Source organism: Zea mays, chromosome 1 (genome assembly GCF_902167145.1).
Source record: "Zea mays cultivar B73 chromosome 1, Zm-B73-REFERENCE-NAM-5.0, whole genome shotgun sequence".
Taxonomy (NCBI): Eukaryota; Viridiplantae; Streptophyta; class Magnoliopsida; order Poales; family Poaceae; genus Zea; species Zea mays.
This window is the reverse complement of record NC_050096.1, coordinates 159,714,705-159,786,793: the sequence shown is the minus strand read 5'-3', so window position 1 is coordinate 159,786,793 and position 72,089 is coordinate 159,714,705. Positions and strand designations below refer to the sequence as shown.

The 72,089-nt window shown below is 43.1% G+C and overlaps 2 protein-coding genes and 2 pseudogenes across 2 annotated transcripts; 1 reads left to right on the top strand and 3 right to left on the bottom strand.

Annotated features, from left to right (window-relative positions):
- Positions 1-2,990: 2,990 nt before the first annotated feature.
- Positions 2,991-3,777, bottom strand: LOC100276621 (uncharacterized). Its single transcript, XM_008662721.4, has one exon. It carries the CDS (start codon positions 3,605-3,607, stop codon positions 3,344-3,346), a length of 264 nt encoding a protein of 87 aa, XP_008660943.1. The 5' UTR covers positions 3,608-3,777; the 3' UTR covers positions 2,991-3,343.
- Positions 3,778-7,813: 4,036 nt separating this feature from the next.
- LOC103644991 (uncharacterized) lies at positions 7,814-8,478 on the bottom strand (annotated as a pseudogene).
- A 45,025-nt stretch (positions 8,479-53,503) lies between these two features.
- LOC103640060 (uncharacterized) lies at positions 53,504-56,658 on the bottom strand. The gene is made up of 2 exons (XM_008662713.4): positions 55,882-56,658; positions 53,504-55,374 (listed from the first exon to the last, which is right to left on the bottom strand). The coding sequence occupies exons 1-2, from the start codon at positions 56,237-56,239 to the stop codon at positions 54,887-54,889; spliced, it is 846 nt and encodes a 281-aa protein (XP_008660935.1). The 5' UTR covers positions 56,240-56,658; the 3' UTR covers positions 53,504-54,886.
- On the top strand, positions 56,619-56,914 carry LOC111590551 (uncharacterized; annotated as a pseudogene).
- Positions 56,915-72,089: the final 15,175 nt, after the last annotated feature.

The window sequence follows — 72,089 nt, the reverse complement described above, 5'->3', positions numbered from 1 at the left end:
GTTTTACCGAGGTTCGGTTCTTGCAAACCTACTCCCCGTTGAGGTGGTCACAAAGACCGGGTCTCTTTCAACCCTTTCCCTCTCTCAAACGGTCAATTAGACCGAGTGAGCTTCTCTTCTCAATCAAACGGAACACAAAGTTCCCGCAAGGACCACCACACAATTGGTGTCTCTTGCCTTGGTTACAATTGAGTTTGATCACAAGAAAGAATGAGAAAGAAAAGAAGCAATCCAAGCGCAAGAGCTCAAATGAACACAAAAGTCGCTCTCTCTAGTCACTATTTGATTTGGAGTGATTCCGGACTTGGGAGAGGATTTGATCTCTTTGGTTGTGTCTAGAATTGAATGTTATAGCTCTTGTAATGTGTTGAAGGTGGAAAACTTGGATGCCATTGAATGTGGGGTGGTTGGGGTATTTATAGCCCCAACCACCAAACTAGCCGTTTGGTGGAGGCTGCTGTCGCATGGCGCACCGGACAGTCCGGTGCGCCACCGGACACTGTCTGGTGCGCCAGCCACGTCAGCCGGCCGTTAGGGTTCGACCGTTGGAGCTCTGACTGGTGGGACCTCTGGGCTGTCCGGTGGTGCACCGGACAGGTCCTGTAGACTGTCCGGTGCGCCAACTGCGCGTGCTCTGACTCTGGCGCGCACTGTAGCGCATTGAATGCGGTTGCAGTCGACCGTTAGCGCGAAGTAGCCGTTGCTCCGCTGGCACACCGCACAGTCCGGTATGTCACCGGACAGTCCGGTGAATTATAGCGGAGCGGCCTCCCATTTTCCCGAAGGTGGCAAGTTCAGCTTCGAGTTCCCTGATGCACCGGACACTGTCCGGTGCGCCAGACCAGGGTGCCTTTGGGATGTCTTTAGCTCTCTTTCTTTAAACCTATCTTTGGTCTTTTTATTGGTTTGTTGTGAACCTTTGGCACCTGTAAAACTTATAGACTAGAGCAAACTAGTTAGTCCAAATATTTGTGTTGGGCAATTCAACCACCAAAATCAATCTAGGAAAAGGTGTAAGCCTATTTCCCTTTCACATACCATTCATCCTCGTTGAAGAAGCCTTCTTGGTGAAGCTCCCTATGTCGGGGCCTTCGCTCTTGTTCGTCTTGAGCAAGATGGCGTACTTCTTCAGTGGCTTCGTCAATCTGCCTTTGAAGATCAGCTAGTCGGGTCATCTTCTCCTTCTTCCTTTGTACTTGTTGATGAAGCATCTCCATGTTTCTGATTTCTTGGTCCAACTCATCCTCCTGGGGTGTTGGACTAGTGGCCTTCCTCTTCTGGCTTCTGGCTTCTCGAAGAGAAAGGGTCTCCTGGTTCGGGTCCAGCGGTTGCAGAGCGGCAACCCCTGTCGCTGAAGCTTTCTTCGGTGGCATGACGAAGGTCAATGCTTGCCGAAGGTGGTCGAAAAGAGTTCACTGGAGGTGGGCGCCAATGTTGGGGACTTGTTCTCAAATGCTATGAGTTAAGAACAAGGCAACATAAAAAATGTTAAACGTTAAAGTCCTTCGTCCTTCGAAGCATTATTTCCCTTGGGATATAATGATTTTCGAACGAAGGTTATGAAGGACATATCTTCATCAGCACAACATGTAATAATGAAGAAGGAATCATATGAATATAAAAGATAACATAAACAATTATGTATTATTATCAACTCATTTCTTATTTTATTATTATGGAAAAATAGAAATGATATCAAATTACAAATGTACCTTCGGCTTGAAAGAAAGTAAGAGTACAAGCGTGACGCAAAAGCAAATGTCAAGTCAGCATGAATAGTACGGGGACACTGTTCATCTATTTATAGGCACGGGACGCAGCCCATGTAAAATTACACTTATACCCTTTACATTTGCTAATGACTCTATAGTAATCCATCGAGGTCTGAATAGCCTTTTCCCTTTTAAGTCGGTTCACTTTTTCTGATATTACGTCGAAGGTCCCCTGAGCATAGCTTCGGCTCTGCGCCAACCTTCGCATTCTTCGCACTTCTTCATATTGTGGTTCTGATCCGAGTCCGAAGGTACCTGTTCATGTATTATACTCCAGAAACGTTGTTAAATCATGTTTTTGAGGACCTTCAGAAGACGAAGGCCCCCAACACATGACGAGGTGAGAACGATGTTTTATGTGAGCAGAGAGTTTTGCATCATCTCTACGAGTGTGGCCACACATGCAGAAAGACCACGCCAAATAGTCTACGAGCTTAAATAAAAACTAGAGTGAAATACATTATCGGTCCTTAAATTTATAGTGTTATATCATTCTGGTCCCTAAATTTTTAAAGTGCACATTCAGATCTCTAAATTTTGTGAAGGTGTATCATCTTGGTCCCTAAACTCTCAACTTATATATTCTGGTACCTATACTTTTATGATTGTCTGAGTCCATAAACTTGTTTTCGGTGTTATCACATGTCTAAATAATTCAAACATTTGATGACACCAAAACAAATTTAGAGACCTAGACGACACAACCATACATATATAGGGACTGAAATGCACATGTTAAAAGTTTAGAAATCAGAATAATACAACTTAACAAGTTTAAAGAACTGGATGTATATTTTGAGAGTTTAGAGACCGAAATGATATAACACTAGAAATTTAAGAATTGTTAGTATACTTTAATCTAAAAACTAACTACATGCTAACATGCTTAGCGGTACCCACATGGGATACCAAGGTGAGGATGGAGAGAGAAAAAATGATTATGCTGACAAGATGACACCGCCGCCTGAGTAGTGAATTGTTAGTATACTTTACTCTATTCTGATCATCTCTGGACCTAGTGTTTTAAAGTCTATTTTACTGCAGAAGCTATTTATTCAGCAAAATACAACGCCAAGACTCAAATTAATGTTCTTAAACTCAGGAATTTCATAAAATATCAGATTATCCACATAAGCGAATGAACTCTGATAAGGGATGCATTCGACGTATTCTGCAACGTACAAAAGTTCAATGGAGCCAATCTCGTGCATCTGAAAATGGATCCAAGATGGGCAGGCACAACAATGCCGTCCGATATTAATAAAGGAAGAACCTTTCAAAAAAAAGGTATTAACAAAAGAAGAGGGAGAAGTAAAAACAGAATAATCCACACCATACAACGCAGGTGCCTAATTACAAATCCATCAGATCAGAAGTACGCCCAAATCAGACAGGAGGCCAGGACATGGCAAGAACACAAACGCGCCGGGGAATCGTGCGGATACAATACAATTTCACAATTTGCAAGACATGACCAACCTAACCTATGAGGAGACGGCCGGATCGGATCGTTTGGCGCACAGACGACGACGGCACCGCGCGCGATCCCGTCTCAGATCAGATCATGCATGTCACATCTTGGCGAAGGAGACGGAGGATGCGGAACGGCTGTAGTAGTACTCGGGGAGGGCGTCGGGGCGGGAGAAGATGAGGGGGCGGTCCTTGGCCTCGTCGGGGTCCTCGTCGCTGCCGTCGTCCTCGGCGGTGTGGAGGTGGATGCAGGAGAAGCGCTCCAGGGACGCGAAGAAGGCCGACGCCACGCCCGTGGCCACCCAACGGGCGTACCCCTCCATGTTCCCGTACGACAGGATGCCGCCGTTCGCGTTGATGTTCATGGTTGCCGCCGCCGCCGTACGCCACCCCTGCCTCCGCGCGCCGACGGCCAAAGGGGAATAGTTAAGAAGAGTTGCCTGGTTGTTTGATGGTATCGTTGGTTAATTTTGCCTTGCCCCGTTTCTAATCTGGGTCTGGGAGGGATTAGAACTCATAAGTAGGCCTCGATTGTTTATCTCGTAGAATATAAGTTAGATTATGATAGAAGTGTAATTGGATAAAATATCACTTTGATAGTACAAAAAAAATTAAAATAAGCTATCCAATAATTGTTTATTTTAGTTTATTTGTAACCACAGTGATGTTTTACCTTTATACCTCTAAAGCCCAAAAATTGTATTAGAGAAAAAATAATGATATAAATAAATAAATATAATTATATTAGTGTTTTGAGATTTTTTGGAGCCATTGGAGATTAAATAGTTCCTTTCCCTTTTCATATTCAATTAATAGTATCAAATTAGCCAAGAAACCAATAAATAAATAAAGAAATATGCATCTCATGCCGATGTTATTTTTTGTGTGATGCATTTTATTTAAATAAAGGAATCATAACTTAAATTTGATCTCAAATTATAAAAGAAAATATAAAACAGAAAATGAGAAAGGAAATTTTAATAAAGTCATTTGTTACTTCCATAATTAAATAATAGGGAGAATAATAAACAATAATATTGTAAACAGTAGAATTTATATTTACATTAGGATGGTATTAGCTATTTGGAAATCTGAAATTCCAAAACCTAGATTCAAATTGAATTGGAAAGTAGAAAACTAAAATAGAAAGGAAATATCAAAATAAAAAGGGAAAAGCACCTGCCACATGGGTCGAATTGTCATGGTCGACCCATTCTTGCTTCCTCTCCTCGACCCAGCATCCCTTCATCTGGCCCGCGCCCACTCACTGACCACTGGGGCCGCCTTGCCAGAACCGAAGTCCGCATACACGCTTGGGGACCCTGTCTGCCAGGTGGGTCCCGCCTGTCAGCTTGATCTCCAACCAACAAATCGAAGTCCGTTGAACCGAACGTGCGAATTGGGCGGGTCCCCCAGCTTGATCCGACCGGCGCATGCTCATCTTTTCATCGTTGCAGGGTATTTATGAGGACCCCATAGCCGCTCTGTCTCGACCATCAAATAGCTAGGAGCAGTACCCGAAAGCAGGGGGCGAGGGAGTTGGGGTCTGATGTGATGGTGTCCTTGCTTCGCTGGTGTATAGCTTGTGATGGGTAGTGAAGAGGTTCACCGGGGGCAGTTGAAGTCTCATGCAAGGATTAATTGGGCGCTTGAGCACCAGGGTGCCAACCAATTGCTCGTCGTTGATATGCTCACCGCGGATCCGCCCTTCGGCGCGGTTAGCTCCTATCGGCACGCCTGCTGCTGGTATGTCTCCTCGAACGTGTTCGCAGTAGCCTCCTATTCTTCTTGCATGTTTCGACGCTCGGAATGGGGCACCGGGGCGGGAGCGCCACTCACCGGCGATGGCGCCGCCGGGTGGGGATGCTTCCTGTGGCAATCCCTGTGGGTTTGGGCGGGGGCTCCCCCGGCCGTCCGATCCGATAGGCGGTCGTGATTGAACCGTGCACCAATTCTTATCGGCTGATGATCGTCTATTGGGCGGCCAGATTAGACCCTAAGTACAGCGTCCCTCACGTGTAATCAGAGCCCTCCGATCGAGATCTGGTGGTTAGGGTTGTTATAGCGCTCTTCAATGAAATCTGGACCATTAACCCTCAATCCGAGGGCGGTTGTCACCTACTAGTTCGTTTTTAGGGCTGGTCTAATCCGCGCCCTTGAATGGTGATCCTGCCGTCCACAGGGACCAGTACCTCTTCGGTCGAGCGTGTTTGTAAAAGAGACCCTGGTTGTTATTGAAATTAAACCGCCATCCCCACCAGTATAAAGATATCTATACTTAGGTCATGTTTTATCACGAGTTAGCCCCTAAACTCTCATGAAATAGTGTCCGCAGCCCTGAACCTTTGTATATTAATAAAACCAATTCGAAAATTGAGTTTTATTGCCAAAATAATACTAAAACCTTAGAAAATGCATAATTAATTCATTTTAACTTCTTTTTTATCCATTCCAGTGGCAATAAATTCATAATAATATTATTTATCATCTGATAGCCTTATTTTGTTATGAAACATAGGTACAAATTATGCACTTAAGTTGTTTTGTATCCAACACTTAAATCTTCAGAAAATCATAACTCGTTAACCGTAAATCCGAATTTAGTGATTCTCGAAGCTACGGTCTCGTTACGACATGTAGATCATTATTATGTAGCTTGTTCTTATGTTTGGTGTGATGTTAATTTTGCAGCGAGGTTACGAGAATCTAAAGATCATCCTGGTACCTGGAACTCTCGAGTCTCAGACAAGTTGTGCCCTTGATCACTTTTCTTTACCCAATAATGTTCCTATTGAGAGCACCTAGAGGGGGGGGTGAATAGGTGATCCTGTAAAACTTAAACTTATAGCCACAAAAACTTGTTAAGTGTTAGCACAGTTCTTGCCAAGTGGCTAGAGAGGAGTCAAAACACAATAACCACAAGAAAGCAATCACAGAGATGACACGGTGGTTATCCCGTGGTTCGGCCAAGTACAAAACTTGCCTACTCCACGTTGTGGCGTCCCAACGGACGAGAGTTGCACTCAACTCCTCTCAAGTGATCCCATGCCGGTGACCACCAGCTCATCACCAACCAAAATGCCTGGAGAAAACCCATCAAAATTCACATGCATTGTGAACTGATGGGCTTCGACAACTTTTCTGTTGGTAAGAGCAACTCCAAAAGAACATGTAAACTAACTCCAAAACAGATATTAGTCAAGAATAGTGGTTTTTCTTACTCCAACAGCTCCCTCATTCTTCCCCCAAAAAATTAGCGTCCCGCATCCACAGACTTCTCTCCCTCATATTTTGTTGTGTTCCATCCCTCCCCAATTCATTTTCCAATGTACCAGATCATCCAGAGCATCCCGACGACTATAAAGATTGCACCACATGTCACATTTAAAGGAACTATTGGAGTACTCACCATAATTCACTCTTATAACTTTTTAGCCTACTCTTAATAATTAGTTTTTGGGATAAATTTTTTAACATCCTTTTGGAGTTGCTCTAAATACCCCATCTGACCCATCCTCATCCTTGACTGAGATGGCAATAATTCCAGCAAACCAACATTAATAAATTCTTTCACTCTCATCTTAACATGCATACAATTTTCGTAACCATTATCTGCATCACCGCTCACAGGTATTGAAACTGCTTCAGAGATCAGACGCCCATGATTAATGATATCCTCGTATGAGATGAGGGCAACACATGGTAATCCAATCCGTGCAGCAAAAATTGAGAAACCCATGATCTCGACAACAAGCTTGCGCACAGGGCTATCCTCCTTGGTGTAGATGTCGGCGATGCTCGCGACACGGTTGGGGAGCGGCACTGCATCCCTGTTGCAATGGAATAAAGGCGAGAAACAATGTTGTATGATGATGAAGGATTTCAACAAACACTTGTAGGGCAAGGTGAACATGATCATCTCAACTTTAGGGCCAATAACATCGCCTGGCTTGCGTTTGTAGCCGTTGTAGGTGTGCACGATCTGGGTGGCAACGTAGCTGCTCTGGGGAAGACACAGTCGCACAGCGAGGCCATGCACTCAGATGAGGTCCTAGAAAGTGGTGTAGGTGCAGAGCCTCGCGATGATCGTGACCTCCATGAGGTCCTCGACGCTCTTCTTTGCCATGGTGGCCATGGCCCGCGTGTCGCGCGAGGACGCCTGTTGGCACTGCGACACGACGTGGACCGCGAGCCGCGCGTCGCCCACCGCGAACGCCAGCGACCGTGCCCGCTGCCACGCTGCATCAAGGTCTCCCCTCTCACTCGGCAGGTGCCAGTCATAGTGCGCTTACTTGAGCTTCTTGATGTACCGCATCTGTTCGCGGACCTTAAGACCCATGACCTTGGGTTCGTCCAGGTCAGGGTTGGAGAGGCCGCCGCTAACAACATGGATGTCCGGGAGCAGGGCACGGTTGGAGCTGTAGTCGTCGGAGTTGGGCTCACCCAGGATGTAGACCACGGGGAGGTTGGGGACAGAGTAGGTGCCACAGTTGAGGCCCATTATCGAAGACTTGGTGGCGTGGTGGTGAGAACCTCCTCCTCTGTGTCGGTGTTGGGGACGAGCGCAGGGTTCATCGCCTGGTCTGGTGACAGCAAGGAGAAACGAAGGAGGTGGACTTCGCCGGACAACTCCGTTCCGCCGATGAGCCCGTTGTGGACCTTATCATCTGGGTCCCGACGGAACAACGCCGCGCCCTCGGGGAGGCACGGGTAGCGCGGTGATCCGCTGCTGTCGATGTTCTAGTCGAGCATCGGGGTCGAGCGAGGCATGGACGGGGACAGCGCCTGAATCATCGTCAGCCGCGTTGGCACTCGCGGCGTCCTCGTCCAATAGGTCGAGCTCCTGGAGGAGGTCGTCGTTGGGGTTGGCGAGAGTATCGACAAACGATTGTGGCATGGTGTAGTGGTCATCGTCGTAGAGCGGTAGGATGTAGCGGTTGGATACCGAGCCGGCGAGGAGCGTGGTCGACGAAGACATCTCGTCGGACCCTAGGAACGTGAGCACCATGGCGGTTTGCCGCAGACCAAAGTCGTTTTCCTGAATCCGAGGACGCCACCTTCGCAGCGTCGTCGTGGACGAGAGGCGGAAGGCTTGCCTCGTCGCAGTACTGTGCATTGACGACATAAGGAGTCGCAGATCCGTCGAAGGAGGAATTGCGCGACCAGCCAGCGCATCAGTCAAGCGTGCCTCCGTGCGCGCGAGTGCGTCAAGAATACCCTGCATCGCCGCCTCCATGGAGTCCTAGTCTGGTACCAAATGTTAGCAATCTCTAGGATGGGGATCGAGAGAACTAGAAGAAGAGCTTGGTAGGTTGGGATATCGAGAGAGGAAAGTGCTCGGCTGGGAAGGAGACTTGGAGAAGAAGGGAGATGGAGACAGAGGAGCACGAAGGCTTCTCAATAGAGTTATGATATTTTTTCTTTGATACCTTTTTACAGATGTCTCAGCATGTATTTATATCTCCTTAATATCATATAACCTATATTCCATCTAGTATACACACTACTACAGCAAACCTCTGTACAGGCGGTTTGGTTCGCCTCTTCACAGGCGGTTCCAGGAACCGCTTGTGGTGCACCGACTGTGATGTAAAACAAAATCACAGGCGGTCAATCAAAAACCGCCTGTGAAGACAGACATCACAGGCGATCCAGTTCAAAGGAACCGCCTGTGATAGACAGACATCACAGGCGGTTTCTTATCCTAGCCGCTTGTGTTAGCTACACATCACAGGCGGTTTTTAATATAAGTCCGACTGCATACAATATAAATCAGAGACGGTTTTTTAATATACAGATTCATATACAGAATTTTCAAACAGATTATACACAGATTTCATGCACAGATTCACACAGATTGCATACACAGATTTATACATATCAAGTTCCATAATACACAGATTCATCCACATATCAAGTTCCATCGTCATACACAGATTTATACACATATCAAGTTCCATAGACAACTAAACATCTCAAAGTTCCATAGACAACTAAACATCTAAAGTTCCTAACTAAAGACCTAAACACTGTGTGATATTGTGTACAAACTTAGTTCTGGGAATTGTTGCAAATTTCCATTTGTATTGTAGAATAACCCTTGTTGATGAAGAACTTCACGGCGCATAAAGTAAAGCAAGTCTCTTACAACCTTAGCCACGCCGACGGAAACCATATCTCTTTCTAACCATTCAGCATTGATCTTGGATTTAGGAACCTGCAATGAAAGCAAAAAACAAGCAATGGTAAGAGTAATGTGATGAGCAACAATATAACATAAAAATTGCAACATAGACAATGATAGCGAACTTACATCCTCACGATTGACCATGTAATGGAAGGTGACACGACACCATTCGCATACATAATAACCGCACAGGACAGTACCCGGAGGTTGTTTGTCACCATATGGAAATAATGATATTGACAAATTAGGCTTGTCCTCTGGATGATCGCCGCCAAGATCTTTCCAATAAAAACGGTATGCACTGCATATAAGAATAGCATTGTGAGATTAAGAATACATTTGTTAAGTTGTAATAAGTACAAGTGTGCAATAATAATCATACTTCTCTAAAATCTTCAAGAAGTCATTATACGTAGCCTTTTCCATTCCAGTGAGTCGAAGACCACGACTTTACCATCCTTTGGAAAGATCATGATACAAATGTAGTGGTCACTATATAGACATAGACGAAAACACATGTTAAGATCACGATTGCCATAATTTATAGTTCAAAATTAAACCATGTCGATAACTTACTTAAAGTGGTGCTGAGCTATTATTAAGTCCTTGCCATGTTGTACATGATTATACATGGCTCGTCCAATGTATGCCGCCATTACCTTCATTTTCTTTCTCTGATTCTGTTTGACGGCTTTCTCAAATTTAGCATTGTCCAAGTCTTTGTATTCTTCTCCATGCCTCCGAGCAACTACTTTGTAGCGAGCTTGGGATATCATCAACGGGTCAAGAAACCCTGTCTTAAGTTGTTTCTTCTTATCATCCATGTATTGCATCCTACGTGTAATAGTGTTAATCGTTAGACTCTCGTTTATGTGTGCGTGTACAAAACTAACAAATATGAAAGTTTAGAGGTACTTACAAGCAAAAGAGGGTTAAGTAGTTGGTTTCCGTCCTTTGTCGGTGGTACAACGACCAGAGATCGTCAAAGAATAAATGCCGCACAGGATCTATATGATCATTGCTCCAAAATGCATCTTCTGGCACAACAAATGTGAAGTCCTCGAGTTTGTATTTGTTGCTAGCCACCATGTACCACTCATGCATTCTAATCTCCGGAGTCGACAACTTAGAAAGTTGCACCATCGTCAAGAACGGCCTCCCATTCACAAATTTTGGAGGAACATCTGAAAGTCGCCTAGAGGGGGGTGAATAGGCGAAACCTGAAAATTAAAACTTTATCCCCCAACTAGATCCCTTGATTAGTGGTTAGAACAAGATATACAAATATAGGAGTATACAAACTAAGTTCTTGCTTGAAAGGAGTATTGCTAAAATAATGCGGGAGAGATGAATCAAATAAGTTATAGAATAACAAAGCAAGAAACCTTAGATGAGAAGAGCACTAGGATGAGTTCTTTCTTGCAACGTGTTGCTTTACTAAATGGAAATTTAACTTGAAGCAACACCAAATGATATTGGCAAAGAATGGAGCAAGAAAAAACTTAGTACGAGAAAACAAACAAATCACAAGCAATAAACACAATGGACACGGGTGATTTGTTTTACCGAGGTTCGGCCTTCGAAGGCCTAGTCCCCGTTGAGGAGTCCACTCAAGGACGGGTCTTTTTCAACCCTTTCCCTCTCTCCCCCGATCACACAAGGATCGGCGAGCTCTTCTTCTTCTCGAGGATCACTCTCGATCCCGCAAGGACCACCACACACTTTGGTGTCTCTTGCTAGCTTTTACAAGCCTCAAAAACTTTGGAGGAAGTTCAATGGGAGTCAAAACTCCACGCGCAAATGAACACAAAGATGAAGCACACACTATCTCTCGATGAATCTCACAAGGCACTAGTGCTAAACTCAAATGAGTAGCTCTCTTTTGCTTGCTCTCTCTTTTGTGGCACTTGTGTTGGTTGTAGTGGTCTAAATCTTGTGTATAGGATGGATCAATGAATATATGTGGTTGGGAGGGCTTGAGTATGTCAACTAGATGACTTAGAATGTTGCTTGGGCTCCCACCCCTTCAAGTGGCCGGTTGGGGTGGTATTTATAGCCACCAACCAAAATCTAGCCGTTGGTGAAAGCTGTCTGTCGTATGGTGCACCGGACAGTCCGGTGCACACCGGACATGTCCGGTGCGACAGCCAGTCACCCGGCCGTCAGGGATTCGACCGTTGGAGCTCTGACGCTGGGCCCATCTGGATGTCCGGTGGCGCACCGGACATGTACTGTAGAGTGTCCGGTGCGCCACTACGCGCGTGCCTGACTCCTGCGTGCTCTGGCGCGCATTAATTGCTGTTGCAGGTGACCGTTGGCGCGTAGTAGCCGTTGCCCCGCAGTTACACCGGACAGTCCGGTGCACACCGGACATGTCCGGTGAATTATAGCGGAACAGCCGAGATGAAATCCCGAGGCTGGCGAGTTCCTGAGGCCGCTCTTCCTTGGAGCACCGGACATGTCCGGTGTACACCGGACAGTCCGGTGAATTATAGTGGAGCTGCCTCCGGATTTTCCCGAAGGTGACGAGTTTGAGTTTGGAGTCCTCTGGTGCACCGGACATGTCCGGTGGCACACCAGACAGTCCGGTGCGCCAGACCAGAGGTGCCTTCGGTTGTCCCTTTGCTCTTTTGTTGAACCCAATACTTGGTCTTTTTATTGGCTAAGTATGAACCTTTGGCACCTGTATAACTTATACACTAGAGCAAACTAGTTAGTCCAATTATTTGTGTTGGGCAATTCAACCACCAAAATTAATTAGAGACTAGGTGTAAGCCTAATTCCCTTTCAATCTCCCCCTTTTTGGTGATTGATGCCAACACAAACCAAAGCAAATATAAAAGTGCATAATTGAACTAGTTTGCATAATGTAAGTGCAAAGGTTGCTTAGAATTGTGCCAATAAATGTTACTTACTAGATATGCATGAATTGTTTCTTTATTATGAACATATTGGACCACATTTGCACCGCATGTTTTGTTTTTGCAAATCCTTTTGCAAGATAGTCAAAGGTAACTGAATAAGATTTTGAGAGGCATTTTCAAGATTTGAAATTTTCTCCCTTTGTTTCAAATGCTTTTCCTTTGACTAAACAAAACTCCCCCTCAATAAATTCTCCTCTTAGTGTTCAAGAGGGTTTTAAGATATCAAGTTTTGAAAATACTACTTGCTCCCCCTTTAGAACACAAAGAGATACCAATTTGAAATTTACCAATTGAAAATCATTAATTTTTTTTAAAATTAGGGTGGTGGTGCGGTCCTTTTGCTTTGGGCCAATTTCTCCCCCTTCGGCATGAATCGCCAAAAACGGATACTTGGAATGAAATATAGGCCCGTTTCTAACTATTTTCTCCCCCTTTGGCAAATAAAATATATGAGTGAAGATTATACCAAAGATGGAGAGAGAAGCAGAGCGACGGCGAAGGATGAGTAGTAGAGTGGAGTGGAAGCCTTTGTCTTCGCCGAAGACTCCAATTCCCTTTCAATATACCTATGACTTGGTTTGAAATACACTTGAGAACACATTAGTCATAGACATAAAAGAGATATGATCAAAAAGGATACATCAAATTAAGCATGATCATAGTTCTATACCATATAGATTGCTCCCCCTAAGTATGTGCATGGAGAGGAACACATATTTTGGTCTTAAATGCCAATTGCACATAATTAGGTTAATGAGAACATATCTATATCATACAGATTGTGAAGTGCATTGTGGCATAGTATAAGTGTGATGCTCATGACAATTTATGCACTTATGAAAGCATGTTGTAAACAATTTAAGCATTTTCCCTTAAGGATTTCAAAGAGACTTAAGGATCATCCACCTTTGAAACAAAGGCAGCTTATCCTCGTTACAAGGTTAAGCTTTAAGCTCTTTGACAATAAAAGTACTTCATCTAGTTTTACCAGAGATGCACTAAAGCAGGAATGAATTTTGGGAAATTAAACTAGGTATGAAGCAGGGATAATACATGGACATGCTTTCTCTTCCTTTTATACAAGATATGCAAAGAATGTACAGAAAAGAAAGATTTAGGTACAAGTTTTAAATGAAAGGAGATAGTTTTACCCTTTTGTACCTTCACATAGAGATGCTCTTCTTCATTGTGCTTTGTCCATAGTCTTTAGATGCTTAAGACCTATATTCAATGACAATATATGGAAATATTTTGCACAAGAGAGAGTTTTACAACTAGTGATCCTTTTCCAAGTTATTGTAAGCATATATCAAATGGATCACCAATTGTATAAATGAATCATGAATTCTCCTTTTTAACTTAGTGCATATCAAGAGAGATATTGGTTGAAAGAATATGAGGCACTAAGAGGCATGGTTGTTAATGAAAGTCATTCAATGATCAAACAAATAACACATGTGATCAAAAGAACAACATACGCATTAGATTTATCAATTAAGCTTAGGATAGGAGAATCCAGCAAATACTTCATGAGAAACTCATTCTCATGCAAGAGACTATATGAAATTTCTAAGATAAAGTAATAGTCTCAACATAATCAAGATATAAAAAGAGGCTCCCCCTAAAGATATGCATCAAGTATTTGAATGAATGGATGCATTTACTTTAAAGACAAATAGAGAGAAGCATTATACATCTTGATCAAGGCTCATTAAATTTGTAATAAACAACTTGAGCCTAGTATTCTCATTATGAAAGGGTTTAGAATACTCACAACCACACCATTGATTGTTTCGTAGAAGTAGGTGGTGTTGTTCTTGATGTTCTCCTCTTTCATTTGAGAGTCCTCCCTTTGCAGTGGCTTCTTTTTCCTTTCAAACTTATTGAAAATACTCAAGAAGGATGTTAGTAATACAAGGGAGTATATAATGATGGATGATTTCTTTTAGATAGGAAATAAGCATAATTCATCATCCATAAGTCACACAGACATGAAGTAAAATCCTTAACATTAGTGTACTTTTACTTGAAAAGAGGAACATGCACTATTTAACAATTTGATCACTCATAGGAATTTACTTCTTTATATTGAACTTTATTAATTATTACATAAAACAGGTCAATATGAGAATGGATATAGCAAAGGCATGAATTAGATTAAATACCCATTGAGATGGGAACCAAACTTAATTAAAAAGATGAGTTCCCATACCTTTGCTTTTACCTTTCTTCCTTTGGGTGAGGATCAACCCATGAGGCTTGTGCACTTTCTCTCTTGTAGATTTTCATACTTGAACTTAAGAGAAATGTCAGTAGCAACACAAGCACTAGTTTCCCTCTTTGTAATCATTTTTGATAAGGAATGAAAAGTGAATTACTAAAGCATGGAAACTTTATAATATGAACTAGATCATTCCTTGAAGTATGCTTAGTTTTAACTAATGGAACAAGCATAGTAAGTTCTTTAGGATTATGGAAATAAATCTAATTCACAACATGGAGAGCGATGAATGAGGAAGAATCATATCCAATATAGGCAAGGAGCAAATCAACATAAATCATTGGATTGATTTTTCTTTTTATGTTAGATTACACGCTTCCAAAGAGAAACTTATTCTCTACAAGTGAGACTACTTGGGTTACTTAGATAAAATCATTAGTCTCACTATTCTAGTTATAGAGAGAATTTTCCGTTTAAAAATGTCCTAAGGATTTCAATTCCTTACATGACACCTAATTCTTTTAAGAACATGAAGTATCTCTCTATATCTAGAATCATGGCAATAATAAGATAATTAGTGGAAGAACATGCCATGATATACTTGCAACAAATTAGAGCATGTAGATTGCCATAGTATGAAAAGATGAATGTGCAATCTACCATATGAGAGGAAATTCTTCAAAGAATGGTAATATTAATTTAAAGACATTGAGTGCTTCAATTTTTCTATGTGACTACTCAAGACACATAAGAAATGATATTCTAAAATACTTGCACTTAAAAGATAAGTGTTACCATCCTTTGGCTCTCCTCCATGTTGTAGGCCTTGATTTTTCCGCATAAGATAATTCTTTATTTCCTACAACATCAATACCTTCCTCGAGAAGATGATATGAGTTTAAGATGTAGTAATTTGAAGAATAACCTTGGGTCAATCACAGATAAAGATCATTGAAGATTTGATAGCTTGAGTTAAATTGAATCAACTTTCTCAAGCACCCCAAGGCTTCATATCATCTCCTTTTCCTGCAAAGCTTGTCAAGCATATTTTGGTACCCATCGCTTGATGGGTCCATCATGGTTAGTCAACAAAGATCTAGGAACCCAAAAGTCCTTTGTGTTAGCACTAGGTAAACTCATTACTTTTCTAGCACAAGTTGCAATTTTGGATTGTCTAGTTACATGAGAATTAATTGACAAGCTAGGAGTGGAATTGTTACCAATGGGACAATCCTTACATTGATGTCCCTTCCTTCAGCATGTTTAGCATAGGCGTTTTTCAAGTTTTGAAGCTTCCTTCTTTCCTTGTTTGTTTCTTGCTACATGGTTAGTAAAAACTTTCTTTTCTAACCTTATGCCTTTTTGTTTTAAATGGGGACAAGATCTAAGTAAGTGTCCCTTCTTGGAGCATCTAAAACAAAGTCTATCATCCTTGTTAATAATCAAGCCATTTTTAATGTAGGGACATGACCTAATCAAGTGCCCTTCTTCAAAGCATTCACTACACCTCTTAATGTGAAGTGTGGTTTGATCATTACCTTGGATGTTACCTTTTGTGGAGGCGTGGTTGAGGCTTTTGTAGGAGGTGTTGAAATTCATCTTTTGTTTCTTCCTCTTGGCAATCCTCAATTCCTTGACATTTTCTTCAAGGGATGTAGTGCATGCCACGGTTGTTCCCGTCTCAAGCTTCTTCACCATGTGATCACGGTTATCTTGAGAAGGTTGAGCAATGCACTTCCCTTTTAGTTGTGTCAAGCTCATTTTTAGCCTCTCATTCTCTTCTTTGAGCTTTTGATATGAATCATCATTTGTTCCTGCAAATTCTAGCTCAAAGGAAGATTTGCTTGTTGACGGACAACAAGCATTAGCACATGGTAATATAGTATCAATTTGAATACATGTGCATGAGTGAGGTTGTTGGGATTTTAAGTTTTCTATCACAACCTCGTGAGCAATGTTTAATATGATATGATCATCTCTAAGATTTTCATGAGAGCATAGGAGCATATCATATTTATCTTGAAAAGCTAGATTTTCAATTTTTAGCTTTTCTACTTGGTCCTTAAGCAAGGTATTCCTATTTACTAATTGAGCGATACAATGTAAAGCGTTATCTTTCTCAATTGAAATAGTTTCATACCTTTGGACCAAATCAACATGAGAGCACTTTAGCTCCTCATGTTCTTTAGTCAACTCGTCAAAGTGTTGCATCTTCATGGAGAGAATACTTTCTAGCCTTTGATGAGCTTCGCCTTGCTCTCTCGCTCTTTCTACAAGTTTGAGCATGACCGCCTTATCTTCTTGGCTTAAGCGAGCGTAGAGTCGCACAAAGCTTCTTTCTTCCTCCTCATCCTCATTTGTGCTTCCGCTATCATTTGTATTAGCCACACAACACATGTGGGAATTGAAATGGGAAGACAAACCTTTTGGAGAGGTGGATTCATCGTTTGGTCTCCATCGTTTATTTTCTTCTTCTTCCTTGCAAGGGTTAGTATCACAAATACCAAAGGAAGTAGAAGCATAAAATGAACTATCATGTTTGGACTCATCAAATTTGCTTTTAATTCTAGTCCAAATATCGTGCACATCACAAATGGGTTTGTCATATTTTATTATGAAGGCATGATAATCTTCTTTGCTAAGGGATTTACTTAAGATGTCATAAGCTAGATAATTTAACCGAATACATCTTAAATCTTCTTCGGAGGCATTTTCCCTAGCATAGTTAGGAGGAATAATACTCTTGACTAAAATTTGTTCTAATTGAGGATCTACCGCTCTAAAAGCATTTATTACTCTAGTAGACCATGAATCATAATTAGAACAATCGGAAAGTAATATCTCAAGAGTTACCTCCTTGGTCTCCTGGGTCTTCTTGTTCTTTTGGGATCTTTTACGAGCCATCACTTCGAGTTGTTAGACTCAAGATGAAGTGCCTAGCTCTGATACCAATTGAAAGTCGCCTAGAGGGGGGGTGAATAGGCGAAACCTGAAAATTAAAACTTTATCCCCCAACTAGATCCCTTGATTAGTGGTTAGAACAAGATATACAAATATAGGAGTATACAAACTAAGTTCTTGCTTGAAAGGAGTATTGCTAAAATAATGCGGGAGAGATGAATCAAATAAGTTATAGAATAACAAAGCAAGAAGCCTTAGATGAGAAGAGCACTAGGACGAGTTCTTTCTTGCAACGTGTTGCTTTACTAAATGGAAATTTAACTTGAAGCAACACCAAATGATATTGGCAAAGAATGGAGCAAGAAAAAACTTAGAGTACGAGAAAACAAACAAATCACAAGCAATAAACACAATGGACACGGGTGATTTGTTTTACCGAGGTTCGGCCCTCGAAGGCCTAGTCCCCGTTGAGGAGTCCACTCAAGGACGGGTCTTTTTCAACCCTTTCCCTCTCTCCCCCGATCACACAAGGATCGGCGAGCTCTTCTTCTTCTCGAGGATCACTCTCGATCCCGCAAGGACCACCACACACTTTGGTGTCTCTTGCTAGCTTTTACAAGCCTCAAAAACTTTGGAGGAAGTTCAATGGGAGTCAAAACTCCACGCGCAAATGAACACAAAGATGAAGCACACACTATCTCTCGATGAATCTCACAAGGCACTAGTGCTAAACTCAAATGAGTAGCTCTCTTTTGCTTGCTCTCTCTTTTGTGGCACTTGTGTTGGTTGTAGTGGTCTAAATCTTGTGTATAGGATGGATCAATGAATATATGTGGTTGGGAGGGCTTGAGTATGTCAACTAGATGACTTAGAATGTTGCTTGGGCTCCCACCCCTTCAAGTGGCCGGTTGGGGTGGTATTTATAGCCACCAACCAAAATCTAGCCGTTGGTGAAAGCTGTCTGTCATATGGAGCACCGGACAGTCCGGTGCACACCGGACATGTCCGGTGCGACAGCCACGTCACCCGGCCGTCAGGGATTCGACCGTTGGAGCTCTGACGCTGGGCCCGCCTGGATGTCCGGTGCGCCACTACGCACGTGCCTGACTCCTGCGCGCTCTGGCGCGCATTAATTGCTGTTGCAGGTGACCGTTGGCGCGTAGTAGCCGTTGCCCCGCAGTTACACCGGACAGTCCGGTACACACCGGACAGTCCGGTGCACACCGGACATGTCCGGTGAATTATAGCGGAACAGCCGAGATGAAATCCCGAGGCTGGCAAGTTCCTGAGGCTGCTCTTCCTTGGAGCACCGGACATGTCCGGTGTACACCGGACAGTCCGGTGAATTATAGTGGAGCTACCTCCGGATTTTCCCGAAGGTGACGAGTTTGAGTTTGGAGTCCTCTGGTGCACCGGACATGTCCGGTGGCACACCGGACAGTCCGGTGCGCCAGACCAGAGGTGCCTTCGGTTGTCCCTTTGCTCTTTTGTTGAACCCAATACTTGGTCTTTTTATTGGCTAAGTGTGAACCTTTGGCACCTGTATAACTTATACACTAGAGCAAACTAGTTAGTCCAATTATTTGTGTTGGGCAATTCAACCACCAAAATTAATTAGAGACTAGGCGTAAGCCTAATTCCCTTTGAACATCCTCCTTCTTGTATACCGAGATATTGGTTTTAAGACGTAATGATTCTCGAGTATGAATCATTCCATCTTCTTCCCATACTTCGAAATTGTCTATTTGGGACCGTGTGCCTACTCCATGAGATACTGATTCCGCTTTTGATTGATTTGTCATAACTCTCTGCAATTTATGTAGGTAGCGTGCCACTGATTCTGACGGTTTCTTGACATCGTCAGTGGCGATTCGCTTATAAATTTTCTTTGAAATAGTTGGCCCTTCAACATTGGTGCCAACCTTTGGTTCCTTTTTGATGTTGATGTCGACATTCTGAGGAACAATTTTGTCTACGTCCCCCTCGTCGAGTTCCTTCGCAAGAGGCGATATGATTGTTTCAACGATTTTTTTGGAGGTCGGTGTCATATTTTCCTGCACCATGGGGTGTGGAATGATCGAACTATTTTTTGTTGCATTGGTGTTGAATTCGGCTCATCACCCAACTTGATGTCGCATCGATGCCAAAGGACCAACTCGTTCATTGCCTCCTGCAAAGTTATGATCCCCTCAACTGGAAAATCTATCTCCCAATCTTCACAACCACTGTCTGTGATTTCTAGAACTTGGACCACAACATAGTGTGGCGGGACAGGATTATCCTTGTAGTTAACAAGTCCTGGTTTTACCAAACCAGTAGTAGCTTGCTTTGTTTTTGTCCTAGATCGATTGATTGGAATATGAAGAAAGCAAGGCTTGTCCTCAACAATATCGTCTACAGGGTACTTGGTCAAGTCTTGCACAGATCCTACGCTGCTAGGGACTATAGGTGGACTCATGTGGCTTGGCTTGAGTTCAAATGATATACATTCTGTTTTCTTCATTTTGTTCATCACGTCATTAATAGCCTTTTGTACCCTTTCATCAATAGTCTCTTCAAGGGTCCTTTTCGACTTCTCGTGTTTCCTATATGACGACGCATACTCTGGAAACGCCTCTCTCCAGGAAATCTTAGAAGAGATTCCCCGAGCCCGTCCAGTGTGTTCAGGATTGCCTAGTGCTGCAGTTAGGGGCTGTTTGGTTCGTGCCTAAATGTGCCACACTTTGCCTAAGGTTAGTCGTTTGAATTGAAGAACTAACCTTAGGCAGAAAAGTTAGGCAAAGTGTGGCAACTTAGGCATCAAACCAAACATGCTTTTAGTATGTCATTCTCCCTCCGAGGCTTAAATTCTCCTTTTTTTTCTCTTATCTGCATATTCTTGATTTTTTGTCGAAACTTCGCCTACCAATTCTGGATGCAAAAGTTTGCCGTCCTCACTCAAACCTGCCCGACCTAAGATCCAACGAATAGCTCGCTCATCGATATCTTTTAATATCGGGTCCAAAGTGCCGTTAGCTATAGCTTCCTCGATTATCCTGTTCCACTGCACAACTTTATGGTGATATCCGGTTGACCCCAGGCGATGGGGGTGTTTGTTCATCTTCGCTCTCTGAGAATTAGTTTCGCCCAGTTCTTTGGCCTTCAGTTCGGTCTTCTAACGAACAAATTCCTCCCACTGAGCTTGAGTGATTTTCCCCATTTTCTTGGGCGGAGGAACCTTATTCTTCTTAACAAATTCCCTATTCATCTCGGCCTTCCACCCACGAAACATCTTAGCCATAGCAGAGAGCATCGACTTCCTTACTGCATCCTCTGTGCCTTTTGGGAACTTGAATGACTCAGACAACTTAGCCCATAGCTTATTGCGGGTGTCTTCATCTAAATCCTTCCATTTTTGAAGTGTGATTGGCACTATATCTCTAACAGTAGACCCGCAGGAATTTCGAAACTTTGTAACCACGTCAAGTGGTTCTTCAGGAAACCCCTCTGCATTTAGTTTTGTTACGTACATAACTGCACCTTCTTTCATCTGATTCGGACCTCGTCGCCCTCGTTTCCGCTTATGTGAAACGGATGATTCAAGCATCGGAGCATCCTCCGTGTTTCGTGTAGAACATGCATCCTCTTTCTTCTCTTCATTTGAAATCTATATAGTGAAACAATTAATGGCCTTTCATATATGAACATTATTTTAGAATATAGTCGGCATATTTCTATTTACCTCTTCATCGTTGGGAATATAGTCGGCATCAAGCTCATCTGATGTTTTTTCTTCCTTGGAGGTATAGGAGTACAAGGATTGTCGTCACTAGAACTATCCTCCCTGCTCCCTTCACTGGAGTTGCTCGTTGTCTGCCATTCAAGTTTGGTCGCGTCTTCATCAACTTTGTTAGACGCACCGGTGCAGACCACATCCATACTAGGCTGCTCGTTGTCTGCCATTCAAGCTGGTTCCATCGATAAAGGGATATACTGTTAGTCTGATATACTGGTTCCATCAATAAGGGAACTTGGAGAAAAGGTGATTCAAAAGAAATCGAGCCCAAACCCGCCTCCGGGGTAGGATCGGCCCGGGAAGCACGGAGCAGATAGAAATGCACTTCCCAATGCAGTAGACAGAGAAGGCATGGCTGCGATGTTATAATGCTGAAGGACCCCAAGATGAGATTATGCCCTGTAGTCTACCACTTCCCGTTATTTGTGGGCTTCACCGAGGGCGGGAAACATTTGGTGACATCAAACGACCTTCGGGCTGGGGACGTCTGCGAGCTTGTTAAGGGGCCAGACGATGGTGAGCTGGTGTACTCTGTCCGGATGTGTGGTCACAAAATTTAAAGCCGCCCCGGCTTCATCTGTGCGCTTCTCTTCTCTTATGTCGGCTACTAAGATCACTTAGCACCCCACCTAAGAGAAGAGAAGCACACACATGCAGCCGGGGCGGCTTTAAATTTTGTGACCACACATCCGGACATAGTACACCGGCTCACCATCGTCTAGCCCCTTAACAAGCTCGCAGACGTCTTCAGCCCGAAGGTCGTTTGCTATCACCAAATGTTTCCAGCCATCGGTGAAGCCCACAAATAACGGGAAGTGGTAGACTACAGGGCTTAATCTCTTCTTGGGGTCCTTCAGCATTATAACATCACAGCCATGCCTTCTCTGTCTAACTGCATTGGAAAGTGCACTTCTATCTGCGAGCTTGCTTCCCAACCCGATTCAGGCATTTCGCCGATGCCATTCTCCATATAAGTCCCAAACAGAGAATAGGGATGAGGTAGTCAAGATTGTAGGCGCTAGTGCTCAACTACTAGCATCTATAGATATGGACACAAGTCCAAATTTGGTGCTACTCGGCACCATCGATATCACTAGAAAAAAAATACATCAAAGAGATCCACTTCCCAATAGTACTCGAAGATAGTTCATTGACTTGACACTCTCTAAGAGGTTCATACAAAATACATTATCTCTAAAAGTGAAACCTACGATACTCATATCGTGTTGTTTAGGACTAAACATCAACAACCCCTTGACTGGTCGCTATCATACACAATTCCAAAATATTTTTCCAATATGTCGGCTTGAGTAAGAAGATCTGGGCTTGGGAGTTCCTCCAAATCATCTGCAGCTTCATCATCTTCAGCATATTGCAGGGCTTCATCTTGAATAATTTTAGCCCTCTTGGAGTCAGCATACTTTTTGATGGACAGAGCACACTTCTCAAGCATGTCGCATACATCTCCAATTTGAAACAAAGTGGTCTTAAGTGTGTACACTGATTCCGGTTCACTAGTATCCACAACCCCATCAGTCACTAGACTGCGAATGATGTCAACATGTGTCTCGATGACTCGAACTGAGGTCTCAACCATGTCAAGTGGCTCTTTTTCCATCTCTGAAACTGAAAATGACCAAGTCTCACAATCAAAAGAACAAAGGCAACAAAGGCAGGGATCAGAGGGAAAACAAGGATGTGGCTTATAGGGCCAAAAGAAGGGTCCAAATAACATTGTCATGGCTATGAACAAGTCAAAGATGGGAGATAAGAACAAGTCTTATAACATAGGGTTGGGAAGCAAAGATAGGTATTCAAAAAACTTAGAAGGGAGATAAGAACAAGTCTTATAACATAGGGAGATAATAACATTGTCATGGCTATGTACTTCCATGATGTATGTGGCCATAAGCACATTTGGCCTAATGATTATCAAACAAAGATAGGTAGTCAAAAAACACTAAAAATAGACTTCATATAAGAAGTAATTGACAACCAAACAATAAGAAATAAGCATATTGACAATATATGTAAGTGAAAATATGCACTTATGAATATGCAAACAATAAGCAATAAGCAATAACCAAACAATAAGCAATAAGCATATTGACAAACATTTAATCTAAGCACTGATAATCAGGGATAGCCATCGATTGGGCAGAATGCATAAACACAATTTGTCAATATGCACTTATGAAATATACACAATGAAATACTCCAAGTACTTGAACTGAAATATACACAATGAAATACACAATTCTGCTTGGCATATACACAATTTGTAGAACATTGCTTGCTTGTAGAATATACACAATGAAATACACAATAAGAATGCATATACACAATTTGTAGAACATTGCTTGCTTGTAGCCAATGGAACCTGAACTGAATTAAGAGCTTGGGGAAGAAGAAATGGAACCTGAACTTCGACCTTATCGAGAGGAAGAAGACAGAGCTCGTGGACGGCGACGCTTCAGGCTCGGGGACCGTGACGGCGGTGCTTGGGCTCGGGGACTCGGCGCTCGGGCTCGGGGACGGCGGGCGCTCGGGCTCGGTGAAGGGGACGGCGGCGCTCGGGCTCGGTCTCGGGGACGGCGTTGCTCGGGCGCTCGGGGACGGCGGCGCTCGGGCTCGGGGACGAGGACGGCGGGGCTCGAGCTCGGTGAAGGGGACGGCGGTGCTCGGGCTCGGTGAAGGGGACGGCGTTGCTCGGGCGCTCGGGGACGGTGGCGCTCGGGCTCGGGGATGGGGACGGCGGCGCTCGGGCTCGGGGACGGGGACGGCGGCGCTCGGGCTCGGGGACGGGGACGGCGGCGCTCGAGCTCGGGGACGGGGACGGCGGCGCTCGGGTTCGTGCTCGGGGACGGGGACACGGCGGCAGCCTGGCGGCGCACTGTGTCAGCTCGGGCGGGAAGAGTTAGGGTTCCTGCTGACCAACGAGCCTTTTATATTGTAAAGAATCCCAGGCGGATATTTAGCAAAACCGCCTGTGATAGACAACATCACAGGCGGTTGTTAATTCCGATCGCCTGTGATAAATTAACTTCACAGGCGGTCGACGTAAAAAACCGCCTGTGATGTGTGTACACTATAAAAGGGCTAGCCCCCGACGGGTTCCAGAACCCAAACTCGCAGAACCCTAATTCACAGCACTGTAGCGGCGGCGGGTTTTTTTTGAGATCTACAGGGAGAAGGTTTTGTTTTTGAGTTTATTGATTGATTTCAATAGTTTATGCATATATATGATCTCCATTTGTTTTCTTTCTCATTTTGATGCGATTTTTTGCCTCAATTTTGTAATATAGAACGGATTTGAAGAAAAGCTTTGGAATTCAAGATTTGTACTTATAATAGTTGATCTAGTTTAAAGATTCTTTAAAAACACAATTGTCTCACCTAAAGGTATCTATTGTTGAAATGTTTGTTTTATTTTCATACATATCAATTCGTTTCATGTTTTATGGATGAATTCAATTAATTAATGATTTTATTGATGTTAATCAATATAAGGATAGGTAATGGACCGAGGTTGGATGTACAATGCGCCAAGACCACATCCGTTGTATATTCGAAATTTGAGAAGCTTTATTGAAGCGGCCAAAAAGCACGCGAATTTGCGAAAGAGCAAGGAGATATTATGTCCGTGCATCGACTGTGATAATAAGATAGCTTGGAGAGATACAGGAGTAATCCAATCACATCTGCTAAAAAGAGGGTTTAAAAACAATTACACGATATGGTCAGAACATGGTGAGTTGGATCCGTGTGAAGTGCCTGGTAATGACGAGAGAGTTGTCGGAATTTTAGATCTTAAAGTTGATGGTAAAGTGGATAATGTGGATGCTAATCAAGATTTTGAAGAATTTGATTGCGAAGAGATGTTGCGCCATATGGAACCAGAAATGTTGAGTTCTGTGGGATCGCAGAAAGGGCTATCTAAAATGGAGGGACTGGAAAGTGCTTCAAAAGAACCTTTATATGATGAATCAAAGGGTTGTGACAAAGAGTTTACTACACTGCGTACAGTTCTAGAACTTCTGAAGTTGAATGCTAGCGCCGGATGGTCTGATACTAGCTTCACAGATCTTTTGAATTTTCTGTCCCAATTACTACCAAAACCCAACAAACTACCAACAAGCACTTATAAAGCGAAGAAGCTTATATCTCCCATAGCTCTGGGTGTGCAAAAAATTCATGCATGCCCGAACCATTGTATTCTGTATCGTGGCGATTTTGAGAACGCATCAAGATGCCCAGTTTGCAATGTCAGTCGATACAAGAAGAGCTACAATCAAGACTGTGTAAAAAATTCCCGAAGAAAAATAAAAACAAGAAATCCACTATTGGACCTGAAAGTGACGATGACACTTTTGATGACATGGATGGGAAAAAGAAGTCAAAGAACCCAGCTTTGGTGATGTGGTATCTTCCAGTAATTGATCGCTTAAAACGTTTGTTCTCAAATCCTAGGGAGGCTGAGCTTATGCGTTGGCATGCTGAAAATCGCAAGCAGAATAACAAACAGATTCGACACCCTGCTGATGCATCACAATGGAAAATTTTCGATCTTATGTATCCTGAGTTTGCCAAAGAAACCAGAAATGTAAGATTTGCTTTGGGTACAGACGGAATGAATCCATTTGGTGAAAAAGAAGTGTACATAGCACCTGGCCCGTGACATTAACGATATACAACCTTCCATCATGGCTGTGTCACAAAAGAAAGTATATTATGTTGACTATTCTTATTCAAGGTCCGAAATCAGCTGGTGTTGATATTGATGTGTTCCTAGAACCTCTTATGGAAGATATGACAAAGCTCTGGAATGAAGGAGTTAGAATATGGGATGAGTATTGCCATGAGTATTTCAACTTAAGAGCAATTATATTTGTTACCATCCATGATTCTCCCGGTGGCGCCACACTATCAGGGCAAAAGACTAAAGGAAAGAATGGTTGTGTAGTGTGCATCGATGGAACTGCTTCCATGTACCTTAAATCATCCAAGAAGTTGGTGTTCATGGGACACAGACGGTTCTTGATGAAGCAGCATAAGTACCGAAAGATGAAAGCGGAATTTAACAATCAACTGGAAAGTGAAGGTGCACCAAAGCCTTATAGTGGGAAACTTGTTTTTGAAATTGTAAAGAACATTCATGTTGTATTCGGAAAGGGAAAAACAAAGGAGAAAAGAGAAAGAGAACTGACCCTTCAACTTACACAACTTTCAAGAAGCAATCAATTTTTTTCAAGTACCTCCCATACTGGAAGGATATGGAAATTTGCCACAGCATTGATTTGATGCATGTAACAAAAAATGTTTTTGACAGCATCATTGGAACCTTGCTGGGCATGCCGAGTAAGACAAAAGACGGACTCAAATCACGCAATGATCTAGTAGATCTTCAAATCAGACCGGAACTTCATCCAGTGGATAGTGGCAAAGGGAAGCCTTACCTCCCCCAGCTAGCTACAACTTGTCAGTTGAGGAGAGAACAAAGATTTGCAAATGTTTGCGTGGGGTCAAAGTGCCCACAGGTTTCTCATCCAATATCAGCAGACTAGTCAGGATGAAGGACTTGTCTCTATTTGGCTACAACTCTCATGACTGCCATGTGATGATGACGGTGTTCCTCCCAATTGCGGTAAGAGCCCTCGAAACAGAGCATGTCAAAGTTGTCATCACACGCTTGTGTTACTTTTTCAATACGGTTTCACAAAAAGTAATAGCTTTAGAAGACTTGGACTATCTAAAGGCATACATCATCGAGACTATGTGCAAGCTTGAAATGTGTTTTCCTCCATCATTTTTTGATATGCAAGTACACCTAATCATACATCTCGTGGATCAGATAAAAATATTAGGGCCACTATATTTACATCATATGTTTCAGTTGGAGCGATACCTGGGAGTATTAAAAGGTTATGTGCGAAATCGCGCTCACCCAGAGGGTTCAATCATGGAGGGATACACTACAGAAGAAGTGATTGAGAGCTGTATAGATTACATCAGTGATGGAACAATGATAGGTGTGCCTGTACCTAAACATGAGGGTAAACTATGTGGGAGAGGGAGAATGGGCAAGAAAACTTTTCGCGTTGAGGATTACAAGCTAGTACATTGTGCTCATGGTAGTGTACTACAACATCTCACGATAGCCGAGCCTTACATAGAGGAACACCTGGATGAGCTTCGTAAAGAAAATCAGAACCGCACAGAGGACTGGATCATGAGGGAGCACAAACATCGTTTCAGCGAATGGTTAATGGACAAAAACATCCCATTCGGAGACTCTTTGGAAGAGAAAACAATGAAGAATTTGGCTTCTGGGCCATCGTGTTTTGTGACATCATGGCAAGCATATGACATCAATGGGTACACATTCTACACTAAATCAAAAGACATGAAAAGTGTTGCACAAAATAGCGGTGTTCGTATCGATGCTTTTGACCTACATGGACAGAAGACCACATATTTTGGATTCATAGAGGAAATATGGGAACTTGATTATGGCCCAAGCATGAAAATACCCTTATTTAAGTGCCAATGGGTACAACATCCCGTGGGGGTGATAGTGGATAACTACGGATTCACACTGGTAGACTTAAAGAAAGTAGGATATAAAGATGACCCGTGGGTTCTCGCCGAATGTGTTGCACAAGTGTTCTATGTACTCGATCCAGCAGATGAGAAGATGCATGTAGTTATTTCTGGAAAGCAAAAAATTGTTGGAGTTGAGAATGTGGGAGAACAAGATTAGGAATACAATAAGTATGAAGAGATGTTCGTCTTTAACGGTCCAGAGAGAATCAAGCGTGTGGAAAAGAAAATTGATAAGAACTTAAAGCCATACATGCGGAAAAATGGTAGTTCATGAAAAATTGTATGAATCAAATTGTATTTGTTATCATGTATGATCGACTATGAATTGTGGTTGCCAATTAATTTAAAATCTCTCTAGTTATCTATGTGTGCTATTATAATTCATTTAAATTGTATTTGCATATTATTATTAAAAATTAAATATTAATTCATTTAAATTGTATTTGCATATTTCTGTTAAAAATTAAATATTAATTCATTTAAATTGTATTTGCATATTTCTGTTAAAAATTAAAATTATTTTCATATTTAAATTGTATTTTCATATTTTTACAATCACAGGCGGTTTTTTCTTAGGGTCCGTTTGTGAAAAGGATAGAGCACCACACGCGGTCCTAAACAAAAAAACACTTGTGATACTATTACATCACAGGCGTACTGAACCGCCTGAGACATCACATGCGGTTTTCTAACCGAACCACCTGTGATGTAAAAAGCCTACCGCTTGTATAGAGCTAAATTGTACTAGTGACATGACCATAGCCCATAGTATACCTAACAGGCGACTACATGCGACGTGGAGGAGGTCATCCAGAAGCTTCGGTCTGATCGGGCCAGAGTCCGCATTGTGATCGAGAACTTGTCTTATCACTCAGAAACGAGCAATCATTGCTGCCTCCTTCCTTTTCTGACCAATTCCTTCGTGTACCATAGGAGGGGGTGAAGCTACTAGAGACATGGCTGCAACGCATGGTATATCTAAAATTTTGTGTGCAGGCTAACAAGCTACACTGGTGGTCAATTTTTCGAGAACCTGAGCATGAACCTGTGGGTCATATACAGCTATATGTCCATTATACAACTGCTGCCAATGAGAACAATACGAAGGTAGAGATGCTTTAGCTCTACAAATGTGTTACACATTGATATAATATGTCACATCTTTGTCCTTGGTTCATGGTAAACTCTACCTGCAGCCCACATTCTGCTACTAAGTTCATTTAATCAGTGGTTAATTTACTACAAATGTAAATATCACAGTAGCTGAAAGCAGGCTGACTGTATCTGCTCATCTCTGGCTTCTGATAGTTTTCTCTTATCACCATGGCTATATCGAGTTTATCTTTGATTTATAGAAAATGCCTTGTTACTTGTTGTTCACGTCGCAGTCTAAATTTGTTACAAATAAACAAATTAATATTGCGAGGAGCTACTGTTGAGGGCCTTCTCCTTCCGAAGGTCCTCAAAAACTTAATTTAACATTTTCTTTAGCATAAGCTATTACAGGAAGCTTCGTCTGAAGGAGATAAGCATCTTTCTTATGACGAAGGACACACAGGATGAAGATAGATTCAAAGGAGACAAGAGTAAATGCCAAAGCTATCAGCAGACAGAAGGTCTTCGGCTCGCAACGAAACAGAGGAATGTTGATAATGGCCGAAGGAGGAAAAGACTACTTAGTCCTTTATAATTTGTATTACAATCATGTGTAAACATTAAGGACATAAATGTACTTTTGCTTGGGCTGCATCTCGTACCTATAAATAGATGAACAGTAACACCGTACTGTTCACGCTGGATTGTATTCACTCTCTCGCATCCTCGCCTTCGAGCAAGTCGAAGGTATCAATGTAACATTAACATTGTTGATATTCTTACATGTTTTATGGAATGAAGGAATAAATGAATTATTAAGATATGACTGTCACATTTATTCTTTCGTATTCCTATCCCTGTATTAATATGACGAAGGCGTGCCCTTCCTAGCCTTCGTCCGAGGAGCATTATATCCATAAGGAGATAATGCTTCGTGGGACAAAGGTCCTTAACGTTTAACAATTGTGTTGCCTTGTTCTTGACTTACAACATTTGAGAACAAGTGACCAACATTGGCGCCCACCTTCGGTGAACTCACTTCCACAACCTTCGGCAAGCATCAACCTTTGATATGCCGCCGAAGAAGGCAACGGTGCCGGGGGCTGCCCTTTAGCCACTGGACACAAATTAGGACGCACTCTCCCTACGAGAGGCCAGGAGCCAAAAGAGAATGGCCGCCAACCCAACTCTTCAGGAGGAGCAGCTTGACCAGGAAATCGGGGATTTAGAAGCAATCCATCAGCAAGTGCAAAGGAAAAAGGAGAAGGTGCTTCGCCTGGCTGATCTTCAGAAGAAGATTGATGAAGCCGCTGAGGAGATGCGTCATCTTACTCAAGATGACCAGGACCGAAGGCCTCAGCACAGGGAGCTTCGTCAGGAGAGCTCATTCAACGAAGATGAATGGTACGATGATTTTCATCATGGTAACTTTACTTTTGATGATGCTTCTCCTCTGGAAGCAGAATTGCAGGCTACCCCGTGGACACAATCCTATAAGCCACCACACTTGCCCATGTATGATGGGCACTTGGATCCAACACAATTTCTGATGAGTTACGAGGCAACAATATCCTCGTATGGGGGCAACACTGCTATCATGCAAAGTCCTTCGTCGTGGCAGTCAGAAGCGTGACCCAGACCTGGTATTCCTCCCTTCGGCCAGGAACAATCACATCATGGTAGAAGCTCAAGGATATGCTAGTCACTAGCTTCCAAGGCTTTCAGACGAAGCCAGTCACTGCTCAGGCTTTGTTTCAATGCACGTAAGACCATGAGGAGTAACTTCAGGCGTATGTCCGAAGGATTATGCATTTGAGAGCACAAGCATCTATAGTGCCCAATGAAATTGTCATTGATGCCATGATCAAGGGGCTTCGGCCAGGACCTACAGCCCAATATTTTTGCTAGGAAGCCCCCACAAACCCTGGAGAAGCTTCTTCAGAAGATGGATGAGTACATCCGGGCCGATAATGATTTCCGTCAAAGAAGGGAGGAAGCATACATGTTTTCTGAAATGACCAGGGTCGTAGGAAGACTTCATCCCAGGCATGTCAGGTCAATCCATAACTCCAATGGCAACGATGAAAGGGCCAATAATGCTCAAAGCAACCATCATAGCTCACAGTCTTCGAGCATGCAGCAGACTCCTTACAGACCACCAGCTCCAAGAGGCAGAGAAGGAAGAAGCTTCAGTGTAGAGATGTTCAGGAATCAACCCAGGAAATTGCACTACCTCTTCTGTGGCGAGGACAAGGGCCACACAACAAGGACGTGCCAGGTTACAATCCAGAAGCAAAAGGAAATTGCTGAAGCCGAGGCGCGGCATAGTCAGCCGAAGCAGGTCCTCCATACTGCTTCGTGCTACTCTCCATACATCCTAGAATATGTAGGCAACCAACAGCCTACGGCTTCTGTGGCTTCAGCGAGTCACTCCCAAGCCTCCTAGGCTCAATTACCACCACCCCCACCAATGGCGCCTGCCCCAAACATGATCAGCAGCCAGAAGGGCACCTTCGTCCTCAACAACAACGTGATCTTCGGGAGCAGTCTGAGGCTCGCACATTTAATAGCACTGTGTCCGAATCCAGGCACATCTACTGAAGATGACACAATGTTTTGGCCAAAAGAATGCCCTGATGTGCTCTATTTCTACTATTTTTTGCTTTTATATTTTTATGTTGCAAAAGACAATACAGGAAGGTTTAACCTTCAACCTGATGTAATAAACCTGTGGTTACACCATCGAGTGTGACAAAACCAAGTTTCGAAGCTCCAAAGTCGTTCCTAAGGGAGCGCAGAGTAAGTTCCGAAGCTCAAAAGTCGTTCCTAAGGGAATGCAGAGCCAAGATGCTACCTAAGTAAAAGGTGAAGAAGCTCCAAAGTCGTTCCTAAGGGGATGCAGAGCTTGAATGCCACCTAAGTAAAAGGTGAAGAAGCTCCAAAGTCGTTCCTAAGGGGATGTAGAGCTTAGCTCCAAAGTCGTTCCTAAGGGGACGCAGAGCTGAAATACCACCTAAGTAAAAGGTGAAGAGACTCCAAAGTCGTTCCTAATGGGATGCAGAGTCTAGGTATGTATTCGTGTGGGTTTTTAACTTCGTCATAAACATCATTATGCATCATAACATCATATCATATCATATCGCATAGCATCGCATCATACATCATTTTGTATCAGCAAAAAGCCGTGGAGAAGAAGGGAAATTGCTCCTTCAAAAAATATTTGTCGAATCACAGAAGAATGTGCTATAGCATGACATATACCTTCGACAGACATATTGAATTATACGAGGCCAACCTTCGTCAATAGTGGCGTAAGGAAGATTCTCTTTGCGAAGCATGAAAAGAAAGGAAGGTGTTTTTTCGCCAAAGGCTCAAAAACGGTACGTACGCAGATTTCATGCATCATAAAGAGATATATTACATTAATGTACATACAAGTACTTCATGTTTGTTTTGTACACATGGCGGCAACCATACACAAGACTTACATTTTTCAAGCGTACAAGAATTTAATCTTCCTTTAGTATTTTCTCAGCAGCTTCATGCAATAGTCTGTCGACGACTTGTATGGCTCTGGCGGGGGTGAAAGCCCAGCTGCAATAAAAGAATATGTTGATAAACCTTGAAGCTAGAAGCGAACGATGAAGCGAAACTTTAAATAGAAGTACCTATAATCATGGCTCGTTCAGTAGCTTCTTCAGCTTGCTTTGCCAATTCTCGGGCGTCGTGAGTTTCTTTTTCGATCTTTTTAATGGCTTTATCGGCCATCTCATGGCCGCCCTTCGTCCAAACATCAGAGTAGAACTTCCCACCCAACAAAGAGGCTTCAGCCGAATGGTCTTTGGTGTCGTTAGCTGAGAAGATAGCTTCTGCCTGGGCTATTGCTTTAACATGTTCACAGCCGGTTTTTTCCAAAATTGCCACGACCCCTCGTGCAATGGCGAACGCGTAGAAATCTCCTTGATCGCCGAGAATTTCATCAAAAGCTTCGGCTTCTTCACCAATCCACTGGATAACTCCTTTGGGATCACCACGAATAAACCTTTGTTCCGAAGTGTATGCTCCTACCTTTAAAGAGCTATCTTTCAGTTTTTTCGCGCATTCTATAGATGTTTCATTGCATCTCTCCTTGGCATCCTGAAGCTCTTCAACATTCTTTTGCACTCTAGATCTTTCCATTTCACTTATTTCTTGTTTAGCCTTTGCAACTTCGAAATCTTCATTCATTTCTGCAAGTTTTTTCTTCAAATCTTCGATTTCAGCTTTATGGGCTTCGTCTTGAGCGCTAAGCTTGGCTTCGTAGGTTTTCAGCTTCTCCACTAAGGAAAACAATATCTTATCTTTTTCAAAAGCTTCGTTCCTTAGTGTGATGACCTCTGATCGAAGATTTCCAAGAGCTATCTGGCAGCTCTCGTCATCTGTGTCTTTTTTAGCTCTCAAGGCTTTACTTAGAATCAGTCCCTAAAAACAAAAAATATATGTAAGAACATGACGATAGCAAGAAAACCTACAAACATAGTTTATTTTACGACAAAAATATATATACCTTCAAGCTATTGTAAGCAATGCTATCTGCAAGGTCATCCTTCGACATTGCAGATAGACCGAGCTCGAGCTTTGGGAACCCCATGTTCCTCATCATCTCTCGACAAACAAATATCTCCTTATTGTTCGGAAGGCAATATAGAAAATCATCTTCATCAGTGCCATTGTATACCAAGGATCCTTGTGGCATCCCTAGCATATTGCCTACCTTCGGCAATCTGTTCCTTCGGCAATTGCTTCTCCGAAGCATGTCGCACGATAAATTCCAGCCCTTCAATAGATGCTTCCGGAGCAGGAGATTTTGGTTTCTCCGATGCACTCTCTTTTTCCACGAGCACAGGAATAGCCCCTAGAGGGCATGCTTCGGTGGGAGTTGAGGGTTCAGCCTCAGAGGTAGCCCGTGCCACACCAGCTTCGTCAGATTTCTTTAAGGTTTCACTCTTTGTGTCAGGCGCTAAAGCGGGAGTTTGTACCTTCACAGACTCCATCACAGCATCTAATACGCTGGCCATTCTCCTCCTTCTTGGAGTTACTACAAGAATCTTTGATGCCCTTGGCGGCTCGGTTTCTCGCAACGGGCTCAAAGCCTTTGGTTGCTCTGATGCTGTCTTTAGTTCTGGCTCTCCGACCGATTTTGTCCCAGCTTCAGCAGGATCAGAGCGACTTAGCTCAGATACGCTTGGGGCAGTGGCACTTCAGCCATTTCAGCCATTTCAATACGCTTGGGGCGGTGTGTTAAAACCTTAGCTTTTTTTGGCTTCGGCGTGCTGGAAATCGCCGAAGCAGCAATTTTCCTTTTCTTTCCTTGCTTTCGCGAAGGATAACAGTAATCCGGGTATACAAACCCGATGACGTCAAAAACTCTATTCAGTCTCTTTTTGCCTTGACCCCCGAAGGCTGTCGACATAGCATCATCTTCAGCCCTCGAGTAAGCACCAAGCAACTCATCACTGGTTGCTTCGATGACATCCAGCCAGTCATCATTCGGCTCATCCAATTGGCTCCTGTACTTGAATGTGTATTTTAGATAGACCAAACCACCTTCGCTGGACCCAACAACAGTTTCCTTCGGCATCTCCCACCCACTTGCGAGCGGCCACACTCTATAAGCACTATGTTCTTGGACTAAGTCCCTGGTGCCTATGTAAGTGCACACTGTATTAAAGGCAGCCTGACATGCTTGTATGTCGTTCCCAAGGGCAGTGGATGGTCTTCTAATGCCGAAGCGAGACCAGATAGGGCGTTGGATAATCACGTTGATATCTTCCCTTGCAACCAAGTCGTTTTTCACATAGAACCACTCTTGCATCCAGGCCCCCGGCCATCTCTTCCGAAATGTTGGAACTGGGTAGCTCACCCCAGAGCGGGGCATGAAGCTGTAGCAACCAAAATTGTTGCGATATTGCTCCTTGCCCGTAGCCTTTGTCTCATAGGACAGCTCATGCATGTTGCAGAAGCATTGTGCATTTGGTTCTAGCCCCTGGCTCCTCATGGTCCAAATAAAACCCCCACCTTGATAATAGCTTCGGGGGTAAGTTGATGAAGGTAAATCTCGAAAGTCTTTAAAACTTCGACCAGCAACTTATCCAAAGGGATCCGAAGCCCTGCCTTCATAAAGCTCCTATAAACTACCACCTCGTCAGCTTCAGGCAGAGGGACATTACTTTCCCCTCCAGCCCTCACAATAGAAATATCACGAAAGTACCTTCCTCTCATGGCTTGGTCTCCAGGGCCGATTTTCGGCGTCCTCACTCTCACTTTCCACATTGAAACCTTCACTATCATTAGAATCCTCAGATATTCCCGCTAATGTTTCATGAGCAATCTTTTTTGTGTTGGTTCTTTTCATAGCTTCGTAAAACCCGGATAACGCCGGGTCGACGATCTTCTTCACGTCAGTCATTGAACCGAAGGACGTTGAAATGCCGAAGCATGAATTCCAATTAAACCTCGACAAAACAAGCAAGTTTAAAATGACGAGCACAGTGTAAGCAACTGGAATGGCACAAAAAATGTTTTCAATGTGGGCTCCTATTTATATGCCTAGCGACCGCGTGGTCATGGGTCCTGCATGTCAGTGTCATTCGCTATTCTAGCGAAGGGAAGGTGTTTTTCGGACCTTCGGCTAAATGCTTTCATTCACGTCACAGTCTAAATTTGTTACAAATAAACAAATTAATACTGCAAGGGGCTACTGTTGGGGGCCTTCTCCTTTCGAAGGTCCTCAAAAACATAATTTAACCATTTGTCTTTAGCATGAGCTATTACAGGAAGCTTCGTCTGAAGGAGATAAGCCTCTTTCTTATGACGAAGGACACACATGATGAAGATAGATCCAAAGGAGACAAGAGTAAATGCCAAAGCTATCAGTAGACGGAAGGTGCAACGAAACAGAGGAATGTTGATAATGGCCGAAGGAGGAAGAGACTACCTAGTCCTTTATAATTTGTATTACGATCATGTGTAAACATTAAGGACATAAATGTACTTTTGCTCGGGCTGCGTCCCATGCCTATAAATAGATGAACAGTAACACCGTATTGTTCACGCTGGATTGTATTCACTCTCTCGCATCCTCGCCTTCGAGCAAGCCGAAGATATCAATGTAACATTAACATTGTTGATATTCTTACATGTTTTATGGAATGAAGGAATAAATGAATTATTAAGTTTTGACTGTCACATTTATTCTTTCCTATCCCTGTATTAATATGACAAAGGCGTGCCCTTCCTGGCCTTCGTCCGAAGAGCATTATATCCGTAAGGTGATAATGCTTCGGGGGACGAAGGTCCTTAACGTTTAACAATTGTGTTGCTTTCTTCTTGACTCACAGTATTTGAGAACAAGTGTCCAACACTTGCCAAACATTTTTTTTGATATTAGTGAATTATCTAATGTCTGTAGTTGTGATTTGACATACTATATTATCTGTATTTAGGTTGTTATCTTATTTGGAACTGTGGCACACACACCCATATCCTTATCTAATTTGATTGCACGTTCATTTTCAGATGATTATGGAGCGCAAGTTTCAGCCATTCATAATTTTTAGCTTTAGTAGAAGAGAATGTGAGTACCATGACATGTCATGCCTGTATGTCAAAACTTGACTTCAACACTGCAGATGAAAAGGAATGCATTGAGCATGTTTTCCGTGACGCTATTGGTTGTTTAGTGGAGGAAGATAGAGTTGATGTTGCCGCTTCTTAAACGAGGCATTGCAGTACACCAGTTTGGACTACTAGTTGATTGCTCTTTCAAAGTCTTGTGAAAGCTCTCCTTGCTACTGGGACAGTACCATCTCTATCCTGATTATTTCTTAAACTTGTTTTTGTCTCTTCACCTGTACTATAAGGTAAAGTTTAGTTTCTTGAATGTTAGTTTTTAAATAGGTAAAGAAAGATATGTATTGTTGTGCGCTTTGCGGTAGTGCACACTAGTAGAAAAGATCTCAAAGCCTGCGGCACCCATAAATTATCACTGGCGGTTTCAGTTACCGCGCGCCAGTAAAAAAAACCAGGTGGGCCCGGCTTAGGAACCGCCAGTGGAAACCTAATTTCCACTGGCGGTTCTGTTACACCAACCGCCAGTGGAAAGGAAATATCCTATTTCCACTGGCGGTTGTGTTAAGAGAACCGCTAGTGGAAATAGGTTTCCACTGGCGATTTTTCAAGCCAACCTCTAGTGAACTATGTGTTATAAATACCACTCTTCCTCCCCGACAGGAGCTGTAGCTCGCAGCCAACTTCCATTGGAGGCGATTTTGGAGGTCCAGATTTCACAAAATACAAGGGGGAGGTTTTGGTCTTCATTTTTTTGGAAGAAGGTGAATAAGAAAGGTTGGTTTATGTTTCTTTGTCAATTTTTGTTCATTCTTGCTGAATTTTAGCCACATTTTGGATCTAGGGTTTTACATGTGAGAGAGAAGAGTATAGCTAGGTTATTTTCTCTATTTCCTCAAATGAGGTTGCTTAAGATGGTTAGATTTTGTCTATTCCCTCTCCTTTTTCATGTTTAGTTCTCAAATCAGTTTATCCATGACACATATTTAGTTGCTTAATGAATGGTGAATGTGTTGTATGGAGAGGGAGGATGATAGGTTTGGTAATTAAGATTGTTTTTATTAATTGTTATGAAAGGTTGGTTTAATTATGTTTCAATTGCGAATTATTATTCATTTTTGCTCAATTTTAACTACATTTTGAAACTAGGCTTTCACCATGTGTTAGAGATAGGTTTGGGTATTAAGATTTTTTGTTTATTAGTTGCTAGGAAAGTTTGGCTTATGTTTCTTTTGCCAAATTTTGTTCATTTTTCCTCCATTTTAGCCACATTTTGGATCTAGGGTTTCACCATGTGTTAGAGATAAAGTAGTTAGGTTGCCTAATCCAACCGCCTATGACCATTGTTGTATAAATACCCCTTCATCCTTCCCGACAAAAACTGTGTAGCTCGCGTGCAGCCCAACTTTCATTAGAAGGCCAAATTTCACAAAATACAAGGGGGAGGTTTTGTTCTTTATTTTTTGGAAGAAGGTCGCTAAGAAAGGTTGTTCATGTTTCTTTTGCCAATTTTCTTTATCCATGATATATTTAGTTGTTAGGAAATATGGGTATATGTTTCTCTTGCCAATTTGTGTTCTTGTGTGTTTTATGTTAATTTTTTTACAGGTGATGATGGAGAGGATATCTTGGATGTATAACTTATCAAGGCTAGATTATATAGTTGTCATGTAATTGATTATTGTTAGGACATGTCATGTAATTGATTATTGTTAGCGACAAACCGAAGCATGTAATTTTACACGACTTTCTAGTGACTTTCTAGAGAGGAGAGGGAGAGGGAGAGAGAGGAGAGAGAGATAGGAGAGAGAGAGAGAAGAGAGAAAGGAGAGAGAGGAGAGAGGAGAGAGAGAGAGAGAGAGAGGGAGAGATAGAGGAGGGAGAGAGAGGGAAGAGAGAGGAGGGAGAGAGGAGAGAGAGAGAGGAGGGAGAGGGGAGAGAGGAGGGAGAGGAGAGAGAGGAGAGAGAGGAGAGAGAGAGAGGAGAGAGAGGAGAGAGGGGGAGAAGGAAAGGAGGAGAGAGAGGGAAGAGAGATGAGAGAGAGAGGAGAGAGAGGAGAGAGGAGAAAGAGAGAGGAGAGAGAGGAGAGACAGGAGAGAGAGGGAGAGAGAGAGGAGGGAGAGAGAGGGAAGAGAGAGGAGGGAGAGAGGAGGGGAGAGGGGAGAGAGAGGAGGGAGAGGAGAGAGAGGAGAGAGAGAGGAGAGAGAGAGAGAGGAGAGAGAGAGAGAGGGAAGAGAGAGGAGGGAGAGAGGAGGGAGAGGGGAGAGAGAGGAGGGAGAGGAGAGAGAGGAGAGAGAGAGAGGAGAAGAGAGAGAGAGGAGAGAGAGGAGGGAGAGAGAGAAGTAATATATAAATATATATATTATGTATACTAAATATATATATTTATATATTTAATATGTATACAAATTTATATACTTAATATATGTATATATCATAAAAAATAGGAACAATTGGATCTATACCATTAAAAGATCCAAACTTTAGATATATACCATGGACCCCACATGTCATTGACTCATGTGGACCCACATGTAAGTGAGATAGTAATGGTATGGATCCAAAGTGGTGATCTTTTAATGGTATGGATCCAAATTTCCCTAAAAAATAATATACTAAAAATATTACTACTGGCGGTTCACAACGAAAACCGCCAGTAGAAATGGCCTCCACAGTCTGTGGAAGCCATTTCTACTGGCGGTTGTCATTGTCAACTGCCAGTAGAAATATCTCCTATATAAAGGAGCGCGCGCGGGGCCGAAAATTTCTCTAAGTCTTTAGCGCCCAGTCTTTTACACTCCCGCCGTCAGGCTGCCGAAATTTCGCCCCGGCGATCTTCTCCGCCGTGCGCCGCCATCATCCACGCCGTCGTCCCCGCCGTCGTCCCCGCGCCGTAGGTACGTTCCCCTCTCTCTCTGCCTTCTTCGACTTCGATCGCGCTCGGGCACGCCACCGCGCGTGTGTAGAAACCCTAGGGTGCGCGTCTCTGCAGAGAGTGAGAGAGAGGGAGAGGAGAGGAGAGTGGGAAAGGGAAGAGAGAGGAGGGAGAGGGAAGAGAGAGGAGGGAGAGGGAAGAGAGAGGAGAGGAGGGAGGGAAAGGGAAGAGAGAGGAAAGAGAGAGGAGGGAGGGAGAGAGAGAGAAGAGAGAGGAGGGAGAGGGAAGAGAGAGGAGGGAGAGGGAAGAGAGAGGAGGGAGGAGAAGAGAGAGGAGAGGAGGGAGGGAAAGGGAAGAGAGGAGTAGATCACTAACATCTCCGACGATGAAGATGAGGAGATCGATTGGACGACACTGATAGACGACGAGGAGTAGAAAAGTAGAAATTACTATATATGTTCTAATCTTAGTATGATATTATATATAAGAACTTAGTATGATGGACGGCGTATTATGTAAGAACTTAGTATGATATTATATATATGTTCTAATCTTTTGTTCCAATCTGATGAAAGGGGTACACAACTCGATAATATCCGTACGACTCTCCCTCTCTCCCTCTCTATACATTCTATACGACTCTCCATCTGTCTCTCTACGTCCTATACGACTCCTCCTCTCTCCCTCTCTATACGTTCTATACGACTCTCCATCTCTCTCTACGTTCTATACGACTCTCCCTCTCTCCCTCTCTATACGTTCTATACGACTCTCCATCTCTCTCTACGTCCTATACGACTCTCTCTCTCTATACGTAACTCGATAATATCTGTATCACAATATTAGGGGTTAGGGTTAGGGCTTAGGGTTAGTGGTTAAGGGTTAGGGTATTTGTTAATATGAATTTAATTATTGCTTATGTTAATATGTGTTAATATGTATTTGTATATATATAGCTCAATGAGTTCTCCAATCAAGGACCAAGGATTAGGGCCCGACCACATGGACAAGAGTGTTGCTCAAGAACAATCCAGCAGTGAAGGATATGAAACGCCTAGCGACCCTTTTCCTACCACTAGCATAGATAGGGCCGCTCGCCGTGAGTTGCAACGTGACCCTACTTATGATCCACAAGACCATGAGGTAAATTACACATCCTTAATTTCGTGTGTGTACCTAATTAATTAGCTGTATTCACAATGTCTATTACACATGCATGATTTCTTCTGCATTTTATTACATGAATAGGAGGTCTTGTCTCAATTTCGTGTGATGCTCGAAAAAGCTGCGGCACGATACCAAGACGCACCGGAACCGACCCAAGATGCACCGGAACCGACCCAAGGCGCACCAGAACCGACCCAAGGCGCACCGAAACCGACCCAAGGCACACCGGAATCGACCGAGACAACCACCGAGAGGTCAAGGAAAAGGAAGCAGAGCAATCGGAACAGAGGTGACAGGGGGCTAAACAAGTTTCCTGACAAGACATATAAAATCGCAGACGTGAGCCCGAATGGTCAGCCCCTAGCTCCAGAAGAGGCACTGCCTAAGTTCCGGAATGCACTTGGGTTCTTAGTTAGAGATAATCTTGACATCACAATCCGACAGTGGAGAGATGTATCAGATGATGTCAAGAATCAAATGTGGAATAAGCTAATAACGAGGTTCGTTTTGCCTCGGGGTTCAGAAGAACTCGTGAAAAAATACACGATGAAGCAGTTTGCAATCAATTTCCGAAACTGGAGGTCTGAGATGAATACAAAGTTTGCAAAGAAAGACCTAGACCCGACGAAAAAATATAAAATCTCAGCAGGTCAGTGGACAGTATTTCTAGAGCAGAGGAGCAGCCCTGATTTCATATCGCTAAGTGAGGCAAATTCGGAACTATCTAAGAAGAACAAATACCACCACCACCTTGGCACAAGTGGTTACAAGCGTCGGGTTCCTAAATGGAGACAAGAAGACACCGAGAAGAAGGCTGCAGGGTTGCCGACGCTGTCCGAGCAACTTGGTGAAAGGACAGCTAATTGGATCCGTGCTAGAAAACCAAGGGAAACTGAGTCTAGTGTATCTTTTGATGATCCCACTGTCGAAGAAGCGGCAAAAAACATATATGCAATTGCAGCTAAGCAGAGCCAAGGAACATTTAAGCCGCAAAGGGAGAGAGACATTCTAACGGCCGGTCTCGGTAACCCTGAGCATCCTGGTCGTATACGAGGAATCTCATCTAAGGAAGGATGGAAGGAAGGATTTGGACCACAATGGGAAGGTCTGTACAAGAAACGTGATCGATACAAGGAAGAGATGGCGAATTATTTTAAGGAGGAGGCCAAGAAAGAGTTCAAAGGCCTGATGTCTGAAATGCAATCGAATCCTCCTCTAGAATTGATGCAGCAATTGGCGAGTGCGATGTCTGTTCAACAGATGACCACTCCACAGATGCAAATAATTTCAGCAGCTCAACCGTCGGCTTCCACCGAGGGTACGACCATCCCAAGCTCTATCGTGTCAATGGGAAATAAGGTCCGCTATCCAGTTGATGACATCACAAGGCATGTGGCATGCACACTAGTTATAAGATATGGTTTTAACAATCAGCGTACAAAGAAAGTAGCCACAGGCCTTGCATGGAAACGACATTCCAGAAGAATATTGCAGGGTAGAAGTGACGACAGTCGTCCAAGGATCCGAGGACGACATGCTAGACATCCCTGGGCCCAAAGGTATCGAGACACTTGGACAAGCTATCAAGAATTTTATCCTTTGGCCTCGAAGGGATGTCGAATTGGTTGATCCACCATGACAGCCGTCGTCGCAGGCCCAACCATCTCCGCCTTCTCAAATTGTTGTTCCTATTGTACATCCATCATCACCTCCTCAAACTTCACATGCTGCTCCTCATCCTCTTTCTGACCCTCCTTCTCCTCATCCTCATGGTGGACCGCCGTCTCCGCCACATACATCGCCCTTCAGGGATCCACCTTCTCCACAGTCATCAAGGGATCTACGACCATCAAAGAAATCTAAAGTTTCTATACCAAAATTAGTGTCCCCGTTTGAGAAGAAAAAGAAGAGTAAATCCACTGCTGACACAGCTCGTCTTTTGAAAGGGATTGGACGGAGCCTCACGTCAGACACTGTTGATTTGGCCGATCTCGAGGAGTCCGCAAAAAAGGCTGAGGCAATGGCCGCAAAGATAAAGAAGCCAACTAAGGCAGATTATAAAAACGTGCCTAAAAATATGTGCCGGGCAGACCACTACTCACTTTTGAGAAACTAAGGAAGGTCCCGGCTAATATTAAAAGGTTGCATGATTGGTACATGCGGGCATCTTCAGTTGGCATCGACACCATCAGTGTCAATATACCAGCCCATGCTTTTATTGGTTCAAATCAAAATACCTTTGTTGCATTCGAGGACATGTGGTTAATGATGAACCTTCAGAGACTCGACGTGCAACTTGTAACCATATTTTCATTGTAAGTGTCACTCATACTCCACATATATGTGTTATTGTTAGTGAGTTGTATAAATTTTCAATATCTGACATGCACGTGTGCGTTGCAGAATGCAACATGATCAGCAGGAGATCCTTTATGGTACCAATCCCAATGCTAGTGCCAGTAAAAGGGTTGGGTATCTCAACCCAATAAAGATATGCGAGGATAACCACACTTTTAGAATCGGAAAAGACAACGAAGCATTACAGGGACTAACGGACGAAGAAATTGAGGTGCGTATCCAGGATCTGAAGAAGGATTTTGAAGCAAGATACGCCACCTACATAGGACATGCAATGCTTCAATTTCAAGACAGGGAATCCATAGTGGCCTCGTACAACTTTAAGTAAGTGTGATTTTGCATAAATAAAATTAATAATTTCAATACACATGTATCACAAGTTTGATTTGTACAGGGACCACTGGATATGCTTCATCATTTATCCTAAGGTTGGAAAGGTGCTGGTGCTCGACTCCTTGCACACCGAGCCTTCGGCCTATTCAAAATTCCTCAGCATCTTAGAGTTGTCAGCCTTTTCTATGCATGCATACTTATATCGATGAGAATTGTAGAATAACATGGTGATTCTATTTGAGATCACAGGGCATTTAGGTTTTATAAGCTACAAGGTGGAAAGTACGACACGTCCAAAAAAGGCGTGCCACTAGACATCCATTATAACTGGCCGGTAAGTATGTGAATTTATGAATACATATCATACATGTACGTACATAGGACAATGTTGCAACTAAATAACCAATCTCCTGTTATGTAGTGCCACAAGCAACCACCCGGATCGGTCCTATGTGGGTTCTACGTGTGCGAGTTCATGAGAATGAACGGACGATACATCACGAACCCTGGCAAGGTATTATTAGTAATAGTCACGTATGTATTTATGTCATTAAAGATGCAAATGTGTTATTATTGAGTATAAATAGATGATGTTTATAAACTTCCTTTACAGCAATTTCAACAAGGAAGCCCGGAGAACTTGACTGAAGGTGCATTGTATGGCATAGTTGAGGACCTGTGCACATTCATATTGAAAGAGGTCATTCCCGCAGAAGGGAAATATCACGATGCTTCCAGAACATTAGCTTTGCCAGAGTTTAGAATACTAACAGAAATTAGTAGACTATCTCTTAGCCGAGATAGTTATTAGAGCTTAAGTGAAAACTTTGATGTATATAATGTGTGATGCATACATGGTTGTAAACAAGACTTTGATGTATATAAATGTATGATAGAATTTAATTCCATGTTGCTTTTAATATCAATACTACATGTTTATCAATATCAATATATATATATATTTTTGTGTGTAAATATATATAAATTTCAGTACTGATTGAAAATTTAAAAAAGGCGGGAAAACTTCCACTGGCGGCTAAATAAAAAAAACCGCCAGTGGAAATTATATTTTCACTGGCGGTTCTAGAATAACCGCCAGTGGAAATGGCGATTTCCACTGGCCCCTAGCACTGGCGGCACTGAAAAACGCCAGTGCAAACAGCTCTAGAACCGCCACTATAGAGCCTCTGTGTACTAGTAGCATTTCTTACTTGGTCGCACCACTTATCAGTACTAAACTTGTTTTTTATTTGCAAAAACTAAAAACATCACTAGTACATAAAAGCTCTATAGTGGCGGTCCTAGAGCTATTTGCACTGGCGTTTTTCAGTGTCGTCAGTGTTAGGGGCCACTGGCGGTTATTTTGGAACCACTAGTAGAAATGCTATTTTCACTAGCGATTTTCCTTATTAGGCCGCCAATAGTAGTTTTCCGTTTTTTCAAACAAAACTACATTTTACATATATTTACACACAAACTATATATATACCCTAGACCCTATATATATAGGGTCTGTTTATTTGGAGTCCAGGGCTACCTTGAAACCCTGGTAGCTCTCTCACCCCACGACCCCGCGCCCGTACGGCCCACCGCCCTGCAACCCACGTCTAGATCCCATGGGCGCACTATTTTAGGCTTCTGTTTTTATGGCAGTTATAGACAGGATACCATGTTTTCAGCATAAACATTATCACGTTCGAGAGTAAAATAGTATAAGACATAGCATAAAAATCTTGTTTCCATCACCTCGTATGCATGGTCCTATTTTTATGGAAGGTACAGTCATCACCAACCAGATGTGCATGCGTTTTCGATTTTTATGGCTGGTGCAGTTTTAGATTTGAAAACTATGGTTGGTCGAAAAATTATGGCAGATCCGAAAATTATTGTGCATGTGAAAATTGTGCATGCAGGACATTGTGTGGCGCAACCCAGATTTGAGCGTAAAATTCTCACGTTTTAGCGTAAATAATGCTAGATATAGCATATATGTTGACTTCCTCCAAACAATAGCCCTCGTGTCCATGCAGCCACCATAGATCAAGGGATTTGATTGACGGAGTTGATTAGGGGATTTAATTAGTTGAGTTGATCAAGGAATTTGATTTTTTATGGTAGTCAAGGATACCATAAATCAACTGACTTCCTTTTTCACTGTGCGCTCGAAAAATATGCATGTGGTACACTGGTGGACGCACTCCGGTTCGAGCGTAAAATGCTTCAGTGTTTAGCATAAAACTCCTCGATTTAGGCTGTAAATATCGAACAACGTGAAAGATGTTGACAACTCTTATGTGTTGTATTTATGATCATAAAAATCCTAAAGTTTAAGCATAAAATATTGTTAGATACTGCGTAAACGTTGATTCAATCCTAGCCAACAAACACCACGTCCATGCAGCCACCATAAATGAGGGGATTTTATTAGGGAAGTTGATTATGAGATTTGATTAGAGGAGTTGATTATGAGATTTGATTTTTATGGTAGTTACATATACCATAAATTATGGGGTTTCCTTTTTCACTGTGCACGCGGAAAATATGCATACGAGATATTGGTGGCGCACCTCCAAATTTGTGTAAAATCCTTTAACTTTTAGCGCAAATATCCTTAGTTTGAACCTAAAAACGAGCCAAAGTGAGAGATGTTGATAACTCAAATGTGTTGTATTTATGATCATAAAAATCATCAAGGTTGTGCGTAAAATAATGGCAGATGTAGCAGAAATGTTATTCCCGTAGAAATACCAAAGCCACGTGAGAGACAACATATTCAAAAACATAAAACCCTCAAATGGAATGCATAAAAATTGTAGTGATCGACATAAAAACATCACATAATGCATAACACATTGATCGGATGAGGTCGTCGTTAGAGGATGCCCCAAAGCCACCGGATCGGAGGAGGTCGTCGTCGGACGATCCACGCTATCGCATTGACGTCCAACTTGTCGGAGCTCGAAGAATAGTTGGAGGTAGGAGGACCTTGCCTTCACGCGCACATCAGGGGGGTGTCGCTTCCCGTGCACGCCTCTAGCCACAGCCTCTACTCGCCCCTTAGGGAGCCGCGGCCGCGCGCGCCACTTGAGAATCGCCGCCGTCATGCGCCCCTCGGGAGCAGCTGCCACACGCACACCTCAGAAACCGCCACCACTACGCGCCTCTCGCGATCCATCTCCCGAGTGGGGCATAAAAACTGAACCCTAGCGACCTAGGGTTCCTTTTATAGATGTTATATATATAGGGTAGGTTGTCATTCCATGTTCTACCATTTCCGGTTCTGTCATTCCCATCATGGATTCCCTATTCTGTACACTCCAATCCACGCGCATGTACATGTGGCATTCCATGTTCTATCATTCATGTCCTCTCCTCGACCCTGTTGCCCACATTCCCATTGTGCAAACCATTCCCTGTTCTGCACACTAACACTCCACAATCCACACGCCCTGCACATGTGGGCCCATGTGACAACCTCTCCCGACACCGTGGCCCCATTTCCATCGTGTAAAGCATTCTTGTTATGAAGACTCCGCATGTTGGGATGACATGACAACCTCTATCTTATTTTTCATGTCGCAGCTCCACGTCATCTCGTGCAAAAAAATGCCAGGAGTAGAGACTAGCAAGAGCACTTGACCACGATTGCTTCTTCTGAAGCAGCATAATTTATAAGTTGGTACCGCAATTGTTAGCTGGCTAGTATGGTACTATATTTTGCAAGTTGTGACGACAATGGCAGCCTGCAGCTTATTTGGTGCGCCCCACGTCGCATGCCCAGGAGGCTGCATGCCTCTGGCCCTAGCCTAGCCTGTCGTTCGAGTCCCCCTCTGTCGCTCTCCCTCCCCAGCGAGCCTCGCTCCACCTCTCCTTGCAAGCCCTCCCTCGCATCTGTCTCCCAAGACATGGAGATGCCTTCCTCCTCGTAACCGTTGCGCCATATTCAGTCCGCACCCGCACGCTCCCTCTCCACGACCTCCACTCCGCCAGCTCTGCTCCTCCTTGCTCTCTAGCACGCGCGCTTGGAGGTCGTGGAGGTTGATGACGGAGGCGTGTGAGAGCACTGATGTGGATTAAGGTAGAGCACCGCTCCCGGCACTCAATTTCCTCTCACGAAGCACTAGATTCAATAGTGGTGAGTTTACACGGCAAGGACCGCCGCCACCCGGACTCAACTGGTTCTATCTTCTCCACCAACTCCCCCTCACACCCACTCACTCCCGAACACACACTCCCCTGAAAGCTTTACTGGGTCCACTCCGGCCCAGCAACAAGCACATTGGGCTTTCTCACCCATCGTGGCCTATTGTTAATCTGCATGTCCATCTACTCGTTGACATTCTCCCCTCCTTGAGACTCGGCTTGACCCCAAGCCAAGACTGAGGGAAACCTTTTCTTGATCAACTCCTCATCTTCCTAGGTGGCAAGTTCTTCTGACCAAGCTGACCATTTTACTTGGAGTTGAGTTCTAGCCCTATCCAGTGTATTGAGCACCCTGGTCTGCAAAACCTTGTCCGGCCACTATAACTCATCAAAAAAAGGAGGAATGGTGGGACTGACCTGTGTTTGAGGACCAATGACTTTCTTCAAACACTGGATGTATAGTTGTGGAGTCTGGCAAATAGAGTTTGTATGCCACCGTACCAACCTTGGAAACAATTGGATAGGGACCAAAAAATTTGAAAGCTAGCTTGTGGTTTGCACGTCTTACTAGGGAAGATTGGATGTAAGGTTGTAATTTTAAGGAGACCCAATCACCCACTTCAAAAGTGTGTTCAGATCTGTGCTTGTCAGCTTTTTGCTTCTATCTTTATTTAGCTCGAGTGAGTTGTTGCTGAACAAGTTGAACCATCAGTTTGCGCTCATGTAGACAATAATTCAGTGAAGTTACAGAACAAGACTCTCTGAAAACAAAACCTAACTGACATGGAGGATGACCATATAGTACTTCAAACGGAGTGAGATAGAGAGAAGAATGATAGCTAGTATTGTACCAAAACTCTGCCAATGACAACCAAAGTTTCCATTTAGTTGGACAAGATTGCACAAAACAACGAAGGTAAGTCTCCAGACATTGATTAACCCTCTCTGTTTGGCCGTCGGATTAGGGATGATAGGCTGTAGTCATGCGGAGTTCCACGCCGGGTATATGGAAGAGCTCTTTCCACAGTGCACTTGTGAATATTTTGTCCCTATCATTGACGTTTGCCGGAGGGAAACCATGCAGTTTGAACATGTTATCCATAAACTACCTTGCCACTGTCATAGCTGTAAAAGGGTGGTGAAGCGGAACAAAATGACTATATTTGGAAAAGATGTCTACCACTACCATAATACAGTTGTCCTGATGAGATTGTGGTAACCCTTCTATGAAGTCCATCAAGATGATTTTCCAAGCACCATCAGGCACTTCAAGAGGTTGTAATAATCCTAGATACTTTACCCTTTCACTCTTAGCTTGTTAGCAAATAGCACATTCACTACACCAAGTTGCAATCATTTTTTTCATGCCTGACTAGATAAACAACTTCTTGATTCTGTTGTAGGTGACTGCAAATCCAAAGTGTCCACCCACTGGTGTTGTATGCAGGTTGTGAAACACTTTCTAAGGAAATTCAGAAGCTGAAGGGAGCACACTTCTGCTCCTGTATAGGATCATACCATCCTCGATTATGTAATCACCCGAAGGGTTTTGAAGTGATAGGGCTTGCAGTAAAGAACTAGTGTCTTTATGTTTAGAATAAGCTACAGCTACCTCGTGGAACCAAGCTGGTTGAATAGCTGACAGAGCCAACACCTGATCCGTTGAAACTCGAGAGAGAGCATCTGCCACCCGGTTACTAGTACCCTGCTTATAACAGATTTTGAACCTTAAACCCAATAGTTTGGTTAAGGCTTTTTTTGCCATGGTGTAGTTAGGCGTTGATCATCCAAGTGCACCAGACTACGCTGACCCGTTCGGATGACAAATTCCCCAATGATAAGATAAGATCGCCAATGGTCGATAGTGTAACACCCCTAGTTTTACTGTCACTAAAACTTGAGCATAACATCATGAGCATTAGCATTTCATGTGTTTGTCACACCTAGAGTGCATTCACTAGGTAAAAAAATCAAATATGTTGTACTGATATGATTTGATGTGTGGTTAACTCTAGTGAAAAGTACTTAACCCTAAATCTAGGATTATGGATATAAGGGAAGCCCAAGCATGGGAAAACTTCAAAAGCTATGAGAAATGATCCTAAGATACCCTCTTGGAAGGACTTGAGTGGCATCAAAACCCTAGAGTACTAAAAACCCTGAAAAGACCCCTGGAAAACCCTAAACTGAAATCATAGGGGGTTAAGTGCAAATTTTGTACACTTTTGGACTAAAGTGAAAAAACAAAGGTAATATAACACCACAAACTATGTGCTTCCCACATTTAAGGATTTGCAAGTTAAAAAGTGGGATTTGGACCCAATTGCAAAAAGTACCTTTTGAACCCCATATGCTTAAGTCAGAATTCAGTGCAATTGGAGCAACTTTGGAGCTTTATATCTTTTAATCCATGAAGATTATGTTCTGGCTTAATACATCAAGATTATAGAGCTATTATAGGAGTACAACTTTGCTTAAGTGATTAATCCTTGGTGTTGTACAAAATTAGGAGCTAAATCGGTTTGAAGTCTGGCTGTCAGACCACCCTGTGGCTAAATTTTAACTGACAGTGAGTTCTGGCGAACTTTGGACTTGATTCTAGCTCAAGGGAATAAGCAAATGAACAAGATTTTTACAGCAGAATTGTAGCTGGTATATAGAGTTGCAACTTTGTTACAGGTAGATTAGCAAGTTTTCACACAAAAATCTGAGATCGGGGCACTGCATTCTCTCTGTCAGGCACTCTGTTAAGGATCTCAATGGTACAGTGCCTACAGAAATATCTCAGGTTCAGCCCCCCTCGCCGCCGGCAACCTTGCGCTCGGATTCGCGCCAGCGCCGTGATTCACGCTCTGTTAAGCGTAGATAACAATTCCTCGGGTAAAAAGATCTCGCCGTGGATGAACTTGAAGCACAGTGAATGCTCTGTCGCTTATCCGGTTACCAGCGACGTGGCCACGCGACCCTCACTGTCGTATCACCGTTCCTCGCGTTCATGACATGTCGTCGGCCATCTCACCACGTCGCAATTAATCACAATACATAGCCCATTGGTCGCCCAAGAACTTGCCACGGTAACATCCACGAATTGCTTACGCCAGTAACTTCTTCCCTCTCCGGCCACCACCGCGCCATCTCTAATTCATGGGCCACCGCCCTCGAACCCTATAAATTGGCGTGCCATTGGCTCCGCTATGTAGTCAAGCACCCAACACACCCACCCATGCCTCCGATTATCCACCAGAGAGCTCCAATTTGGGATTTCCCCCAAATTGGCCAAGAACACCGCGTGTGTGAGCTCATCGCGGTCAGTGCTCCACATGTTCGATCATGTTCTCCTCGCTCTTGTTCTAGCATTCCTGTGTGCTCTTGAAGCTCGTCGGCCCAACCAATTGCACTGAACCGGAGTAGATCGACGGGAACACTTTGAATTGTCCCCAGATTGCGCGGTCACCGTGGACAGAGTAATTAGGCGTTAGTCTTGCAATTGAGTGAGGGGAAACGGTCGTTAGGGGTTGAATTTGGTGTCCAGCAAAGGGAAGAGCTAGTCGCTGCCTATTCCAGCCAGTACGAGCTCGCCGGAGCTCGGCCTGTCGCCGTTCACCGACGGGGATCGCGGGTTGAAAAGAATAGAAAGGGAAGGGGTCTCACTGGAGATGTCAGTGAGACAAAGATACAGTAGGGAGGAGTCTTTATGAGTTGTTCGAACAGTCAGGGGTCTCTGTGCAAAAACGTCAGCGTGGGCGCGCGCGCGGGCGTGTTCTGCCTGTATTGGGCTGGCTCGGGCTGAATTGAGCCCAGTAGTGTTGATGCTTTCCTTTTTTTCTTTTTCTGCCAGACTTAGGAAATCCATAGAAAATTCTAGGAAAATTCTAAAAATATGAGACCAATTTTGTTGGACTACTAAATTTCTATAATATTTAATAAAAATAGTTCTAGGATTTTTAGTCCAAACCAGGAATTGTTCAGTATTTAAAAGGGCTAAAACCTATACTCTTGGAATTTTAGAAATTAATTAGTAACTCCAAAAAGTACCAAACTTTTTGGATAAGCTTAAAATGATATTTAGAAACCTTGGGTGAAGTTTGACTTGCTTTGGACATTGTTTGACCCCTAAACCTAAAACCCTAGTCTTCTAGGTAATGTCTGCCCTCTAAGATGAAGAACTGACTCCAAAAACCCTAGTATCCTAGAGTACCATGAAGGAAAGTTGTATTCAAGATACAACTTGATAAACCTTTCCTATTATTGCATTTTCATGAGCATTACATGAGCATTCATGGTTATATATGGTTATACATAGAGAACGAGGAAGAAGTAGAGGTTGAAGAAGGAAGAGCTACACCACCACCTGAAGACCCACCTGCCGGGAACTGCTTATATTTTGATATTTGTGGAGCAGAGCCCGACTCTCCTACAACTCAAGGCAAGCCCCGGTGCATTTGCCACCTCCTTGCTGTTTTTAACTCTTTATCACTTGACTGATGCATTAGGTGATAGGAGTTGGGTGTTAAACCAATTGTTGCATTTCCTTCCTTGAATCTTTTTACCATTCCTTGATTACCTGTTTTCTTAAAAAGGTTTTTCTGATGCTTAGTCCTGCTTTAGATAAACAAATGCTTTATTTTTAACAAAAGGTAATGCTTCACAATGGATGGGATGTTTTCAAAACAAAACTTGATGGTGAATCCATCATGACCATGATGGGTTCAACATCGAAAAAGATGTACCTCTGACAGGTACCAAACTTTGGGGTTTAAAATGATAAAGCTGAGACCGGGAGGGTGACTTGCACGAGAAGAAAGTCTCGGTGTAGTGTCTCCGTCTGAGTCGATTAATGACCGTCTCGATGTAGGCTTGCTGATCGAGGACCTTTTAACTTGTCACATGCCTCATCATGGGTAAGCTTTGCCTTGGGCAGACTAATACCAGAATAGGACAACACGCAATGGGAGTGGAGAGATGGCGAGAGTAGCACGTACCCTCCGTGGCAAGAGGCTGGACGGTGGTGTATCTGTGCTCTCGGTTGGCATGAACCCGATCTGGTCTTAAGAACCCCAGTGGCGAGTTGACATATGCAAGGGTTAAGTGCTACATATGTCTTGTGATTGGAGATCCCCAGCTGGGTATTAATCGATTCGGAACGCCATTACTTCTCGGACATGAAGACTTGGTCACTGCCCTACACGTAGCATTCCAGTGAATTAGAAGGGTTGATAAAAGGATGGCTAGTATAGGCCAAGTGCTTGAACTAGGGTAGGAAGAACTTTAGATTCACGTAATGACTTAACTTGCTAATAAAACTGGATTTTTAAGGATCCACTATTAGTAAGCATTTTTTGCAAACAGAGTCTTGATTCTTGATTTAGCCTTACGTTGATTCCCTCAAGCCAACATATCCTTGAGAGTCTTTTATTTTGATGGGTAAGACTTGCGAAAGTACACTTCGTACTCAAGGTTTTCGAACCCATGTTGTTGTAGGTGAGGAAGCAGCAAACTTTTGTTGCTTTTGCTCTAAGGTGGTGCCAAAGGAAGAATCTCAAGGGTGAAGCCTCGGGAGGATGTTGTCCTCCTTTTAAAAATATTATACTTTTAAGCGGGAGGAGTTTTTGCCTCCCGAGTTTGTAATAATAATAATACTTCTGCACTCATATACCGCTAGCCTGTAATATTAACACTCTTTTTATGTTTTAATGTAAATTAAGTTACTGTAGTTGATCCCGCTTATTCGATCCTACGATGTGTTGTAATATCTGTGTGACAGGTGAAACACTCTTGGGAAAGGTAAAGAATACAGATACCGAACTTGTCGAGTGGTCAGGTGCATCTACAGGGTTGTCCGAGGTCCGCTGGACAAGGACAACTGTAGGTGGGCCTAATGACTTGGGAGGTTCCGCCACAGATAGCCATTAAAATTGCTAAACTCTCCTTTTCATAGGTTGATAAACCTTGATGTCGTGGACCCAGGGCTTTTCTAATGAAAGCTAAAGGATGACCTGCCTGATGCAACACAACACCTATTCTTTTATCGCTGGCATCAATCTTGATTTCAAAGGTTTTAGTGAAGTCTGGAAGAGCCAACACATGAGTTATCATTAGGGCATTTTTCAACATATGAAACGCTTGTTCATGATCAAGTGTCCATACAAAGACTTGTCCCTTTTTTAGCAGCATAGTTAATGGTCGACTCAGAATTCGAAAACGTTAGACGAATTTACGATAGTAACCTGCTAGCCCCATGAAACTACGCACTTCTTTGACTGATTTGGGAGTAGGCCATGACTGAATAATAGCTACCTTGGATTGCCACACCTTCATTACTGATGACATGACCCAGATAGTGTAGTTTTTTCTGAGCAAAGGAGCATTTGGATAGCTTGATCTTGAATTGGTGCTGGTCCAATACAGAGAAAACAACATGTATATGTTGTATATGATCAACCCATGTAGCACTAAAGATCAAAATATGGTCAATAAAGACAACCACACACTTGCGAAAGAATGGTGCAAGCACTGAGTTCATAGCAAGTTGAGATGTAGCCGGACCTCCAGTTACTCCATATGGCATGACTCGATGCTCATAATGTCCACTATGAGTTTGAAATGTGGTTTTCTGGATGTCTTTTGGGTCCATTTGGATTTGGTGATACCCTGAGCTCAGATCCAAACTAGTGAACCATACCACTCCTTGCAATTCATCCAATAATTCATCAATTACTGGAATGGGATATTTGTTCTTCACTGTAATGGCATTGAGGCAACGGTAGTCAACACATAATCTCCAGTCAACTATTTCTTGCGACCTAAGATAACAGGAGACGCAAAGGGGTTACAACTAGGTTGTGTCATCCCATTCTTAAGGAGTTCAACTATTTGTCTCTCAATTTCGTCCTTTTGAGCTGGGTTGTAATGATAGGGATGAAGACAAAAGGGTACCACTCCAGGGATGAGAGTTATGGTGTGGCAATGAGATCTGGGAGGAGGTAGGCGTTTGGGTGGGTCAAATAAGGAGGTCAATTCAATAGAAGGCCTTTGATCTCCTGAGAAAGATGTTGTATGTTGGGCGTTTCTAGAATTGGTTGCACTTCCATAGTACACCATAACTCATCCAACCGTGCCATATGATATAACTGAAAGGCTGACACTTGTTCCAACTTGGAGCAATCAGTTCGCTGACCTTGTAGAATTACCAGCTACTGCTCATGGTAAAAACATAACCATTTCTCCTGCTAGTGAACCTGCATCGGGCTGTGGGAAGATAGCCAGTCCATACCCAAGATGACATCATAACACTGTAGAGGTAACACCTTGAGGTTAACACACAAGATATGGCTTTGAATGTTCATTTGACATCGAGGAATTTGATGAGTGCAACATATAACTTGACCATTCACCACTTTGACAATAACAGACTGAGATAGAGCTACTAATCCAGGACCAAAAGCTGCCAAGAGCTAGCTAATAAAAGAGGATGAACTACCTGAATCCACAAGCATAACCACTATTTTGGAGAACATGGATGCAATTAATGTCACCGTTTGTGGGGCTTCAATACCTTGCACCGCATTCACCGATAAGGTCATTAAATCATCACTAGATTCTTTAGTTGGCTCTAAAATATTTTCCTGAGTCCCAGATGTATCCAATAGCTGCCAGAGTTCCTCCACCACATGCAAAGGGACAGTAGTACTGCATTTGTGTGTTGGACCCCAACGAAGCCCACATTTGTAACAAAGGCCCTTAGCTTTTCTAAAAGCCATCAGAGTTGCAGCTTTGTGTTCATCCAAACCAATTTTACTGACTTCTTTGTGATGCTTGACATCCCCAACTGAAGAAGCCTGAGATAGAACAGCTAGTGAAGGCAATCGAGAGGTGGTGAGATTCCCAGTAGTATCAGTTAATCTACGAGTTGTAGCAATGTTGCCCAAGTGTAGATTTCCTCCTGTAACATGGCCAAAGAAACAATAGTATCAATGAAATGGTTGACTATGGCTGAAACACTGAACATAGGGTCATGTGCCAAAATTTGATGCATCAACGTATCAGAATTGTCCACATATTCTGTAACACTATCTGATTGTCGAATATGAAAGAATTGACGAATGAGATGGTTATGGTGGTCTCGCTCAAAATGAGCACAGACAGCCAAACAAAAAATTTGTCTAGGGTGTATGACGTATAGCTTGGTTTACTGACTGTAACCAGAATGTAGTTGACCCCCACAAAATGCATTGTAGAGATTTTAACCCACAATTCCTTAGGAATGGCAAAACATCAAAATAGGATTCACACTTTGCCTTCCACATTTTAGGATGGTGGCCACCAAATTGGGGAAAGTCTAATTGGGGTAATGTTGCATCCAAGTGAGATTGGTAGGTAGTTAACGTAGGATCCACGGCATTAAGCATATGAGTATGTGATGAGTGGGTACGCATGAAATTGGGAGTACCTGTGACCGGAGGTGGTCTTAGGGTAGTGACCACCCGAAAACCATCACTCCGGTGTGAAGTAGCATGATCCAGATTCACCAAAAGAGCTTGTGCTGACGCTTGAACTAGTAGCGGCAAATGATCAAACACCTTCAGTTCAAGTTGTGGTGTGCCTCGCCCAGCCAGTAATTCATCCACCTTGTCAGAAAGATGACCCAAATCCTCCCATAGATTGCTCACGTCAGTTTCAATCCGAGGTTTCCAAGCAGAGAGATCACGTACCACTGCGGTATTCTCCTCCAGAGCCACTTTGATGGACTCATTTTGCACTTGCAAGGATGGAAGGAGTTGGGATAAATCTGCTAGATTCTTCTCCATGGCTTCCGTCTGCTTCTGACTCCTCGTCTTGTACTAAGGCCGCAACGACCCAGATCTGCGTCCAGGCTGCGGCGGCGATGGCAGAGGCCCCAATCCGAGTCTAGATCAAGGTCACAGTGGCGATTAATGCAGAGGATGAGGTGGAGGTGAAGGGCGATGCTTCCACTCTCGGTATTGGGGTGGGGATGACGGAGGAGAGTGGGGTGCAGTGGTGGCTCATCGACATCAGTCGCTGGCACCCTTCCCCCACCCAATTCGACACTACAGCCTCCCTCCTACTAATTCACGAGGGAACCACCATCTCTAGGTACCGTGTCGATAGAGGATAGGAGAAACAAGTTGCAAGGTATTTTGAATGTGCTAAAAAGGTCTAGGCATGATGAGATGAGATGGGCAAGATGATCGTGTTGGATGAAGAGGAGGAGAAGACCGGGCTGCCGCAGCTCGAGGGGAAGCACAACAAGTTCATCTACAACAGTAACGGCGAGATCGAACGAGAGGAGGTGGCAGATGTGGCTGAGACGAGGGCGGAGCTTGGCGCACTGATGCTAAGGGGCTGTTGGGGCCGGAGGGGCGGCACCTACGCTTCCACAATGACGAGGATGACGAGGAATAAGACTGCTCATATTCAGATTAGATATCGACAGTGGTTGTCTTTCCTTGACACCAGCCAAAATTCCTTTTTGGGGGCCTCTATTTCTAAAATCTAGTTCTGTATTATGTCTCCGTTCTTCAAAGAACAAATAGCTCTTTTACCGATAAAAAAAGGTCCCGACCAAAGAGATAGTGTATCATTTCCTTTTCTGTACTATTAAACTTGCAATATTTTTTGTCTATGCTTTTCCAATGAAATCTATAGTATTTTGGTTTATGCTTTATCCAAAATGTTAGGAAGATTATAATTTTTAATCATTCATTGTTGCTTGCAGAGACTGCGTCTGACGATTTCAAGTGGTTTGTGATGTTGAATCTTTGATTTAGCAAGTTGTTTCTGTTCACTTTATATGAAGGTACAAATCTAAACATTATTTAGGACATTCCAGCTTAATTGGCTACCAGTAAAGTATACTCATACAACCAATCCAAATTTAACAGGATTGTAAATGAATGCCACAGCAGGCTTTCCATCAGAATCAACTAGGCATAGAATTTGGTCAAAGGAAAATAACTTTCAGGCATGATAGAAGATTATATCAAATTTCTCTACTGTCTAGCATATTTTGTGTTTAAGCAATGCCCTAGTTTGTAGTTGCAAAATTGTTGCAATATGAGGAAACAATGAAGGTTTAATTTACAACAAGAATGTAAATATGAAGTAGTACATGACAATTAGTGGGTACAGACTTAAATTAGTACATGCTCCCCCTTCCTTTTTGTGAGCGCAAATACTTACAACTGCTACTGTCTACCAAGATTAAGTGATTAACATATTGTTGTTCTTCCCTTTTGTTTTCAGTTTGATGCAATCTGTGGATTCAGTATCAACAAAACCATTGGAGTACCTACGTTCTATTAGTAACGAGTGAATATGGGAATTCACAACGATTATATGAACTCATGTTTCTTTTTCTAATGCAAGGAAAACTGTAAAGTATTCATTTTTCCTTTCTTGTCAGTGTTTATGAACAAACAACCATTACAAACGAATATAAAAATGCATTGTCGTGTTCTACAAATGCTTACCGACAGTTTGAACAATGAAGATCAATGTGTTTTGTATTATTCTTTGAATTTATTTCTGTTACTGATTAGTTAATGTCTATAATACTTTGATGGTATGTCTTCATCCATATTAATTTGTTCGATATTATTGAATATGAACGAATCTTTTAGAACGAAACCAGCACACTTTCACCGCCTGGAAAAGCACCCACATCACCATGACATCTAGATACCATCGATCTGTCTTCTGTTTCAATGACATCTATCGGATTTCTTCCATGCAGCAAGGGCCCCTCTAGAGAACATGTGAAATCTTCAGAAACTGAAAACGTGGCGCATGCTAAAAGGGTCTAAAGCTATATAAAGAAATGAAGGTGCCTGCACATGTCGGTTATACATATATCAAATACCATAGTGGAACCCACATAAAGAAGATAAAGTGACAAAGGAAAAAGTAAAAAAGAAAAGGAAGAGTCACAACCAGCTCTCCACACATGTATAAAAAAGGAAAGTGACTGCTCAGAACTAAAGCCAACCCAGACCGACCTTGAGGAAGCAAAAGTAAAAAAGGAAGAGGAATAGTCACAACCAGCTCTACGCAGCTATAGCTTGGATCAACAGAGAAAAATGTACGAATGAAAGCTATAGCAAAACATTTGCATGTAGATTTTCCATTACCTTCTATGTTTTTATTATGAACAAGAGTCGGTACAATAACAAAGTTGGTTTCCATTTGAAATAGCTAAGTATGTGACATTCATCACCCGCTCATTTCTAATTTTTTATCAATGAAAGACAAAACACCTCCATATCCTTGCATTTTTCTTCTCGAGATGCATCTCCATATTCCCTTTGCCAGTATAAAAAAGGCAACCAACGGATAGACCCAACCTTTTTTTGGAGTGGCTTAGTATTAACCTTCTCCATTTCATGGATGGATTTGGAGTAGATAAGAGACTATTCTTCTTATTCGATCAGCTTGACCAGTTTCCTTTCCATTGTTGGGGACTTGTTCTCAAGTGCTAAGAGTTAAGAACAAGGCAACACAGAAAATGTTAATCGTTATAGTCCTTCGTCCTCCGAAGCATTATTTCCCTTAGGATATAATGATTTACGGACGAAGGTTATGAAGGACGTACCTTCATAAAATCATTAAACGATGACGAAGGTGAAAATGTAAAGGATATGAAAGACAATATGAACGATTATATATTATCATCAGGCATAAATAGAAATATTATTGAATTATAAGTGTACCTTCAATCGAGAGAGGATGACAATACAAGCGTGACGCAAAAAGTGAATGCCCAGTCAGCGTGAACAGTACGGGGATACTGTTCACCTATTTATAGGCATGGGACACAGCCCTTACAAAATTACATACATGCCCTTTACATTTGATAATAATTCTGTAGTAGTCTATCGAGGTCTGAATAGCCTTTTCATCTTTAAGTCGGTTCCACTCTTTGCTGTCACGCCGAAGCTTTCCTGCTCGCACCTTCGGCTCTGTATCAACCTTCGTATTATTCCGGTCTACAGCAATGCCGACTTTAGTCCGAAGATACCTGTTCACACATTGTACTCCAGAAATACTGTTAAATCCTGTTTTTGAGGACCTTCGGATGCCGAAGGTCCCCAACAGTAGCCCCTCGCAATATTAATTTGTTTATAATAACGAATTCAGATTGCGACCTGGACGAAGGCTTTACGCCGAAGGTCCGAAAAAAACACCTTCCCTTTGCTAGAATAGCAACAATCACTGACAAGCGGGGTCTCTGAATTTTCAACGCTCTTGGCGTATAAATACGGGCATACCGCAAACTCATTTGACACGCTTTCTGGCCAACCACTCCCGCTCACTCAATTTTTAGCTCTTGTGCACTGTGATTTGCTAAGCTTTTAGCTTTGAAGCTTCGGATTTGAAAACAGTTTTTTAGTGTTTCCGAAGATGTCCGAGGATAAGAAGACTGTTGCTGAGACGAAGCTGAGCCTCGACGAAGAGAAAAACTTGGGGTTTCTTATAGCGATGTCGAAGACCAACACGGAAAAGATTACCAAGGAGATTCTGGAAGGTTTGTCCGAAGATACTGGTGACAGCGACAGCTATGATGTGGACAGTGGTGGTGAGGACTCCGAAGATCGTCCATGGCGACCAAGTCATTCAGTTTATGGTAAATCAACTATCAAAGAGAATCATCTTGTCAACATGAGAGGGAGGTATTTCCGGGATTTGTCCATTGTGAGGGCCGACGAAGGGGAAAAAACTTGCCCACACCCTGAAGAAAATGAGGTCGTAGTGTACCGAAGCTTTTTGAAAGCTGGACTGCGATTTCCTTTGAGCAGCTTCGTTGTGGAGGTACTGAAAATATTCGAAGTCTATCTCCATCAACTTACCCCCGAGGCAATTATAAGGCTAAATATCTTCGTGTGGGCCGTGAGAAGCCAAGGTCTGAAACCTGACGCAAAAAGCTTCTGCAATATACATGAATTATCATATGAAACAAAACCTTGGGGTAAGGAACAATATCACAACAATTTTGGCTGCTACAGTTTTGTTTCTCGGTCCGGGTCAAGCTGCCCCGTGCCAACCTTTCGGAAGAGATGGCCTGGAGACTGGATGACAGAATGGTTCTATGTGAAGAATGATCTGACAATACGAGAAGATATCAAGGGTATAATCATGCGCCCTATTTGGCAAAGCTTCGGCCTTCGGAGGCCGAAGGTTGAAATGAATGAAGCTGCCGAAGAATGCCAGAGGGCCTTCGGCGCAGTGTGCTCTTTCATTGGAACAAGAGACTTAGTTCAAGAGCATATTGCCTTCAGGGTATGGCCACTTGCGGAGAAATGGGAAATGCCACAAGAAACCGTAAAAGAAACCGACGAAGGTGGACTTATCAGGTTAAAGTACACTTTTAAATTTGGAGATAAATTCGTTGAGCCAGATGATGACTGGTTGAAAAGTATTGAAAATTTAAGCGATGAACTGCTTGGGGCTTATTCGAAGGCCGAAGATACTGCAATGTCAGCAGCCTTCGGAGCCGAAAAAAGAAAAGGCTGAATCGGGTATTTGATGCCATCGGGTTTGTCTACCCTGACTATTGTTATCCCGTTCGAAGGCAGAAGAGAAAAAACACAATCTCTGCAAAAGAAGAAGCTGTAGCTGCTCCTAGCGAGCCAGAACCGAAAAGGAAGAAGATAAAGGTCCTTACGCATCGGCCGCGTTATATTGAACCAGCTTCGGTGCCTGAGTTTGCCGGAGAAACTCCTTCGGCCACCGAAGCTGAACAACCAACCGAGCCAACTGTGCTGCCAGAAGTCGCAGAAACGGCCGAAGTGCCAAAAAAGACAAAATTAGAGCAATCAAAGATTTTGTTGCCAGAAACGAAAGAGAAGGCCGAAGCGCCATCCACAGAAAAAATGGAAAAGGTAAAGGAAGCAACTGAGGGCTCCAAAACATCGGAAGTTTTGAGTCCTGCAGCAATCATTGAGACAGCAAAAAATGAAAAAGTGCCAGCCGTCACTCCGAAAAGAAAGAGAATGGCTAATGTACTAGATGTGCTGGAAACGATCAAGTCTTCAAGCACACCTCCGAAGAAGGCTGCTGTCACTCCTGAAACAACAGTTGAAACTTCTGTTTCCAAAACTCCAGAGCAAGAGACTGAAGCCGAAGCTGGGCCCTCAGAGCCCGCAAAGATAAAACCCTTGGAAAGTGAGACAGAAAAAATAACAAAGCCAACTCTTGTTGAAGAAACCGGTGTTATTGCCCCCGAAGCATCCTCCAAAATTCGTGATTATATTGTTCGTCATGCTTCGGGGAAAAAACTATCAGAAAAAGAAGAACAAGAGGCCCAGCACTATGCCCAAAAACTGAAATATCCAAAGGGGGCATTAATATCCAATGGCAGTGGAGAAGAAGACTTCTTGTATTGTCTCCCCGACAGCAAGGAAATTTCTGTCTGTCGGGAGATGAGCAGGAGCTTCGGATTCCCAACTTTAGAAGACGGACTTTCGGTGTTGTCAAAGAACGATCTGGCTGACAGCCTAGCTTACAATAGCTTAAAGGTGCGACAAATGAAATTCTTGTATTTTTTCAAAATTTTTCGTTTGTTTAAACCTATTGACACAGACATATTCCTCTTTGCAGGGCCTGATACTCAGCAATGCCCTCAGGGCGCAGAAAGATGCTGAGGACGAAGGATGTACTATAGCCCTGAGCAACCTTCGTTCCGAAGTAATTGAACTGAGGAACGAAGGTCTCGAAAAAGATAAAATATTATACTCATTGATAAATAAAATAAAGGAAGACGAAGCTGCTTTTAAAAGTCAAGCTGAAGTTCAGAAACGCGAAATTGAAGACCTTCGGAAACAACTGGCCAGAGCCAAGGAAGAACGCATACTTGAAGAAACAAAACGTGAACTCAGCGATCAATGGGCAGATCACCTAGAAGTGACTGTTGAAGAGCTTCGTTCGTCCAAAAAGAGATGCTACAACAAATCTATAGATTGTGTTAAGAAATTAAAGGCTAGCTTTGCCAAGGTTGGAGCGTTCTCAAGCGAGGAAAACTTTTCGAGAGGCAATCCCGAAGGTGTTATCGAATGGATTGGCCACGAAGCTGAAGCCTTCGAAGAAATTTTAAATAGCCGAGGAGATATATGTGCCTTCTCTGGCGCCAGAGGGATTGCCACCATCTTAGAGAAGAAGGGCTGTGAACATATAAAAATTTTAGCACAGTCCGAAGCTGCCTTGTCCTTTGAAGATACAAGAGATCCTTCGGCCGAAGCTAGCATAATTGGTGGAAAGTTTTTTACCGATATCTGGGATAATGGTGGCCGAGAAATGGCCGGAGAAATTATTCGAAGAAGTGAAAAGGGGATTCATGATGCTAGAGAAGTAGCTGAGGCTGCTGAAAAGAGCGCAGGGGCCGAAGGTCAATTAGGTATTAAATAATGGTTTTTATCGTGTTGTAATCTTAGGTTTTAAAATTTGTTTGCGATTTGTAATAGCAATGTAGCCGTGTCCTGTCCTTCCTCAGATCCTACTGAAGTATCTCCGGGTGCACGGCCTAGGGGTGACGATGAGATTAAAAAGATGGCTGAGGCTATTATGGATGAAGTTGTCGATCGACTGTTGAACGAAGCTGCAGAAGTGGTACTTAGGGAAGACTAAATGCTATTGTAAAAACATTTTAAATGTAACATGTGTAATATCTTGTAATCCTGTATGTAATATGTTTGTTTTATTTTTCTTTATGGTTCAATTCTTTACGATGCATGAAACTTTACATACGTACCGTTTTTGAGTCTGGCGAAAAAACACCTTCCCTTCTTTTCATGCTTCGTGAAGAAGAATTACCATTTATCACAACAATATCCGAAGTATCCTGAAAAGTGTTGAAGCTTCATAGAAACATTCTTCAAGGCTATACTTCAGAGATCAATATTGTTTCTCCTTGTGACTTGGCATGATTTGCCCCTTTTTCAAAGCGTTTTCCCGAAGATTGATATCATATCTCTTTCTTTTGCCACATGCAGTATGATGTATGATGCTTATGTTATGCAAAAAATGATGCGATGATGTTATGCTATGTAAAGTGATATTCCGAAGGTACACGCATATCTGCGCGATAAAACATAATCTTTTTGTGAATCAGCGTTAACTTTTTGCTATAAGCCTCCCTTAGGAGCTTCTTCGCCTTTTACTTCAGCGGAATCAGCGTTGACTTTTCGCTGTAAGCTCTGCATTCCCTTAGGAACGACTTTGGAGCTTCTTCGCCTTTTACTTAGGCGGTATCAGCGTTGACTTTTCGCTGTATGCTCTGCATTCCTTTTGGAACGACTTTGGAGCAGAAAACTTACACTGCGCTCCCTTCGGAACGACTTTTTGTGACTTCGTCAAACTTACTCTGCGTTCCTTGGAACGACTTTTCGTTGCTTCGAAGAATTTTTTCGATAATTCGAAGGTCCTCTTTGTTATGACAAATCCTTAAACTTCAACAACTGATGCCTGTGAAGAAAATATATTTTCCTTGTGGGAACTATCTTCATGAAATCTAAACAATGTCCTTTATTACACAAAAAATAAAACTGAATGAAAAAGATTACTATCAAAGTAGGATATTTGTCAATAGATGTGCTTTGATTCTGGCACAGTGCTGTTGACCGTGCGAGCTTCGGACTGCTCTCTGAAGTCCCTTTGATGCGGAGCATATTGGCTCCCTTCTGGCTGCTGGCCTTGTTGCAACGGAGGTGGAGGCGGAGGCTATTGCCAGGAAGCTTGAGGCTGACTCGCCGAAGCAACAGAGACTGCAGGATGGTTGCCCACATATTCTGGGATGTAGGGCGAATGATACGAAGTTGTATGCATGACCTGCTTCGGCTGGGCTTGTTGTGCTGCTGCTTCAGCTATTTCCTTTTGCTTCTGAATAGTAACATGGCACATCCTGGTAGTATGGCCTTTGTTCTCACCGCAGAATAAGCAAAAGATTCTTCTCGGTTGATCACCAAATCTTCCTCCGAAGCCCCTGGCACCTCTGCCTCTTGGTGCTGGTGGTCGGAAAGAGCTTTGCTGTTGCCCCGAAGCCTGCGAGGAGTATTGTGGCCTTTGCTGCTGACTCCCTTTATCATCATTTTGAGTAGAATTGTGAATTGACCTGACATGCCTCGGGTAGAACCTTCCTCCGAAGCCCCTGGTCATCTCAGAAAACCTGAAAGCCTCCTCCCTTCTTTGACGAAAATCATTGTCAGCTCGAATGTATTCGTCCATCTTCTGGAGCAACTTTTCCAGTGTTTGTGGTGGCTTTCTGGCAAAATACTGTGCTGACGGCCCTGGCCGAAGCCCTTTGATCATAGCCTCAATGACAATCTCATTGGGCACAGTTGGCGCCTGTGCCCTCAATCGTAGAAACCTTCGGACATATGCCTGAAGGTACTCTTCATGGTCCTGGGTACACTGGAAAAGAGCCTGAGCAGTTACCGGCTTCGTCTGAAACCCTTGAAAACTAGTTATCAGCATATCCTTCAATTTCTGCCAAGAAGTGATTGTCCCTGGCCGAAGAGAAGAGTACCAAGTCTGAGCAACGCTTCTGACGGCCATGACAAATGATTTTGCCATGACTGCCGTGTTGCCACCGTACGAAGATATAGTTGCTTCATAGCTCATTAGGAATTGCTTAGGGTCTGAGTGACCGTCATATATGGGAAGCTGAGGTGGCTTGTAAGTCTGTGGCCAAGGTGTAGCCTGCAATTCTGTTGAGAGAGGAGAAGCATCATCAAAAGCGAAGTTGCCATGATGGAAATCGTCATACCAGTCTTCCTCATTACGAAAGTCTTCCTGGTGAAACTCTCTGCGTGGGGGCCTTCGGTTTTGATCATCTTGAACAAGATGACGAACCTCTTCGGAAGCTTCATCTATTTGTCTCTGAAGATCAGCTAGACGGGCCATCTTCTCCTTCTTGCGTTGAACCTGCTGCTGAAGGATTTCCAGATTCTGAATTTCCTGATCTAGATCATCCTCCGGAGGTGTTGGACTGGCTGCCTTCCTCTTCTGGCTTCGTGCCTCTCTAATAGAAAGGACGTCTTGATTGGGGTCCAGCGGCTGCAGCGTGCCAGCCCCTGCTGCTGAAGCCTTCTTCGGTGGCATGACGAAGGTGATGCTTGCCGAAGGTGTTGAAAAGCTCAAGAAATGGAAGTGAGTTCACCGGAGGTGGGCGCCAATGTTGGGGACTTGTTCTCAAGTGCTAAGAGTTAAGAACAAGGCAACACAGAAAATGTTAATCGTTATAGTCCTTCGTCCTCCGAAGCATTATTTCCCTTAGGATATAATGATTTACGGACGAAGGTTATGAAGGACGTACCTTCATAAAATCATTAAACGATGACGAAGGTGAAAATGTAAAGGATATGAAAGACAATATGAACGATTATATATTATCATCAGGCATAAATAGAAATATTATTGAATTATAAGTGTACCTTCAATCGAGAGAGGATGACAATACAAGCGTGACGCAAAAAGTGAATGCCCAGTCAGCGTGAACAGTACGGGGATACTGTTCACCTATTTATAGGCACGGGACACAGCCCTTACAAAATTACATACATGCCCTTTACATTTGATAATAATTCTGTAGTAGTCTATCGAGGTCTGAATAGCCTTTTCATCTTTAAGTCGGTTCCACTCTTTGCTGTCACGCCGAAGCTTTCCTGCTCGCACCTTCGGCTCTGTATCAACCTTCGTATTATTCCGGTCTACAGCAATGCCGACTTTAGTCCGAAGATACCTGTTCACACATTGTACTCCAGAAATACTGTTAAATCCTGTTTTTGAGGACCTTCGGATGCCGAAGGTCCCCAACATCCATCTAGCGCACCCTTCTTCCTACACTAGTATTTTCTTCACTATTTCTGTCTATTTCCCATCTGACATGTCAAAAAAGACTTAGCAGCACATCTCCCTTGTCGCTAAACATGTTTGTGGCAAGAGAATGAAGTACCTTTTGTGGTCGATCATCATGGTTAGACTATACAAAGTCTACTTCAAACTCAAGATTAGACTCAACAATGTCTTCATCAAGCTTATGTGGCTCAAGAGTGAGATCCCTCATATCTCATCATCAATATCATCAATTGAAGATCTCTACAACATGTAATTGTGTCTTAATAGTCAAGGACTGAAGAAAGGACCTTTAACTCCAAAAATGATAGATAATGAGAAAATCAATATGACAATAGCTCTTAAAAGTGACCTTTAATCAACAATGACAGACTATGAGAAAGTATAAAAATAAAGGTTGGAACTAAAGCATCAAATTTTTAAACAAGAAGTAGAATATTGAGTGCAATTCAACCAGTGTATAGCATATATTTGCATATAGCCTACATAATCTCAATGATGAGATAAGCCTTAATGTTGTGGAGTGGTGAAGCGTTCTGATCCTTTGGGACTCAAATGTGATACGATTACTAGCCCTAGGAGGCTAGTAAACACATTTGAAAGTCGCCTAGAGGGGGGGTGAATAGGGCGAAACTGAAATTCTCAAATAATCACAACTACAAGCCGGGTTAGCCTTAGAAATATAATTGAGTCCGCGAGAGAGGGTGCAAAACAAATCGCAATCGAATAAGGAGTGAGACACGTGGATTTGTTTTACCGAGGTTCGGTTCTCGCAAACCTACTCCCCGTTGAGGTGGTCACAAAGACCGGGTCTCTTTCAACCCTTTCCCTCTCTCAAACGGTCCCTCGGACCGAGTGAGCTTTTCTTCTCAATCACTTGGAACACAAAGTTCCCACAAGGACCACCACAAGATTGGTGTCTCTTGCCTCAATTACAAGTGAGTTTGATCGCAATGAAGAATCAAAGAAAGAAGAAAGCAATCCAAGCGCAAGAGCTTCGAAAGAACACACGCAAATCTCTCTCACTAATCACTAGGGAGGATTTGATCACTTGGGTGTGTCTAGAATTGAATGCTAAAGCTCTTGTAAGTAGTTGAAGTGGAAAAACTTGGATGACTTGAATGTGGGGTGGTTGGGGGTATTTATAGCCCCAACCACCAAACTAGCCGTTTGGTAGTGGCTGACAGTCGTATGGTGCACCGGACAGTTCGGTGCACACCGGACATGTCCGGTGCGCCAGCCACGTCACCAGACCGTTGGGATTCGACCGTTGGAGCTTCTGACTTCTGGGCCCGCCTGGCTATCCAGTGTACACCGGACAAGTACTGTAGATTGTTCGGTGCACCGTCTCGCGCGTGCCTGACTTCTGCGCGCTTCTGGCGCGCATTAAATGCGCCTGCAGGTGACCGTTGGCGCGAAGTAGCTGTTGCTCTGCTAGTTCACCGGACAGTCCGGTGTACACCGGACATGTCCGGTGAATTATAGCGGAGCAAATTCCCGAAGCTGGCGAGTTCTAGAGTCGCTCTTCCTTGGGGCACCGGACACTGTCCGGTGTACACCGGACAGTCCGGTGAATTATAGCGGAGCGCCTCTGGATTTTCTCGAAGGTGATGAGTTCAGCGTGAAGTCCACTGGTGCACCGGACACTGTCCGGGACCAGAGGTGCCTTCGATTATCCCTTGCTCTCGTTGTTGAACCCCATACTTGGTCTTTTTATTGGCTAAATGTGAACCTTTGACACCTGTATAACTTATACACTAGAGCAAACTAGTTAGTCCAATTATTTGTGTTGGGCAATTCAACCACCAAAATTATTTAGGAACTAGGTGTAAGCCTAATTCCCTTTCAATCTCCCCCTTTTTGGTGATTGATGCCAACACAAACCAAAGCAAATATAGAAGTGCATAATTGAACTAGTTTGCATAATTTAAGTGCAAAGATTGCTTGGAATTGAGCCAATATAACTACTCATAAGATATGCATGGATTGTTTCTTCGTTTTTAAACATTTTGGACCACGCTTGCACCACATGTTTTGTTTTTGCAAATGTTTTTGGAAATCCTTTTCAAAGTCTTTTGCAAGTAGTCAAAGGTAAATGAGTAAGAATTTTGAGAAGCATTCACTAGATTTGGAATTTTCTCCCCCTGTTTCAAATGTTTTTCCTTTGACTAAACAAAACTCCCCCTAAGTGAAATTCTCCTCTTAGTGTTCAAGAGGGTGTTGATATATCAATTTTGAAATACTACTTTTCACCCCCTTTTGAACACAATAAGATACCAATTTGAAATTTATTAATTGAGAATCATACCAATTAAAAAAACTCTTTTTAAAATTAGGTGGTGGTGCGGTCCTTTTGCTTTGGGCTATTACTTTCTCCCCCTTTGGCATGAATCGCCAAAAAACGGAGTCATTAGAGCCCTTAGAATTACTCTCTCCCCCTTTGGTCATAAATAAATGAGTGAAGATTATACCAAAGACGGAGTCCTTTTGCTTTGGACTCATGTTCTCTCCCCTAAAGATGGAGAGTGGCCCGGCGCGACGGCGAAGGATGAGTTACGGAGTGGAAGCCTTTGTCTTCGCCGAAGACTCCAATTTCCTTTCAATACACCTATGACTTGGTTTGAAAATAGACTTGAAAGCATATTAGTCATAGCATATGAAAGAGACATGATCAAAGGTATATAAAAGAGCTATGTGTGCAAATCAACAAAAGAAGTTCCTAGAATCAAGGATATTTAGCTCATGCCTAAGTTTGTTAAAGGTTTGTTCATCAAGAGGCTTGGTAAATATATCGGCTAATTGATCTTTAGTATTAATGTATGAAATCTCGATATCTTCCTTTTGTTGGTGATTCCTAAGAAAATGATACCGAATGGCTATGTGTTTAGGGCGGCTATGCTCGACGGGATTATCCGCCATTTTGATTGCACTCTCATTATCACATAGAAGAGGAACCTTGGTTAATTTGTAACCATAGTCCCTAAGGGTTTGCCTCATCCAAAGTAGTTGCACGCAACAATGTCCTGCGGCAATGTACTCGGCTTCGGCGATAGAAAGAGCAACGGAATTTTGCTTCTTTGAAGCCCACGACACCAAGGATCTTCCCAAGAACTGGCAAGTCCCCGATGTGCTCTTTCTATTGATTTTACACCCCGCCCAATCGGCATCCGAATAACCAATCAAATCAAATGTGGATCCCCTAGGATACCAAAGCCCAAACTTAGGAGTATAAACCAAATATCTCAAGATTTGTTTTACGGCTGTAAGGTGAGCTTCCTTAGGGTCGGCTTGGAATCTTGCACACATGCATACGGAAAGCATAATATCCGGTCGAGATGCACATAAATATAGCAAGGAACCTATCATCGACCGGTATACCTTTTGATCGACGGATTTACCTCCCTCGTCGAGGTCGAGATGCCCATTGGTTCCCATGGGTGTCTTGATGGGTTTGGCATCCTTCATTCCAAACTTGCTTAGAATATCTTGAGTATACTTCGTTTGGCTTAGGAAGGTGTCCTCTTGGAGTTGCTTCACTTGAAATCCTAAGAAATATTTCAACTCCCCCATCATAGACATCTCGAATTTTTGTGTCATGATCCTACTAAATTCTTCACATGTGGACTCGTTAGTAGACCCAAATATAATATCATCAACATAAATTTGGCATACAAACAAGTCATTTTCAAGAGTTTTAGTGAATAAAGTAGGATCGGCCTTTCCGACTTTGAATCCATTAGTGATAAGGAAATCCCTAAGGCATTCATACCATGCTCTTGGGGCTTGCTTGAGCCCATAAAGCGCCTTAGAGAGTTTATACACATGGTTAGGGTACTCACTATCTTTAAAGCCGGGAGGTTGCTCAACATAGACTTCTTCCTTGATTGGTCCATTGAGGAAGGCACTCTTCACGTCCATTTGATAAAGCTTGAAGCCATGGTAAGTAGCATAGGCTAATAATATACGAATTGACTCAAGCCTAGCTATGGGTGCATAGGTTTCACCGAAATCCAAACATTCGACTTGGGAGTATCCTTGGCCACAAGTCGAGCTTTGTTCCTTGTCACCACACCATGCTCATCTTGCTTGTTGCGGAAGACCCATTTGGTTCCTACAACATTTTGATTAGGACATGGAACTAAATGCCATACCTCATTCCTAGTGAAGTTGTTGAGCTCCTCTTGCATTGCCACCACCCAATCCGAATCTTGAAGGGCTTCCTCTACCCTATGTGGCTCAATAGAGGAAACAAACGAATAATGTTCACAAAAATGTGCAACACGAGATCTAGTGGTTACCCCCTTATGAATGTCGCCGAGGATGGTGTCGACGGGGTGATCTCGTTGGATTGCTTGGTGGACTCTTGGGTGTGGCGGTCTTTGTTCTTCATCCTCCTTGTCTTGATCATTTGCATCTCCCCCTTGATCATTGTCGTCATCTTGAGGTGGCTCATTTGCTTGATCTTCTACTTCATCAACTTGAGCTTCATCCTCATTTTGAGTTGGTGGAGATGCTTGAGTGGAGGAGGATGGTTGATCTTGTGCATTTGGAGGCTCTTCGGATTCTTTAGGACACACATCCCCAATGGACATGTTCCTTAGCGCGATGCACGGAGCCTCTTCATCACCTATCTCATCAAGATCAACTTGCTCTACTTGAGAGCCGTTAGTCTCATCAAACACAACGTCACAAGAAACTTCAACTTGTCCAGAGGACTTGTTAAAGACTCTATATGCCCTTGTGTTTGAATCATATCCTATTAAAAAGCCTTCTACAGTTTTAGGAGCAAATTTGGATTTTCTTCCTCTTTTAACAAGAATAAAGCATTTGCTACCAAAGACTCTAAAATATGAAATGTTGGGCTTTTTACCGGTTAGGAGTTCATAAGATGTCTTCTTGAGGATTCGGTGTAGATATAACCGGTTGATGGCGTAGCAGGCGGTGTTGACCGCCTCGGCCCAAAACCGATCCGATGTCTTGTACTCATCAAGCATGGTTCTAGCCATGTCCAATAGAGTTCTATTCTTCCTCTCCACTACACCATTTTGTTGTGGCGTGTAGGGAGAAGAGAACTCATGCTTGATGCCCTCCTCCTCAAGGAATCCTTCAATTTGTGAGTTCTTGAACTCCGTCCCGTTGTCGCTTCTAATTTTCTTGATCCTTAAGCCGAACTCGTTTTGAGCCCATCTCAAGAATCCCTTTAAGGTCTCTTGGGTATGAGATTTTTCCTGCAAAAAGAACACCCAAGTGAAGCGAGAATAATCATCCACAATTACTAGATAGTACTTACTCTCGCCGATGCTTATGTAAGCTATCGGGCCGAATAGATCCATGTGTAGGAGCTCCAGTGGCCTGTCGGTCGTCATGATGTTCTTGTGTGGATGATGAGCACCAACTTGCTTTCCTGCTTGGCATGCGCTACAAACCCTGTCTTTCTCAAAATGAACATTGGTTAGTCCTAAAATGTGCTCTCCCTTTAGAAGCTTATGAAGATTCTTCATCCCAACATGTGCTAGTCGGCGATGCCAGAGCCAGCCCATGTTAGTCTTAGCAATTAAGCAAGTGTCGAGTTCAGCTCTATCAAAATTTACTAAGTATAGCTGACCCTCTAACACTCCCTTAAATGCTATTGAATCATCACTTCTTCTAAAGACAGTGACACCTACATCAGTGAATAGACAGTTGTAGCCCATTTTGCATAATTGAGATACAGAAAGCAAATTGTAATCTAAAGAATCTACAAGAAAAACATTGGAAATAGAATGGTCAGGGGATATAGCAATTTTACCCAATCCT

Excerpts from the sequence above, each read along its gene's own strand:
- LOC100276621 (XM_008662721.4), bottom strand. The coding sequence starts at position 3,607 with ATGAACATCAACGCGAACGGCGGCATCCTGTCGTACGGGAACATGGAG.
- LOC103640060 (XM_008662713.4), bottom strand. The coding sequence starts at position 56,239 with ATGGAGAAGAATCTAGCAGATTTATCCCAACTCCTTCCATCCTTGCAA. Across the intron at positions 55,375-55,881 it reads AAGACCACCTCCGGTCACAG|GAGGAAATCTACACTTGGGC; the intron begins GTACTCCCAATT and ends GCCATGTTACAG.